Genomic DNA, 72089 nt, shown 5'->3' with positions numbered 1-72089 from the left:
GTTAGCTGGGAAGGCACTGGGTGGGATGGTGGTTGTCCCCACTATATTTACATGTGGTATCAAAGCGGTGGTCTTAGCGAACCAGGTCTTGCATTAGTGTGTCTAACTGATAGTTGTTTAGATGCATTAGTGAATCTGGACTTCGACCGTGTCTGCATGTCAAAAGTTTTGCTTATCATTTCTAGTCGGAAATCATCTACTTATCATCCGTAGGAAATTACCTGCTTATCATTCTTAGTCTAGACACGTCTTACTGCCTCTATTGCATAGACATTGTATAGATAAATAGTAACATCACCATCAGCCCGTAATATGATATTGTCCGCTTTGGACACAAGCCGATCACCGACGGGCTACCCGCACACGAGTACAACCCCGGATCGCACTTCTACCTCACGGATTTGCTTCTCGGGTAAACACCCTCAAAACGCGTCATGTCAGAGTGCGCAGCAGCTCGGAAGCATGATACTGTCCGCTTTGGGCCACAGGCCGATCACCGACAGGACACATTCCCCGGATCGCACCTACCCGCACGGTTTTAAACGCGTCTTACCAGAAGAGGTATCCACACCCTTATAAGGAGTGCTTTGTTTTCCTCTCCCACCGATGTGGGACGAGTCTGTTACAACTCTCCCCCCCTTCGGGACACTGCGTCCCCGCAGTGCACATCGATGCGGGCCCCAGCTCTGATACCATAAGTAACATCACCATCAGCCCGTAATATGATATTGTCCGCTTTGGACACAAGCCGATCACCGACGGGCTACCCGCACACGAGTACAACCCCGGATCGCACTTCTACCTCACGGATTTGCTTCTCGGGTAAACACCCTCAAAACGCGTCATACCAGAAGAGGTATCCACACCCTTATAAGGAGTGCTTTGTTTTCCTCTCCCACCGATGTGGGACGAGTCTGTTACAACTCTCCCCCCTTCGGGACACTGCGTAACTTATGGGATTTTAGTATTATATATGCATATGTAAATTATGTATTGCAGGGTACTAATCTACATCCTATAATCTATTTCTTATCGAAAATCCTTCATCTGATCGTACGAGATGAATCCCTCAACCAGTTCGAATTTCTCGGATTCCCACAGCTATTCCGATATGGAGTTTCACCTAAGCTCCGAAAGCAGTGTCACCAGAATGAATCAACCAATCATCCATCCCCAATTCATTTGATGGGTTCGTAACCTACTGAATCATTGGAGACAAAAAGAAGGTGATCCTTTCTATCAACCGAATTCACTTCTTGACGATGAACCTGAAGCACTTACCAGCGAACCTGTTCGAGACACCATTTTCTCTCTCATTTCCAGAGTATCTCGTCATGATTATATACTATCTCAGATTCTAGATCTTATTCATCCGCTCGTCCGAACCGACAATCATCCCGGTGTAGTAAAAGAAGTCAACGAGCTTCGTGCTAGAGTAGTGACTTTGGAGAATATGATGCACAACTTACAGGCATCACAGGCACCATCAATATCAGCATCAGCAGTACCACCGACAACAACACCAACAGTACCATTACCACCATCAACAGCAACACCCGCATCCCATGCCTCAACATCTCATTCTATACCTCGAGTATAATCATCGTTCTACGTGACGTTCTACATTATTCATCTTCGTTCGACATGATGATTATGTAATCTCTAATGTTTTAGAGATTATGTACTCTAATTCTAACCGAAAAGTGAATGAGTTTAATGTTATATTAACTCATTAAATCCATAATTATATCTGAAGAAAATATATATGTATATATGTTTTCATAAAGATTGTAATTAAAAATTCTTTTGTACAAACTGTTAATGGTGAAAATATTTTAACGGGTAGGTAATACCCGAGGAATATATAGATTTCACATTAATAAATTACACTGTACATTATTCGAAGCTGATTCAACAGTCATTCACTATCCTACTTACAACCACAGCTATACGAATCCTTCACCACAGAATAACCATTTTCATTCAATTTCATATTTGGATTTTGACCTATTAGAATCCAACAAGTGGCATAATGAAGAAAACATTGGATAAAATAAAATTTGTTAAAAACAAACAAATTAACTATGAGAAATTCTGTTAAGAATCCACGCTAACAAAATCCTAGCTAACTGTTAATTCCTTATTACATTTATTTACCGCAATTTATATTCTCGCAATTTTATTTATTGTCATTTAATTTATGTTATTTACTTTACGCACTTTATTTATCGTCATTTAATTTCTGTTATTTATTTTACGCACTTTAAATATCGGGACACGTGTACAAGGTTTTGACATATCATATCGACACATCTATATATATTATTTGGAATAACCATGGACACTCTATATGCAGTAATGATCGAGTTAGCTATACAGGGTTGAGGTTGATTCTATAATAATATATATACTTTGAGTTGTGATCGAGTCTGAGACATGTACACGGGTCACGATACGTATTAATCAATTCGAATATTATATATTAAACTATATATGAATTATTGGACTGTTAACTGTGGACTATCGACTGTGGACTAATAACATTGGACAATTGAAATGAATTAAAATATTGATTATAACATATGAAACTAAACATTTCTTCAAGTTTGCCACTTGATTTCATCTTAAACCTCATTTGTATCTTAACGATTACAATCTGCGTTCAAACCTTTCATGATTCTTGAAAACACCTCAATCGAGAGGATGAACCAACCGCACTTCATCCACGGAAGGAAAGATTTATGCATATAGTTATGCACCTAAAAACACTCGGAACCTGAGTAAACATTTAACACATGTCTGTGCTAGCTCCTTGGGCATTGTTATTACCGAAAATAACATTGCAACTCTTTTTCAAATTAGCCAATTTTGTCACAGCTTCAGCAAATCAACTTCGACTTCCATTCGAATTAGCCTTATTATAACCTCGATATATAAATTTGCCTGTCGTCATCGTTACCGGGGAACCGTTTATATTCCACCACATTAGCAGTAAACTTACCAGCAGCTTCATCACTCATTGGCTTAAGTGTCTCCAAAAAACCATTATATTTGTTCATTAAAACCCTATCATATACTTATCCACATCTTGTAACGAGAATTGCCATACCAATTACCGGAAATCATCAATTTGTATTTCGAATCTCGCAACGTCTCTACATCAACAGTTATATGTATACATATAAAATTTATCTCTTAGAATTATGATCTTCCATTCTGAAATTCTGAAAAGCACCCAGTCTGTGAAACAATACTCGGAATGTTGAAAAAGCTGAATGAAGCAGCCAAAAGCTGTAAACGATCTTAACAGTCAAAAGTATGATGATAAAGAATGGAGTGATGGAAACGCTCACTAGAAAATTTAATACCGAAAAGCGGATTATGCGAAACTATGAAGAAGGCTGCAGACAATTCACAAAGACTAAACCTGCCTTCAAAGAATCCAAATGATTCAGTATCTGCTGAAGTCATACCTTGCTCCTGACTCTAAACCCTTGCGGACAATATTCTTCACCATCCTCTGATATTAGAAATTCTAAGATATCATCGTATCTTTCATTATAAATATCCTCGATATTTCTGAATATATTTTCATAACTAATCTTATCTGAAATTAATTATCTTTTTGCGCTGTCAGTGTTACATCATATAAGAAACTATTAGTTTCTATATTCTGTAAACTTTCGAGTTTAAATTATGAATGATTTGGAAGTAGTGTTGGGAACTGAAGCATGAGTTAGTATAATATAATGACACTTGATCAACGTGATTATATTATAGTAAGTCATGCTGAGTTACTATTGGAACGTGATGATTCATAGATCATAACGTCATCATGTGCCATGTTACACGACTCTTACATTCTACTTAACTTATAAACATATCAAGAACATATTTTCTTGATAGTTCTATCTTTTCCCGTAACTTCTGGTAATTTGACAAATCAAATCGTGCTATTACCTTTCCTTTCTACTATTACATTATGATAATTCGAAACTCCATGCTTACGAATTCTGGACCATTACTCGCTTTACTAGAGGTCGAGAAGAGAATAAAAAGGCAAAGAGCTCCAAGATATAAGAGAAAATATAAAGTCCAATAACAACACGGATGTTACAAACCGTGGATATTAATACGAATAGCAATATAAAGACACTGTAGAATTAAGAATAGTATCACCTCAAGATGATAGAAGAAGTAAACAGATTTTTTTGATGGAAGATTGAAAAGAAGGATGACAGAAATGATAATTAGAAAAATATCAAGGATTAGAACGGGATTAAGCATTATTATAATCTTTTGGATATATGAACTGAGAAAGAAGTTATAGAAGTGGTGAAAACTAATGGAACGGAAAAAGTTTAATTTATAATGGAAATATCAGACAGAGTAATCTAGACAGATCACCGTATTTAATTATAGAGATCTTAATTTCCTTATTCACCGTAGAATCAAATCTTTTAGATTTCGAAGATTTTCTTTAAATCCTTTGAATTCCGAAATTCAAACGTGACTACGTCAAAAGCTAAGACGAATCTCTATTTCGTCATTTCACTCTTTTATGATAGCTTCATTCGTACTCTTCGAATAATCGAATTGTTCTATCCATATTACTCAATGATGATAAAACTCTATTTGTCAACTCATATTTGTCATGAAGACATTTTTATTGTTAGCCATGACCACCTCACTCAAATTTCGGGACGAAATTTCTTTAACGGGTAGGTACTGTGACGACCCGGAAATTTCCGAGCAAATTTAAACTTAATCTTTATATGATTTCGATATGATAAGCAAAGTATGTAATGTTGAGTCTAGAAAATTTTGAAAACGATGTTCATATATATTCAATTGACCTTCGACTGCTCCCGACGATTCACGAACCACTAATTGTAAATAGTTATGTGTTATAATAATAAGTGGAAATATAATTCGAAACATTATATGTTGTTATTAAAACAAATTATGTAAAATAAAATAAAAATAGAATATTATAATAATTATTATTTAAAACATAACTATAAATAAATAAAGATAATTACTATAAAATTTTGGGATTTTTGGGGAGACTTTTAAATGTTAGCTGTTTAACAATGAACCACGATATAACACTCCGTGAATGGAAACATCCGGCGAATAACTATTTCAATTTAAGTTACTGTGCTCCACTGTGCTTGATTGAGAAATCATGACTCCATTATAATTGTTAAAGTGTTAGTTGCATAAATATAATTATATAGGTAAACTCTTGCATATGGATTCAAGTATAAAAATCCACTATCTATATTCTCTCTTTTTCTGTTTTCCTTTTTGCTTGTGATCATCGATACCTACTTCTATTATCTATATCTATTCTAGGCTAACAAATCCACTAACAACCACTTGATTACTACCTTTTACTTGATTGGTACTATGCCTAATTGAAAGGTGATTTAATGTTTCCTTGATTTCTTGTGACCACCATGCTATTACGTATAATACATCCTCCACTCTTAATATATATATATATATATATATATATATATATATATATATATATATATATATATAATATACATATACATATGAATATGAACGTAAATCTTTCTTTTCTCTTCCTTCTTTCTTTCTTTTTGCATAATCACCTTCTTATTAACCACAACGATCTCCTTATTCGAACCACTGCGACTACCATTGTTAACGAAACCCTATACCACCATGACACCATCACACACACCCACTACCTTAAAACCAAACCCGCTACCCTTAATTCGTTGCTATTCCTTGTCTGTCCGAACACCACATAACCATCATTCATTCATGATTAACTAAACTGCTACTGTTGCGGTTTACTAATTTATGTTTTGTATCACCTCTACCAACCTACTGTTACATGATATTTTCTAGGTTTCTGTTTCAATTATCAGCTCAACCCAACCACAGACCCACTTGATCAAGACCCACAACTAAAACCATCAAAGATTACAACCTCCGTGAACTACTACAACCCCGCCATCTCTCTCACATGTTTTCTCTCTCTCCTCTCTCTCATCTAATCTTGTTCGAAACCCATTTAAAAATCGCCACTTTCATCATCAGATGATTGCTGCTGCAGTAACTTTGTTAATCTATGTCATCATAGATAAAGGATGACGATGATAATAATTGATCTTGATAGATGAGGATGAGGATAAAACAATTTCGTTGCTGTCTCTATTATTTATTCCTTGTTGACATTAAACCACGACAAATCAGTCGTGAATCATGGGAAACAGATGGGGTATCCCCGAAATTTACGTGGGTTCCAGTTAATATTTTTTGTAAACCAGTCATGTATCAAACGATCCCTTAAGTATTGCTATTTGGGCCGCAGGCCACTTACTTCAGTTAGTGGGCTGGTTATAAATGGATTGGACTTACAATAAGGGAATTGAATGTTGGGCCTATGTTTCATTTTTGGACTGATGAGTGGGGGTTGGATCATTTCCATCTGTTTTACATCAGTGAATGTTATAATTTTTTTTAAACAAAGTAGATACATGGAACTTTGATGATGATACAAAAGGAGAAGGATGATGTTTATGATAAACAAAAATGGAGATGATGATGTTTCAATATGATCGATGATGAAACAGAAGATAGAAAACAATGACGATGATGTTTAGGATGATGTTAAGGATATACATGATTTTATGATGATGTGTATGATGTACGATGGTAACGTTTATGATGAATAAGATCGTGATATTTTATTGAGGATGGTATGTAAACAAGACGAGTATGATAAATGGTATGATGATGGTGATGATACCGTGAGGTATATGTTGATGATATCGATGGTGATATCATGATGAAATGACGTGATGATGATGATACATGAAGTAAGAGATGATGATGTTAGCACAAGATGATGATGGTGCTTCGGTGATGAAAAATCACGAAGTGATTATGATCACAAGATAAGTGATATAGAATGATGATGGCGGTTAAGAAAATGATATGATACGAATCGGTGATGAGCTTCACTTCTGAACATTACTCGACTCTCTCGTTCGATTTACATCGAGGGTATAACCCTTAATCCATTACGTTTGATATTTACTTTAAATATTTAATGTGATTATGATTTTTGATCAGGAGCTAAATAATAATAAGCAACATAATTATAACTATAGTTTCAAGTATGGATACAAATATGATAAACTATTATGATTTAGTTAAAAATATTGTTGAGGTTATGATTATAAATATAATGATTATAATGACAATATGAAAACGATTAAGATTACAATTTAGTTATGGATTTAAATGAAAAATTATTATTATTATTATTATTATTATTATTATTATTATTATTATTATTATTATTATTATTATTATTATTATTATTATTATTATTATTATTATTAATCATTGTTTTTATAGTTGTTATTATTAGTAGTATATTATCATTATAATCAAAAACAACTTTTATTACTATCATTGATATTATGTTACCAAATAAAAATATTACTATCATTGATATTATGTTACCAAATAAACATTTTGTATATAAAAATATACTTTTAAGTAATATTACATATAAGTAGGTATTAATCATATTGACATTTTTATATAAATATTCATATATAATAAATTAAGTATTTTTTTATATAATACTAACCAAATATATATTAATATAACTATATAAATATTAGTCATTATAAATGTATATACACAAATTAAATATATATAATATATAAGATAAGCTATAATATGTGAAATTGTTCAATTACGATTATATGTATTAATATACATATAAATGATATAGGTTCGTGAATCCAAGGCTAACCCTGCGTTGTTCAATACCGTCATATGTATTTTTACTATAAAATACAATATCGTGAGTTTCATTTGCTCCCTTTTTAAATGTTTTTGCAATATATATTTTTGGAACTGAGAATACATGCGCTGCTTTTATAAATGTTTTACGAAATAGACACAAGTAATCGAAACTACATTCTATGGTTGGATTATTATACCGAATATCCCTCTTTTAGCTTGGTAGCCTAAGAATTAGGGAACAGACACCCTAATTGACGCGAATCCTAAAGGTAGATATACGGGCACTAACTCCCCCCATACTAGAAAATGGTATGCTTTAGTATTTCGAGTTATTAATACAGATGGATTTCTGTTTTGGGGATATTCTATATGCATAATGTTAATGTCGGTTACCAGGTGTTCAATCCATATGAATGATTTTTAAACACTTGCGAGTGTATGATTATTGATTAAAGGAAATCTTGTGGTCTATTAAAATTATGGAAATGATTGATTATGATAAACTTATGAACTCACCAACCTTTTAGTTGACACTTTAAAGCATGTTTATTCTCAGGTATGAAAGAAATCTTTCGCTGTGCATTAGCTCATTTTAAGGATATTACTTGGAGTCATTCATGGCATATTTCGAAAGACGTTGCATTCGAATCGTTGAGTTCAGTAAAGATTATGATTAAGTAAATGACAGATTGGATCATTTATAGATGGATATTATGAAATGGTATGCATGCCTGTCAACTTTCGATGTAATGAAAGTTTGTCTTTTAAAACGAATGCAATGTTTGTAAAATGTATCATATAGAGGTCAAATACCTCGCGATGTAATCATATGTTATTGTATTCGTTCTTATGGATTAGTACGGGTCTTTACATTCAACTAGTTTTATAGTCATAAAGATTACACTTAACATTAGATTATACATATATATTTTGCTCACGACAACTGTAACACGGTTTGTGTATAAATTTAATTAAATTACGTTATATATATATATATATATATATATATATATATATATATATATATATATATATATATATATATATATATATATATATATATATATCAATGGGGGAAGTAACCAATTGGGTGAAAGCAAATTTTTTTTCTTTCGTTTTTGGAAAAAACTTTGTTCACGAACATTATAGATTGAATGAAAATATGAACATTAAAAAAAACACTTTGTGATAAATGTTTTTATTTTGACCGAAAAACGATCGAAAAAATAATATATAACAATTATCGTGTTTTTCGAGCGTATTTTGAGGGTTTAGAAATTATGGTATAGATATTATGGTTTAGAAATTTAGGGTTTAGGGTTTAGATTTAGCATTTAGATTGAGTTTTTAACACGAACGGTTTAAAGTTTAGGGTTTAGGGTTTAGGGTTTTGGGTTTAGGGACTAAACCCAAACCACTAAACCCTAACTCTAAAACCTAAATCCTAAACTCTAAATCGGGCAAAATTTTGACAAAAAGTACTACACAAAACATGAAGAAAAAAACGTTCGAAGATTAACATTCTTCACGATCAAAATTATCTTGAATGTTATTTTTCTCGATTATTTTCCCGCCTAAATAATAACATTCATCACGTAGTGTCTTTATTAAATTTTCATATTTTCGTGTGATCTTGATGCCTTAAAAAAATTGAAAAAAGTGAAAAATAAAAAATTTTGCTTCCCCCCAATTGGTTACTTCCCCATTGATCCTATATATATATATATATATATATATATATATATATATATATATATATATATATATATATATATATATATATATATATATATATGTGCAGGATCAATGGGGAAGTAACCAATCGGGGGAAGCTGAGGGGAGCAAAAAAAATTCGTTTTTTGAAAAAACTTTGTTCACGAACATTATAGATTGGATGAAAATAAGAACATTTAGAAAAGACACTTCGTGATGAATGTTATTATTTTGGCGGGAAAACGATCGACAAAAATAACATTCAAGATAATATTGTTCGTGACGAATGTTAACGTTCTTTTTTTCATGTTTTGTGAAGTAAAATTTAGCCCGATTTAGAGTTTAGGGTTTAGGGTTTGGGGTTTAGTGTTTTGGGTTTATTCCATAAACCCAAAACACCAAACCCTAAACCCTAAACTCTAAACCGTTTGTGTTAAAAACTCAATCTAAATCCTAAATCTAAACCCTAAATCTAAACCCTAAACCCTAAATTTCTAAACCCTAATATCTAAACCCTATAAACCCTAATATCTAAACCCTAATATTTAAACCCTAATGTCTAAAACCTCAACATAGGCTCGAAAAACACGATAATTGTTATATATTACTTCTTCGAGCGTTTTCCCGCCAAAATGAAAACATTCATCACGAAGTGTCTTGTCTAAATGTTCTTATTTTCATTCAATCTATAATGTTCAAGAACAAAGTTTTTTCAAAAAATGAAAAAAAAACAAAATTTGCTTCCCCCCGCTTTCCCCCGATTGGTTACTTCCCTCTTGATCCTACCACTATATATATATATATATATATATATATATATATATATATATATATATATATATATATATATATATATATATATATATATATATATATATATATCAGTAACCAATCGGGGGGAGCAAAAACCTTTTTTTTCGTTTTTTTGAAAAAAATTTGTTCACGACCATTATAGATTGGATGAAAATATGAACATTTAATAAAGACACTTTGTGATAAATGTTTTTATTTTGGCTGAAAAATGCTCGAAGAAGTAATATATAATAATTATCATGTTTTTCGAGCGTATGTTGAGGTTTTAGATATTAGGGTTTAGCTATTAAGGTTTAGATATTAGGGTTTATAGGGTTTAGATATTAGGGTTTATAAATTTAGGGTTTAGGGTTTAATTTTAGGGTTTAGATTTAGGATTTAGATTGAGTTTTTAACACGAACGGTTTAGAGTTTAGGGTTTAGGGTTTGGGGTTTTGGGTTTAGGGATTAAACCCAAAACACCAAACCCTAAACCCTAAACCCTAAACTCTAAATCGCGCTAAATTTTACTTCACAAATCATGAAAAAAAAACGTTAACATTCTTCACGATCAATATTATCTTGAATGTTATTGTTGTCGATCGTTTTCCCGCCTAAATAATAACATTCATCACAAAGTGTCTTTTTAAATGTTCATATTTTCGTGTGATTTTGATGCCTCAAAAAAATACCCAAAAAAAAAACGAAAAAAAAAAAAAAATTTTTGCTTCCCCCCGATTGGTTACTTCCCCATTTTATATATATATATATATATATATATATATATATATATATATATATATATATATATATATATATATATATATATATATATATATAGCCAAAAGTTCAAACGAGAACCATAAAAAATGCGAGAACTGCGAGAACTTTTGATTTATAAAGATTTTTACATATAACTAGATTGAATAACACATAAACCTTGCTGAAGAATATGAATGAACATAAAATAGTTGAAAAACACTTATATTTTACATGTATAATTAAATATATAGTTTCTCATTCACATTTGGATATTTGTTTCCGAACATGTGAACAATTTCATATAATTAACAATTTAACATGTAATTTGAGCTAATGAACATATGTTTGTTAATGATATGTGCATTAATTAACATTTCCATGTAATTTGTTGCATTTAAACGCATAAAAACTAAGGGTGTTCATCGGTTCGGTTTTCGGTTTGTTCGGTTTATTCGGTTCGGTGTATTCGATTTTGAAATTTTTTTGGGCAAAACCGAACCGAAAATTGAATTCAAAGTTAAAACCGAACCGAACTAAAAACCGAATTCAAATTCAGATTCGGTTCGGTTTTCGGTTAAAACCGAATATTATGAAAAAACTGAGAACGATGGTAGTTTAATTGTGGCGTTACTAATGCCTAAGTTATTTATATCCTAAAACAATGACGTTCTATTAAATTATCAAGAATTCGATGATTTATTAATATTTACAGCTTAATTATGACTTTTACCGCTTCTGTTATTAAGAAGAAGAACATAATAATTTGAGTAACATAATTATAATGTGAGTTACCAAATCGTCATATGGGTGAGAACATATTTTATTGATTGGATCCCAAATTATAATGACATTAAAACATAAATATACAAATTAAATATATATAAATTTTGAATTCGGTTTTGAATTCGGTTGAATTCGGTTTTCGGTTAAACCGAATTCAGAATTTCCAAAACCGAAAATCGAACCAAAAACCGAATTCAAATTCGGTTTCGGTTTGACTCGATCCGAAAACCGTTTTTCAAATTTGGTTTGGTTTTTTTCCGGTTTGGTTTTGGTTTGGTTTTCGGGTTCCACGGTTTCAAACCAAATACTGATCACTCCTAATAAAAACTATTAAATTAAATAGTTGTCGCAGTTATCATCTTTTAGTGGTTCTCGTTTGTGTATATATATATGTGTATGTATGTGTATATATCATTTATCATTTACATCTCTAAATCGGTAATCTTGAATCCGACGTGTCAACCTTATATTGTCCCTCACAATTACCTTTTTTCTAATTAAAACTAGATTATTCTCACTAATTACATATAGCTGCCACGTGTCTATATACATACGGCCAATTAAAATTCAAATTTCAATCTCAATACTAATCTTCTCCTTTTCTAATCTGTATCATGTACACCTTAATGTCTCTCTCTTCAAAAATAAAAAATAAAAACCCTAAACACCTTCTGATGATCGGTTCCTCCTTATTTGGCCGTATTAGTTAACGCCATCCGTTGATGCGCTTGATCCAACGAATATAATATGAACGAATGAATTATATTTAAATGGAGATGAATAGGAATATTAATTTTAAAATTTTCAATAGATACGAATATAAATACAGAATTACATAATCCATATTCGATTCATTGTTATCCTTACCACAAACCAAACCCATCACCCATCGGCATAGAAACCGAAGATAAATTGGGCTGCCCAGACTAGCTTCGGCACAACATCATGCATATTTGGCCCATTACTCACAAACTCACACTCATTAGACAGTCCCTTCGATGCAGAATTTAGCACTTAGTTACTACTAGTATTTATTATTAGTTACTTAAAATAAAAGTAGTTATCTTTTCCCATTTTATTATATGCACATCCCTACCATACAAACCCTATGATAGAATGTGATTCTCATTAACTGAATTGAACGTACATGCAGGAAATATATAAAAACTATAATACTAGTATTTTTTTTTTCCTTTTATATATATATATATACACTAGTGAAATGACCCGTGGAATTACGGGTTTGTTTAAACGAAACAATTTAATGACATGTTTTAGGTATTAACTGAATGTAAATGCTAAAGTCATTTATTTTAATGACCCGTTCGACTAAAAAACTTGTCGTTGTTTCTACAAATATATAGAGACATGTATTTTCGCATACATATGTAACGTAATTAATATCGTAAAGAGAATTCATATTTGAATATTAATAATATAATTATTATAATAAAAATAAATAGTACTCCGTAATAATAAAGTTTGCTCAAAGTTGAGTATTTATAATTTTAATAATAATTATTAGTAATAATAAATGCTTTTTGAAATTTTTTTACAAAAATTAAAATATAAGTATTATATAAAGATTGTACAATATGCTTTAAAATTTGTAAATGTGTTGGTGTTATAGTATTTCCTTTTATAAAAGATTTCATATTATTTTTTAATTAAATTTAATATAAAATAATGACATCATCAAAGATGTCTTAAAAATTTTCTTTTTTATTTTGAATTATATTTATGCTTAGAAATTGTTTATTTATGACATCATCATTTTAGAGATTTAATATTAACTATATATATATATATATATATATATATATATATATATATATATATGCCCTATCATATGAGGTAACAGCAAGCGTCGATTTATTGACGACTTGAATATCGCTTAGTGGCTAAATTGAACTCCATGCTTGATTTAAAACTCATGAAAATTTTATCTTACCATTTCATGGCGTATTTTTTTATTACTTTTTATCATGTATGTATTTATTTCATTCTATTTATTTATTTATTTATTTCATTTTATTTATATTATTTTACTTAATTTATTTTTATTCTTCATTTTTTTGGTTTTATTTTATTTTATTTTTCTTTTTGAACCGGAGGTCCTTTTAGAAGTAATCTCATTATCCGTAGAACAAAGAGATGGAGGACTTTCTCTACTCTTGTGAGTATTTCACTCGGGGTGGTGAAATGATTTCTCTTTATTATAGAATAGATGAATGATTGTCTACGTCTCACCTCTCCCATACCCCACACATGTGAGATTGAGTCTGTTGTTATTGTTATTGTATAACCCTAGAGCTCCTATCAATGAAATCAGGCCAAGGCCTATACAATAATATATGGACAAAGGCTAACATGGGTTATGGGATCAATAACAATATATGTCGTCTAATATACCCCTGCATTTAAAGTGAGAGTCACGCGAACGCTTAAACTAGAGTGGAACTCTTCAATGAGAGCTGTAGGTAGGCCTTTGGTGAAGATATCCTACGCTAGTGAGATGGCACATGAGGAACCCGAACTTGACCTTGAGCTACCAAGTCTCGAATGAAGTGGATGTCGATCTTAGTGTGCTTGGTCCGCTAATGTTGTACCAGGCCATTGGAGAGATACACCGAACTAACATTATCACAGTAGACAAATGTGGCTAAGAAGAGTGGGTAGTGTAGCTCTCGAAGTAAATTACGAATCAAGCAGGTCTCGTCAACCGCGTTAGCAACCCTGCAATATTCGGCTTCGGCACTGGAGCGAGAAGTTGTGAGCTGGCGCTTGGATGACCAGGACAACAGATTGTTGCCCAAAAATACACAGTAATCAGAGGTCTATCGTCGAGTGGTGGGGCAATCATCCCAATCAACATTTGCATAAGCAATCAGAGATGTAGTGGATGATGCAAACAACTAAAGATCGAGATCAAGGGTACCTTGTACATAACGAAGGATCCATTTGAGAGCGGTCATGTGTAACTCTTGAGGATCATGCACGAAGAGACAAATCTGTTGCACATCATATGACAAATTCGGGCACGTGAAAGTAAGATATTGTAAGGATCCTGCAAGGCGACGATAAAGAGTCGGGTCGGACACTTGGGGGGTAGTCAGTCGAAAGCTTAGACCCAAAATCAACAGGGTTTCTGCAAGGGTTACAGTCGGTCATGTCAGCCTGCTTGAGAATCTCAGTAGAGTACTTTTTCTGAGATATGAACATCCTAGGGGAAGTACGGTCAACATAAATGCCAAGAAAGTAATTCAGTTGGTGCAGATTCCTTATGTAAGGAATTAATGATCCGCCGGAGTAGAGTTGTGGAAGTGGAAGTTAGTATACTGTCATCAACATATAAAAGTAAATAACATATCTCTGTGCCATGTATGTATATAAAAAGTGACGTGTGACAATGGTTGTGCTAAAAACCAATCCGTTGGGCGTACCCGACGAAACGCTAAAACCATACAAGCAAGGCATGTTTGACGCCATATAAGAATTTCTGAAATAAGCAGACATGGTTAGGGCAGCGAGCATCCCGAAACATGGGAGGCTAGTGCATGTAAACTGTCCCGAAAACTGCCCACATTTAAAAGCGTTTTTGACATCCAGTTGGTGAATGGGCCAATGTCGAAAAACAGCAAGGCTAAGTACAGTGCGTGGGCAATTTAACAACCAACTGAAGGTCTCATCACAGTCAATGCAAAAATGTTCGTTGCATCCGTTAGAAACGAGACGAGCCTTATAGCGACTCAAGGTACCATCCCCATTAGCCACATAAAGTGAACTATGTTCGTGTCGAATGGGCGAGGCATAAATCTCCAAGTTTCGTTGTTAATTAAAGCATTGCATTTATCAGTCATATCATGTGTCCAATTAGAGTCGTTAAGAGCATTGGAATAGGTGCGAAGGATGGGAGAGATGGTGGAGGTGTGAAAATGAAGGCGTTGGACATGTTTTTGTGGTACTTAGGCTGGTCTAAGTGACCGTGGGGTGAGTTGATTGAGATGCATGAAGAATGGAGTGAGACACAGGGAAAGAGGTGGTCTCCCATTGGACCAGAGGAGCCGGAGAAGGAGCAGGAGTATCTATGATAAGGGTGGTGGGAGGACGGGATCGAGAGAAAATATTACGTGGCAGATTAAGAAAGTCATAGGATGGAGATTAAGTGGGTGTCATGGATCTGAAGGGGAAGGTGCATTCGTCGAAGGAAACGTGAGGGAAAGGATGATTTTCTTTGTGGTGAGATCAAGGCAGCACTAGACACGGTGGTTGGCTGGGTAACCGAGAAAAATGCACAGGGTGGATTGAGGGGCTACTTTGTGATTGAGATTTCGGTAGGGATAGCAGCGGCATCCGAAGACGCGGGCAGTAGAGTAGTCAATAGTCAGGTTTTTTTTATGAAAAAGGCGAGTGTGAAGGGTTTCGTTGTGGATTACGGATGAAGGAAGAATATTTAACAAATAAGAGGCCATGTGAAGTGCTTCCACTCAATATCTGAGAGGAAGGTAAGCTTGAAAGAGGAGAGTTCAAATAAGATTATTAATGGTTCGGATCAGGCGTTCGGACTTGCCATTTTGTTGGGAGGTTTGAGGACACGAGAAACGAATTTGGATACCGTTAGATTGGAGTAAGTGTTAAAAGGAGGTTTTGTCGAATTCACCGCCATGCTCGCATTGAAAAGCTTTGATATCTTTATTAAATTGAGTTTTAATGTATGTACGAAATTGAGAAAATTTGTTAAAAGCATCAGATTGTGTTGTAAAGGAAATACATAAGTAATGCGAGAACTGATCAAGAAATATAATATAATACTATAAACCACTAATACTTAGAAGTGGCAAAGTCCGCAAGTCAGAATGAACAATATTAAAAAAATAGAAGAAACATGCGAACTAGAACTATAAAAAGAGAGTCACATGTTTGCCAACCTGACATGCATGACAAAACATGGGAGACCCCCGGTTTATTACAAATAATATCTCTACTATTAATAATTCTACGAAAAACGTCGTTGCCGGGGGACTAAGACATTGATGCCAAGTAATCGGGTTGGTGACGAGAGCATGATGAACTGTCTGAGAGCTGGAGGTGTGATAGGGTAAAGGTTCCTGGTACCGTCACATCGGAGGAGGAGGCGGCGGTTCAGATAATCCTTCACTGAATAATTAAAAGGGTCATATTCTTCGACAAAAACTTTTTTATCACGAATAAATTTACGCACATAAACTTTGAAAACCAGAAGGGCCCAAGAATTGAGTCTGAGGTCTAGTAGATGTGTACACAGGTGGCTCAAATCCAGGAAGCCCATTGGAGAATTGGGCCGTAGCAGATGCAAGTTGAGTTGTTGGGCTACAATAATATGAAAGAGTTGGGCCTGGGTCACACTAGTAGTCTGATTGTTGTTTTCAGAATTAGAGTTTGCATTCCCCTGGTTATGTGCCTACCTACACCTTTCAGCAAATCGACAAAAACATTTTAAAAAGTTACGGCTTACCTGATTACCATTGTGTATTCGCTAACACCTACATTCACATGCACGACGAGATCCATTATCTATTCGCTTCTCTGTTTCAATCATCATCTCTAATCAACTACTATTGAATTGGTAAATTAGACAGGTATCTTTATTAATATGTTTCTTTTGCATTATTTTTTGACAAAAAATTATATTTATTGGTAATTTGTTTCTGTTGTTATATTAGCTGTGTATAAACTGTTTTTGTTTTTAATCATCTGTGATTTATTTTAAACGACTGAATTCGTTTGAGGTTAAGATTTCAAGGGTTTAATTCCATGTAATTGGTTTTCCTATATACAGAGGGAGAGAGAGTGTAGTGTGTACTGAGTGATTATTGCCGGTAATTAATTTATGCAGTGGTTGTCGGATACTTTTTAGAACGGTTTTGGCTTGTTTGTTTGGTAGTAGTGTTCGGTTAGATTTGGATTTTATTTCGATTCTTGTTTTTCTGATTGTAATCCATGTTCATTTTTGTGTTGCGATTGCTCAACGCTTGGGGCTTTGTTAGCTTAGGCTCTTTGTTTAGTATTAGGGAACATTTACAGATTCCGAGCCTTGGTCTATGTTTGGTTCGATTGTATTTTGTTCGTCTTCTTAATCAATTGATGAATAGACGTGGTTATATGTTAACGTTATTTTAGCCAAAAAAAAAGAAAGGTAATTCTTTATATTTATCCATGAAGTAAATTTTGTATTATGCATTATTAATTTGTTTCTTGAACACTGCAGCAAATTTTGTGACTTGATATTATGTGATCTGAGTGAGTCTGGTTGGTTAGTGTAATTGATTTGTTTTGTTTGATTAACAAAAATTAGTTGAAGTTTTTTAAAGAAAAAATGATTTTTTTGATCTTCCGTAAATTTATGCAGCTCATTTTGTTGTTTACTTTGCTATTGTAAAATATTATTTATATAATCATTTTGATCTTTAGTTCAAGTTTTCTTTCAGTCTTCTTGTAGTGACCCGAAATTTTCCATGTTTATATATATTAATTGAGATTGATATTTACATGATTAAATGTTTCCAACATGTTAAGCAATCAAACTTGTTAAGACTTGATTAATTGAAATATGTTTCATATAGACAATTGACCACCCAAGTTGACCGGTGATTCACGAACGTTAAAACTTGTAAAAACTATATGATGACATATATATGGATATATATATAGTTAACATGATACTATGATAAGTAAACATATCATTAAGTATATTAACAATGAACTACATATGTAAAAACAAGACTACTAACTTAATGATTTTTAAACGAGACATATATGTAACGATTATCGTTGTAAAGACATTTAATGTATATATATCATATTAAGAGATATTCATACATGATAATATCATGATAATATAATAATTTAAAATCTCATTTGATATTATAAACATTGGGTTAACAACATTTAACAAGATCGTTAACCTAAAGGTTTCAAAACAACACTTACATGTAACGACTAACGATGACTTAACGACTCAGTTAAAATGTATATACATGTAGTGTTTTAATATGTATTTATACACTTTTGAAAGACTTCAATACACTTATCAAAATACTTCTACTTAACAAAAATGCTTACAATTACATCCTCGTTCAGTTTCATCAACAATTCTACTCGTATGCACCCGTATTCGTACTCGTACAATACACAGCTTTTAGATGTATGTACTATTGGTATATACACTCCAATGATCAGCTCTTAGCAGCCCATGTGAGTCACCTAACACATGTGGGAACCATCATTTGGCAACTAGCATGAAATATCTCATAAAATTACAAAAATATGAGTAATCATTCATGACTTATTTACATGAAAACAAAATCACATATCCTTTATATCTAATCCATACACCAACGACCAAAAACACCTACAAACACTTTTATTCTTCAATTTTCTTCATCTAATTGATCTCTCTCAAGTTCTATCTTCAAGTTCTAAGTGTTCTTCATATATTCTACAAGTTCTAGTTACATAAAATCAAGAATACTTTCAAGTTTGCTAGCTCACTTCCAATCTTGTAAGGTGATCATCCAACCTCAAGAAATCTTTGTTTCTTACAGTAGGTTATCATTCTAATACAAGGTAATAATCATATTCAAACTTTGGTTCAATTTCTATAACTATAACAATCTTATTTCAAGTGATGATCTTACTTGAACTTGTTTTCGTGTCATGATTCTGCTTCAAGAACTTCGAGCCATCCAAGGTTCCGTTGAAGCTAGATCCATTTTTCTCTTTTCCAGTAGGTTTATCCAAGGAAATTAAGGTAGTAATGATGTTCATAACATCATTCGATTCATACATATAAAGCTATCTTATTCGAAGGTTTAAACTTGTAATCACCAGAACATAGTTTAGTTAATTCTAAACTTGTTCGCAAACAAAAGTTAATCCTTCTAACTTGACTTTTAAAATCAATTAAACACATGTTCTATATCTATATGATATGCTAACTTAATGATTTAAAACCTGGAAACACGAAAAACACCGTAAAACCGGATTTACGCCGTCGTAGTAACACCGCGGGCTGTTTTGGGTTAGTTAATTAAAAACTATGATAAACTTTGATTTAAAAGTTGTTATTCTGAGAAAATTATTTTTATTATGAACATGAAACTATATCCAAAAATTGTGGTTAAACTCAAAGTGGAAGTATGTTTTCTAAAATGGTCATCTAGACGTCGTTCATTCGACTGAAATGACTACCTTTACAAAAACGACTTGTAACTTATTTTTCCGACTATTAAACTATACTTTTTCTGTTTAGATTCATAAAATAGAGTTCAATATGAAACCATAGCAATTTGATTCACTTAAAACGGATTTAAAATGAAGAAGTTATGGGTAAAACAAGATTGGATAATTTTTCTCATTTTAGCTACGTGAAAATTGGTAACAAATCTATCCCAACCATAACTTAATCAACTTGTATTGTATATTATGTAATCTTGAGATACCATAGACACGTATACAATGTTTCGACCTATCATGTCGACACATCTATATATATTTCGGAACAACCATAGACACTCTATATGTGAATGTTGGAGTTAGCTATACAGGGTTGAGGTTGATTCCAAAATATATATAGTTTGAGTTGTGATCAATACTGAGATACGTATACACTGGGTCGTGGATTGATTCAAGATAATATTTATCGATTTATTTCTGTACATCTAACTGTGGACAACTAGTTGTAGGTTACTAACGAGGACAACTGACTTAATAAACTTAAAACATCAAAATATATTAAAAGTGTTGTAAATATATTTTGAACATACTTTGATATATATGTATATATTGTTATAGGTTCGTGAATCAACCAGTGGCCAAGTCTTACTTCCCGACGAAGTAAAAATCTGTGAAAGTGAGTTATAGTCCCACTTTTAAAATCTAATATTTTTGGGATGAGAATACATGCAGGTTTTATAAATGATTTACAAAATAGACACAAGTACGTGAAACTACATTCTATGGTTGAATTATCGAAATCGAATATGCCCCTTTTTATTAAGTCTGGTAATCTAAGAATTAGGGAATAGACACCCTAATTGACGCGAATCCTAAAGATAGATCTATTGGGCCTAACAAACCCCATCCAAAGTACCGGATGCTTTAGTACTTCGAAATTTATATCATATCCGAAGGGTGTCCCGGAATGATGGGGATATTCTTATATATGCATTTTGTTAATGTCGGTTACCAGGTGTTCACCATATGAATGATTTTTATCTCTATGTATGGGATGTGTATTGAAATATGAAATCTTGTGGTCTATTATTATGATTTGATATATATAGGTTAAGCCTATAACTCACCAACATTTTTGTTGACGTTTTAAGCATGTTTATTCTCAGGTGATTATTAAGAGCTTCCACTGTCGCATACTTAAATAAGGACGAGATTTGGAGTCCATGCTTGTATGATATTGTGTAAAAACTGCATTCAAGAAACTTATTTTGTTGTAACATAATTGTATTGTAAACCATTATGTAATGGTCGTGTGTAAACAGGATATTTTAGATTATCATTATTTGATAATCTACGTAAAGCTTTTTAAACCTTTATTGATGAAATAAAGGTTATGGTTTGTTTTAAAATGAATGCAGTCTTTGAAAAACGTCTCATATAGAGGTCAAAACCTCGCAACGAAATCAATTAATATGGAACGTTTTTAATCAATAAGAACGGGACATTTCAGTTGGTATCAGAGCGTTGGTCTTAGAGAACCAGAATTTTGCATTAGTGTGTCTTATCGAGTTTGTTAGGATGCATTAGTGAGTCTGGACTTCGACCGTATTTACTTAAAAAAATGATTGCTTAACAAATTTTGTTGGAAACTATATATTTTTAACATGTGAATATTATGTGATATATTAATCTCTTAACGCATTTGATATTATGTGATAGATGTCTACCTCTAGAACAAGTCCCATTGACTCACCTAATAATAATGAAGAGTCAAATGTAAATTGGAATGATTTGTGGACTGATTCACAAGTTCCCGAAGAGAAACCGGAAGAAGAGTCAGAACCGGAAGAAGAATCGGAACCGGATGAAGAAATAGAACCGGTGGGGGAAATAATAAAACGGTTAAGTAAAAGAAAATCCTCAACCAACCGACCAAGGTTAATTATGGTCAATGGTGTTTCCGCCAAGGAAGCAAAATATTGGGAGGATTACCAATTCTCCGATGAATCGGATTCCGACGAGAATTCTGATGATGTTATAGAAATTACCCCAACTGAATTTAAAAATGCAAAAGAAAATAATAAGGGAAAGGGCATAAAAATAGAGAAATCTAATTCCAACCCCGATGAACTTTATATGTATCGTCAACCCCCGAAGTCCTTAAGTTGTAACAATGACCCGGGAACCTCTAAACCACCAGGTTTTTCTAAACCAATGTGGAAAACGACGGCTCGTATTAGGGGAACATCATATATCTCTAGAAACTTGGCAAAACGAACCAAAACCGAAGAAGAAGAAACGAGCGAGTCGGAATAAGATAGTTGTATTCGTGTGGTGTAATATATGTAATATAGTGTGCTTATGCTTTATGATATATGTAAAAATTTCTTGTATTAATAAGTATTTTTTTTATGAATCTAACTCTTGTCTATTTTACAGTATAAAAACACAAAATGGATAGACAACCAAATATTTTAAGAGACCTACCCGGAGACATGATTGATGAAATCTTGTCTAGAGTCGGTCAGAATTCTTCGGCACAACTATTTAAGGCAAGATCAGTTTGTAAGACATTCGAAGAACGTTCCAAGAATGTCTTGGTTTATAAAAGGCTTTCGTTCGAAAGATGGGGGATATCACATTGGGAAATCCATAAGTTACGATGTGTTTACTTTGACGCATATATTGCGGGGAACCCAAATGCTATTTTACGCAATGGGTTAAGAAATTATTTTGACTCAATATATCCGAATATTGGACTTCGTGATTTAGAAAAAGCGGCTAACATGCAACATAAAGAAGCATGTTATGCTTACGGATTAGTAATGTTCGCTTCTCACCAAAGTGAGAAGAAGAACATCGGGCTACAACTATTAAACAAAACGTTTCCACAAGTGACGGAGTCGGTAATTGGGGTAAGAAATGAGGTTTTTAGATTGTTACGGGACTGTTGGACATTACGTAACCCTCGTCCCTTTGACGACGTTACAACACGCTGTCTTATCAACGGCCATAAAGGTTATGTTCTGTAGTGACCCGAACTTTTCCAGGTTTATATATATTAATTGAGATTGATGTTTACATGATTAAATGTTTCCAACATGTTAAGCAATCAAACTTGTTAAGACTTGATTAATTGAAATAGGTTTCATATAGACAATTGACCACCCAAGTTGACCGGTGATTCACGAACGTTAAAACTTGTAAAAAAAACTATATGATGACATATATATGGTTATATATATAGTTAACATGATATTATGATAAGTAAACATATCATTAATTATATTAACAATGAACTACATATGTAAAAACAAGACTACTAACTTAATGATTTTGAAACGAGACATATATGTAACGTTTATCGTTGTAACGACATTTAATGTATATATATCATATTAAGAGATATTCGTACATCATAATATCATGATAATATAATAATTTAAAATCTCTTTTGTTATTATAAACATTGGGTTAACAACATTTAACAAGATCGTTAACCTAAAGGTTTCAAAACAACACTTACATGTAACGACTAACGATGACTTAACGACTCAGTTAAAATGTATATACATGTAGTGTTTTAATATGTATTTATACACTTTTGAAAGACTTCAATACACTTATCAAAATACTTCTACTTAACAAAAATGCTTACAATTACATTCTCGTTCAGTTTCATCAACAATTCTACTCGTATGCACCCGTATTCGTACTCGTACAATACACAGCTTTTAGATGTATGTACTATTGGTATATACACTCCAATGATCAGCTCTTAGCAGCCCATGTGAGTCACCTAACACATGTGGGAACCATCATTTGGCAACTAGCATGAAATATCTCATAAGATTACAAAAATATGAGTAATCATTCATGACTTATTTACATGAAAACAAAATTACATATCCTTTATATCTAATCCATACACCAACGACCAAAAACACCTACAAACACTTTCATTCTTCAATTTTCTTCATCTAATTGAACTCTCTCAAGTTCTATCTTCAAGTTCTAAGTGTTCTTCATAAATTCCAAAAGTTCTAGTTTCATAAAATCAAGAATACTTTCAAGTTTGCTAGCTCACTTCCAATCTTGTAAGGTGATCATCCAACCTCAAGAAATCTTTGTTTCTTACAGTAGGTTATCATTCTAATACAAGGTAATAATCATATTCAAACTTTGGTTCAATTTCTATAACTATAACAATCTTATTTCAAGTGATGATCTTACTTGAACTTGTTTTCGTGTCATGATTTTGCTTCAAGAACTTTGAGCCATCCAAGGATCCATTGAAGCTAGATCCATTTTTCTCTTTTCCAGTAGGTTCATCCAAGGAACTTAAGGTAGTAATGATGTTCATAACATCATTCGATTCATACATATAAAGCTATCTTATTCGAAGGTTTAAACTTGTAATCACTAGAACATAGTTTAGTTAATTCTAAACTTGTTCGCAAACAAAAGTTAATCCTTCTAACTTGACTTTTAAAATCAACTAAACACATGTTCTATATCTATATGATATGCTAACTTAATGATTTAAAACCTGGAAACACGAAAAACACCGTAAAACCGGATTTACGCCGTCGTAGTAACACCGCGGGCTGTTTTGGGTTAGTTAATTAAAAACTATGATAAACTTTGATTTAAAAGTTGTTATTCTGAGAAAATGATTTTTATTATGAACATGAAACTATATCCAAAAATTATGGTTAAACTCAAAGTGGAAGTATGTTTTCTAAAATGGTCATCTAGACGTCGTTCTTTCGACTGAAATGACTACCTTTACAAAAACGACTTGTAACTTATTTTTCCGACTAGAAACCTATACTTTTTTTGTTTAGATTCATAAAATAGAGTTCAATATGAAACCATAGCAATTTGATTCACTCAAAACGGATTTAAAATGAAGAAGTTATGGGTAAAACAAGATTGGATAATTTTTCTCATTTTAGCTACGTGAAAATTGGTAACAAATCTATTCCAACCATAACTTAATCAACTTGTATTATATATTATGTAATCTTGAGATACCATAGACACGTATACAATGTTTCGACCTATCATGTCGACACATCTATATATATTTCGGAACAACCATAGACACTCTATATGTGAATGTTGGAGTTAGCTATACAGGGTTGAGGTTGATTCCAAAATATATATAGTTTGAGTTGTGATCAATACTGAGATACGTATACACTGGGTCGTGGATTGATTCAAGATAATATTTATCGATTTATTTCTGTACATCTAACTGTGGACAACTAGTTGTAGGTTACTAACGAGGACAGCTGACTTAATAAACTTAAAACATCAAAATATATTAAAAGTGTTGTAAATATATTTTGAACATACTTTGATATATATGTATATATTGTTATAGGTTCGTGAATCAACCAGTGGCCAAGTCTTACTTCCCGACGAAGTAAAAATCTGTGAAAGTGAGTTATAGTCCCACTTTTAAAATCTAATATTTTTGGGATGAGAATACATGCAGGTTTTATAAATGATTTACAAAATAGACACAAGTACGTGAAACTACATTCTATGGTTGAATTATCGAAATCGAATATGCCCCTTTTTATTAAGTCTGGTAATCTAAGAATTAGGGAACAGACACCCTAATTGACGCGAATCCTAAAGATAGATCTATTGGGCCTAACAAACCCCATCCAAAGTACCGGATGCTTTAGTACTTCGAAATTTATATCATATCCGAAGGGTGTCCCGGAATGATGGGGATATTCTTATATATGCATCTTGTTATTGTCGGTTACCAGGTGTTCACCATATGAATGATTTTTATCTCTATGTATGGGATGTGTATTGAAATATGAAATCTTGTGGTCTATTGTTACGATTTGATATATATAGGTTAAACCTATAACTCACCAACATTTTTGTTGACGTTTAAAGCATGTTTATTCTCAGGTGAATATTAAGAGCTTCCGCTGTTGCATACTAAAATAAGGACAAGATTTGGAGTCCATGTTTGTATGATATTGTGTAAAAACTGCATTCAAGAAACTGATTTCGATGTAACATATTTGTATTGTAAACCATTATGTAATGGTCGTGTGTAAACAGGATATTTTAGATTATCATTATTTGATAATCTACGTAAAGCTTTTTAAACCTTTATTTATGAAATAAAGGTTATGGTTTGTTTTAAAAATGAATGCAGTCCTTGAAAAACGTCTCATATAGAGGTCAAAACCTCGCAACGAAATCAATTAATATGGAACGTTTTTAATCAATAAGAACGGGACATTTCAGTTGGTATCCGAGCGTTGGTCTTAGAGAACCAGAAAATTTGCATTAGTGTGTCTTATCGAGTTTGTTAGGATGCATTAGTGAGTCTGAACTTCGACCGTGTTTTCTTTAAAAATGATTGCTTAACATTTTTGTTGGAAACTATATATTTTTAACATATGAATATTATGTGATATATTAATCTCTTAACGTGTTTGATATTATGTGATAGATGTCTACCTCTAGAACAAGTCCCATTGACTCACCTAATAATAATGAAGAGTCAAATGTAAATTGGAATGATTTGTGGACTGATTCACAAGTTCCCGAAGAGGAACCGGAAGAAGAGTCGGAACCGGAAGAAGAATCGGAACCGGAAGAAGAATCGGAACCGGATGAAGAAATAGAACCGGTGGGGGAAATAATAAAACGGTTAAGTAAAAGAAAATCCTCAACCAACCGACCAAAGTTAATTATGGTCAATGGTGTTTCCGCCAAGGAAGCAAAATATTGGGAGGATTACCAATTCTCCGATGAATCGGATTCCAACGAGAATTCCGATGATGTTATAGAAATTACCCCAACTGAATTTAAAAAGGCAAAAGAAAATAATAAGGGAAAGGGCATAAAAATAGAGAAATCTAATTCCAACCCCGATGAACTTTATATGTATCGTCAACCCCCGAAGTCCTTAAGTTGTAACAATGACCCGGGAACCTCTAAACCACCAGGTTTTTCTAAACCAATGTGGACAACGACGGCTCGTATTAGGGGAACATCATATATCCCTAGAAACTTGGCAAAACGAACCAAAACCGAAGAAGAAGAAACGAGCGAGTCGGAATAAGATAGTTGTATTCGTGTGGTGTAATATATGGAATATAGTGTTCTTATGCTTTATGATATATGTAAAAATTGCTTGTATTAATAAGTATTTTTTTTATGAATCTAACTCTTGTCTATTTTACAGTTTAAAAACACAAAATGGATAGACAACCCAATATTTTAAGAGACCTACCCGGAGACATGATTGATGAAATCTTGTCTAGAGTCGGCCAGAATTCTTCGGCACAACTATTTAAGGCGAGATCAGTTTGTAAGACATTCGAAGAACGTTCCAAGAATGTCTTGGTTTATAAGAGACTTTCGTTTGAAAGATGGGGGATATCACATTGGGAAACCCATAAGTTACGATGTGTTTACTTTGACGCATATATTGCGGGGAACCCAAATGCTATTTTACGCAACGGGTTAAGAAATTATTTTGACTCAATATATCCGAATATTGGACTTCGTGATTTAGAAAAAGCGGCTAACATGCAACATAAAGAAGCATGTTATGCTTACGGATTAGTAATGTTCGCTTCTCACCAAAGTGAGAACAAGAACATCGGGCTACAACTATTAAACAAAACGTTTCCACAAGTGACGGAGTCGGTAATTGGGGTAAGAAATGAGGTTTTTAGATTATTACGGGACTGTTGGACATTACGTAACCCTCGTCCCTTTGATGACGTTACAACACGCTGTCTTATCAACGGCCATAACGGTTATGTTGCACAAGACCAAGGATGGGAAGTAGTCCTAGTAAAACCAGAATGCATGACTTGTTTCTGGACGTATGAATTACGTGTCTTTATTGCCTTTGCTGAACGACTTGTGTACTAGCTAGAATTGTCTTCACAACTATCTTGTATCAAAGTTATTGTGTGCTATATTTCATGCTTTATGTAAAATAAGCGGTATTGTAAGTTTGTAAAATATTGTATAAAAGTTTGAACGCAAAATATTATTATAATCAGTTTTTCATATAGAATTGTAGTAGTTGAATTGTATATTAGCTACTAAGTATGAACTTAACGGGTAGGTACTACCCGAATTTAAACTTATAAAACGCTAATATGAAGAAAAAGCTTTTATAAATGAGTTCATATTATGCTACGAAATACTATTAACTACTCTTAATATTCTGTATGATTAACTTGTTCCATTTAACTATTTTGAAGGAAATGGCACCGACTACTCGACACACCGTGAATATGAATGAAGAGGAATTCCGTACTTTTCTAGCTTCAAACATAGCCGCAGTACAGGCTGCGCTACATACCAACAATAACCTTGGATCTAGCAGTACAGGAAATCGTGTAGGATGCACCTACAAAGAATTCACTGCCTGCAAACCTTTGGAATTTGATGGAACCGAAGGACCGATCGGATTGAAACGGTGGACCGAGAAGGTTGAATCGGTGTTTGCCATAAGTAAGTGTACTGAAGAGGACAAAGTGAAGTACGCTACGCATACCTTCACAGGTTCTGCGTTAACATGGTGGAATACCTATCTAGAGCAAGTGGGACAAGATGATGCGTACGCACTACCGTGGTCAGCATTCAAGCACTTGATGAACGAGAAGTACCGTCCCAGAACCGAGGTCAATAAGCTCAAGACAGAACTTAGAGGGTTACGAACCCAAGGATTTGATATTACCACGTACGAAAGACGATTCACAGAATTGTGCCTATTGTGTCCGGGAGCATTCGAAGATGAGGAAGAGAAGATCGACGCGTTTGTGAAAGGATTACCGGAAAGAATCCAAGAAGATATAAGTTCACACGAGCCCGCCTCCATACAACAGGCATGTAGAATGGCTCACAAACTAGTGAACCAGATTGAAGAAAGAATTAAAGAACAGACTGCTGAAGAGGCCAATGTGAAGCAAGTCAAAAGAAAGTGGGAGGAAAACGGTGATAAGAATCACCAATACAACAACAACAGTAATTACAACAATAATCGCAACAATTATCCCAACAATCGCAACATCAATCGCAACTACAACAAACGGCCCAACAACAACAACAACAACAACAACAACAGCAACTACAACAATCATCCCAATAACAATAATAACCGCAACAACAACAACAATCAGAAGCAGCTATGCCAAAGGTGTGAAAAGAATCACTCGGGGTTCTGCACCAAATTTTGCAACAAGTGTAAAAGAAATGGTCATAGCGCGGCGAAGTGTGAGGTCTACGGACCAGGGGCTAATAGAACGAAAGGAACAAATGGTGTCGGAACGAGTAATGGCGGAGCAAGTAGTGTCGGAGCAAGTTATGCCAATGTAGTTTGTTATAAATGTGGAAAACCAGGCCACATTATTAGAAATTGCCCGAACCAGGAGAACACGAATGGACAAGGCCGTGGAAGAGTTTTCAATATTAATGCGATAGAGGCACAGGAAGACCCGGAGCTTGTTACGGGTACGTTTCTTATTGACAATAAATCTGCTTACGTTTTATTTGATTCGGGTGCGGATAGAAGCTATATGAGTAGAGATTTTTGTGCTAAATTAAGTTGTCCATTGACGCGTTTGGATAGTAAATTTTTACTCGAATTAGCAAATGGTAAATTAATTTCAGCAGATAATATATGTCGGAATCGAGAAATTAAACTGGTTAGCGAAACATTTAAGATTGATTTGATACCAGTAGAGTTAGGGAGTTTTGATGTGATAATCGGTATGGACTGGTTGAAAGAAGTGAAAGCGGAGATCGTTTGTTACAAAAATGCAATTCGCATTATACGAGAAAAAGGAAAACCCTTAATGGTGTACGGAGAAAAGGGCAACACGAAGCTACATCTTATTAGTAATTTGAAGGCACAAAAACTAATAAGAAAAGGTTGCTATGCTGTTCTAGCACACGTCGAAAAAGTACAAACTGAAGAAAAGAGCATCAATGATGTTCCCATTGCAAAAGAATTTCCCGATGTATTTCCGAAAGAATTACCGGGATTACCCCCACATCGATCCGTTGAATTTCAAATAGATCTTGTACCAGGAGCTGCACCAATAGCTCGTGCTCCTTACAGACTCGCACCCAGCGAGATGAAAGAACTGCAAAGCCAATTACAAGAACTTTTAGAGCGTGGTTTCATTCGACCAAGCACATCACCGTGGGGAGCTCCTGTTTTGTTTGTCAAGAAGAAAGATGGTACATTCAGGTTGTGTATCGACTACCGAGAGTTGAACAAACTTACCATCAAGAACCGCTACCCACTACCGAGAATCGACGACTTATTTGATCAACTACAAGGCTCGTCTGTTTATTCAAAGATTGACTTACGTTCCGGGTATCATCAAATGCGGGTGAAAGAAGATGATATTCCAAAGACTGCTTTCAGAACACGTTACGGTCATTACGAGTTTATGGTCATGCCGTTTGGTTTAACTAATGCACCAGCTGTGTTCATGGACCTTATGAACCGAGTGTGTGGACCATACCTTGACAAGTTTGTCATTGTTTTCATTGATGACATACTTATTTACTCAAAGAATGACCAAGAACACGGTGAACATTTGAGAAAGGTGTTAGAAGTATTGAGGAAGGAAGAATTGTACGCTAAGTTTTCAAAGTGTGCATTTTGGTTGGAAGAAGTTCAATTCCTCGGTCACATAGTGAACAAAGAAGGTATTAAGGTGGATCCGGCAAAGATAGAAACTGTTGAAAAGTGGGAAACCCCGAAAACTCCGAAACACATACGCCAGTTTTTAGGACTAGCTGGTTACTACAGAAGGTTCATCCAAGACTTTTCCAGAATAGCAAAACCCTTGACTGCATTAACGCATAAAGGGAAGAAATTTGAATGGAATGATGAACAAGAGAAAGCGTTTCAGTTATTGAAGAAAAAGCTAACTACGGCACCTATATTGTCATTGCCTGAAGGGAATGATGATTTTGTGATTTATTGTGACGCATCAAAGCAAGGTCTCGGTTGTGTATTAATGCAACGAACGAAGGTGATTGCTTATGCGTCTAGACAATTGAAGATTCACGAACAAAATTATACGACGCATGATTTGGAATTAGGCGCGGTTGTTTTTGCATTAAAGACTTGGAGGCACTACTTATATGGGGTCAAAAGTATTATATATACCGACCACAAAAGTCTTCAACACATATTTAATCAGAAACAACTGAATATGAGGCAGCGTAGGTGGATTGAATTATTGAATGATTACGATTTTGAGATTCGTTACCACCCGGGGAAGGCAAATGTGGTAGCCGATGCCTTGAGCAGGAAGGATAGAGAACCCATTCGAGTAAAATCTATGAATATAATGATTCATAATAACATTACTACTCAAATAAAGGAGGCGCAACAAGGAGTTTTAAAAGAGGGAAATTTAAAGGATGAAATACCCAAAGGATCGGAGAAGCATCTTAATATTCGGGAAGACGGAACCCGGTATAGGGCTGAAAGGATTTGGGTACCAAAATTTGGAGATATGAGAGAAATGGTACTTAGAGAAGCTCATAAAACCAGATACTCAATACATCCTGGAACGGGGAAGATGTACAAGGATCTCAAGAAACATTTTTGGTGGCCGGGTATGAAAGCCGATGTTGCTAAATACGTAGGAGAATGTTTGACGTGTTCTAAGGTCAAAGCTGAGCATCAGAAACCATCAGGTCTACTTCAACAACCCGAAATCCCGGAATGGAAATGGGAAAACATTACCATGGATTTCATCACTAAATTGCCAAGGACTGCAAGTAGTTTTGATACTATTTGGGTAATAGTTGATCGTCTCACCAAATCAGCACACTTCCTACCAATAAGAGAAGATGACAAGATGGAGAAGTTAGCACGACTGTATTTGAAGGAAGTCGTCTCCAGACATGGAATACCAATCTCTATTATCTCTGATAGGGATGGCAGATTTATTTCAAGATTCTGGCAGACATTACAGCAAGCATTAGGAACTCGTCTAGACATGAGTACTGCCTATCATCCACAAACTGATGGGCAGAGCGAAAGGACGATACAAACGCTTGAAGACATGCTACGAGCATGTGTTATTGATTTCGGAAACAGTTGGGATCGACATCTACCGTTAGCAGAATTTTCCTACAACAACAGCTACCATTCAAGCATTGAGATGGCGCCGTTTGAAGCACTTTATGGTAGAAAGTGCAGGTCTCCGATTTTTTGGAGTGAAGTGGGGGATAGACAGATTACGGGTCCGGAGATTATACAAGAAACTACCGAGAAGATCATCCAAATTCAACAACGGTTGAAAACCGCCCAAAGTCGACAAAAGAGCTACGCTGACATTAAAAGAAAAGATATAGAATTTGAAATTGGAGAGATGGTCATGCTTAAAGTTGCACCTTGGAAAGGCGTTGTTCGATTTGGTAAACGAGGGAAATTAAATCCAAGGTATATTGGACCATTCAAGATTATTGATCGTGTCGGACCAGTAGCTTACCGACTAGAGTTACCTCAACAACTCGCGGCTGTACATAACACTTTCCACGTCTCGAATTTAAAGAAATGTTTTGCTAAAGAAGATCTCACTATTCCGTTAGATGAAATCCAAATCAACGAAAAACTTCAATTCATCGAAGAACCCGTCGAAATAATGGATCGTGAGGTTAAAAGACTTAAGCAAAACAAGATACCAATTGTTAAGGTTCGATGGAATGCTCGTAGAGGACCCGAGTTCACCTGGGAGCGTGAAGATCAGATGAAGAAGAAATACCCGCATCTATTTCCAGAAGATTCGTCAACACCTTCAACAGCTTAAAATTTCGGGACGAAATTTATTTAACGGGTAGGTACTGTAGTGACCCGAACTTTTCCAGGTTTATATATATTAATTGAGATTGATGTTTACATGATTAAATGTTTCCAACATGTTAAGCAATCAAACTTGTTAAGACTTGATTAATTGAAATAGGTTTCATATAGACAATTGACCACCCAAGTTGACCGGTGATTCACGAACGTTAAAACTTGTAAAAAAAACTATATGATGACATATATATGGTTATATATATAGTTAACATGATATTATGATAAGTAAACATATCATTAATTATATTAACAATGAACTACATATGTAAAAACAAGACTACTAACTTAATGATTTTGAAACGAGACATATATGTAACGTTTATCGTTGTAACGACATTTAATGTATATATATCATATTAAGAGATATTCGTACATCATAATATCATGATAATATAATAATTTAAAATCTCTTTTGTTATTATAAACATTGGGTTAACAACATTTAACAAGATCGTTAACCTAAAGGTTTCAAAACAACACTTACATGTAACGACTAACGATGACTTAACGACTCAGTTAAAATGTATATACATGTAGTGTTTTAATATGTATTTATACACTTTTGAAAGACTTCAATACACTTATCAAAATACTTCTACTTAACAAAAATGCTTACAATTACATTCTCGTTCAGTTTCATCAACAATTCTACTCGTATGCACCCGTATTCGTACTCGTACAATACACAGCTTTTAGATGTATGTACTATTGGTATATACACTCCAATGATCAGCTCTTAGCAGCCCATGTGAGTCACCTAACACATGTGGGAACCATCATTTGGCAACTAGCATGAAATATCTCATAAGATTACAAAAATATGAGTAATCATTCATGACTTATTTACATGAAAACAAAATTACATATCCTTTATATCTAATCCATACACCAACGACCAAAAACACCTACAAACACTTTCATTCTTCAATTTTCTTCATCTAATTGAACTCTCTCAAGTTCTATCTTCAAGTTCTAAGTGTTCTTCATAAATTCCAAAAGTTCTAGTTTCATAAAATCAAGAATACTTTCAAGTTTGCTAGCTCACTTCCAATCTTGTAAGGTGATCATCCAACCTCAAGAAATCTTTGTTTCTTACAGTAGGTTATCATTCTAATACAAGGTAATAATCATATTCAAACTTTGGTTCAATTTCTATAACTATAACAATCTTATTTCAAGTGATGATCTTACTTGAACTTGTTTTCGTGTCATGATTTTGCTTCAAGAACTTTGAGCCATCCAAGGATCCATTGAAGCTAGATCCATTTTTCTCTTTTCCAGTAGGTTCATCCAAGGAACTTAAGGTAGTAATGATGTTCATAACATCATTCGATTCATACATATAAAGCTATCTTATTCGAAGGTTTAAACTTGTAATCACTAGAACATAGTTTAGTTAATTCTAAACTTGTTCGCAAACAAAAGTTAATCCTTCTAACTTGACTTTTAAAATCAACTAAACACATGTTCTATATCTATATGATATGCTAACTTAATGATTTAAAACCTGGAAACACGAAAAACACCGTAAAACCGGATTTACGCCGTCGTAGTAACACCGCGGGCTGTTTTGGGTTAGTTAATTAAAAACTATGATAAACTTTGATTTAAAAGTTGTTATTCTGAGAAAATGATTTTTATTATGAACATGAAACTATATCCAAAAATTATGGTTAAACTCAAAGTGGAAGTATGTTTTCTAAAATGGTCATCTAGACGTCGTTCTTTCGACTGAAATGACTACCTTTACAAAAACGACTTGTAACTTATTTTTCCGACTAGAAACCTATACTTTTTTTGTTTAGATTCATAAAATAGAGTTCAATATGAAACCATAGCAATTTGATTCACTCAAAACGGATTTAAAATGAAGAAGTTATGGGTAAAACAAGATTGGATAATTTTTCTCATTTTAGCTACGTGAAAATTGGTAACAAATCTATTCCAACCATAACTTAATCAACTTGTATTATATATTATGTAATCTTGAGATACCATAGACACGTATACAATGTTTCGACCTATCATGTCGACACATCTATATATATTTCGGAACAACCATAGACACTCTATATGTGAATGTTGGAGTTAGCTATACAGGGTTGAGGTTGATTCCAAAATATATATAGTTTGAGTTGTGATCAATACTGAGATACGTATACACTGGGTCGTGGATTGATTCAAGATAATATTTATCGATTTATTTCTGTACATCTAACTGTGGACAACTAGTTGTAGGTTACTAACGAGGACAGCTGACTTAATAAACTTAAAACATCAAAATATATTAAAAGTGTTGTAAATATATTTTGAACATACTTTGATATATATGTATATATTGTTATAGGTTCGTGAATCAACCAGTGGCCAAGTCTTACTTCCCGACGAAGTAAAAATCTGTGAAAGTGAGTTATAGTCCCACTTTTAAAATCTAATATTTTTGGGATGAGAATACATGCAGGTTTTATAAATGATTTACAAAATAGACACAAGTACGTGAAACTACATTCTATGGTTGAATTATCGAAATCGAATATGCCCCTTTTTATTAAGTCTGGTAATCTAAGAATTAGGGAACAGACACCCTAATTGACGCGAATCCTAAAGATAGATCTATTGGGCCTAACAAACCCCATCCAAAGTACCGGATGCTTTAGTACTTCGAAATTTATATCATATCCGAAGGGTGTCCCGGAATGATGGGGATATTCTTATATATGCATCTTGTTATTGTCGGTTACCAGGTGTTCACCATATGAATGATTTTTATCTCTATGTATGGGATGTGTATTGAAATATGAAATCTTGTGGTCTATTGTTACGATTTGATATATATAGGTTAAACCTATAACTCACCAACATTTTTGTTGACGTTTAAAGCATGTTTATTCTCAGGTGAATATTAAGAGCTTCCGCTGTTGCATACTAAAATAAGGACAAGATTTGGAGTCCATGTTTGTATGATATTGTGTAAAAACTGCATTCAAGAAACTGATTTCGATGTAACATATTTGTATTGTAAACCATTATGTAATGGTAGTGTGTAAACAGGATATTTTAGATTATCATTATTTGATAATCTACGTAAAGCTTTTTAAACCTTTATTTATGAAATAAAGGTTATGGTTTGTTTTAAAAATGAATGCAGTCCTTGAAAAACGTCTCATATAGAGGTCAAAACCTCGCAACGAAATCAATTAATATGGAACGTTTTTAATCAATAAGAACGGGACATTTCATGTTCCACAAGACCAAGGATGGGAAGTAATCCTAGTAAAACCAGAATGCATGACTTGTTTCTGGACGTATGAATTACGTGTCTTTATTGCCTTTGCTGAACGACTTTTGTACTAGCTAGAATTATCTTCACAACCATCTTGTATCAAATTTATTGTGTGCTATATTTCATGCTATATGTAAAATAAGCGGTATTGTAAGTTTGTAAAATACTGTGTAAAAGTTTGAACGCGAAATATTATTATAATCAGTTTTTCATATAGAATTGTAGTAGTTGAATTGTATATTAGCTACTAAGTATGAACTTAATGGGTAGGTACTACCCGAATTTAAACTTATAAAACGCTAATATGAAGAAAAAGCTTTTATAAATGAGTTCATATTATGCTACGAAATACTATTAACTACTCTTAATATTCTGTATGATTAACTTGTTCCATTTGACTATTTTGAAGGAAATGGCACCGACTACTCGACACACCGTAAATATGAATGAAGAGGAATTCCGTACTTTTCTAGCTTCAAACATAGCCGCAGTACAGGCTGCGCTACATACCAACAATAACCTTGGATCTAGCAGTACAGGAAATCGTGTAGGATGCACCTACAAAGAATTCACTGCCTGCAAACCTTTGGAATTTGATGGAACCGAAGGACCGATCGGATTGAAATGGTGGACCGAGAAGGTCGAATCGGTGTTTGCCATAAGTAAGTGTACTGAAGAGGACAAAGTGAAGTACGCTACGCATACCTTCACATGTTCTGCGTTAACATGGTGGAATACATATCTAGAGCAAGTGGGACAAGAAGATGCGTACGCACTACCGTGGTCAGCATTCAAGCACTTGATGAACGAGAAGTACCGTCCCAGAACTGAGGTCAATAAGCTCAAGACAGAACTTAGAGGGTTACGAACCCAAGGATTTGATATTACCACGTACGAAAGACGATTCAAAGAATTGTGCCTATTGTGTCCGGGAGCATTCGAAGATGAGGAAGAGAAGATCGACGCGTTTGTGAAGGATTACCGGAAAGAATCCAAGAAGATATAAGTTCACACGAGCCCGCCTCCATACAACAGGCATGTAGAATGGCTCACAAACTAGTGAACCAGATTGAAGAAAGAATTAAAGAACAGACTGCTGAAGAGGCCAATGTGAAGCAAGTCAAAAGAAAGTGGGAGGAAAACGGTGATAAGAATCACCAATACAACAACAACAGCAATTACAACAATAATCGCAACAATTATCCCAACAATCGCAACATCAATCGCAACTACAACAAACGGCCCAACAACAACAACAACAACAACAACAACAACAACAACAGCAGCAACTACAACAATCATCCCAACAACAATAATAACCGCAACAACAACAACAACAATCAGAAGCAGCTATGCCAAAGGTGTGAAAAGTATCACTCGGGGTTCTGCACCAAATTTTGCAACAAGTGTAAAAGAAATGGTCATAGCGCGGCGAAGTGTGAGGTCTACGGACCAGGGGTTAATAGAACGAAAGGAACAAATGGTGTCGGAACGAGTAATGGCGGAGCAAGTAGTGTCGGAGCAAGTTATGCCAATGTAGTTTATTATAAATGTGGAAAACCGGGCCACATTATTAGAAATTGCCCGAACCAGGAGAACACGAATGGACAAGGCCGCGGAAGAGTTTTCAATATTAATGCGGCAGAGGCACAGGAAGACCCGGAGCTTGTTACGGGTACGTTTCTTATTGACAATAAATTTGCTTACGTTTTATTTGATTCGGGTGCGGATAGAAGCTATATGAGTAGAGATTTTTGTGCTAAATTAAGTTGTCCATTGACGCCTTTGGATAGTAAATTTTTACTCGAATTAGCAAATGGTAAATTAATTTCAGCAGATAATATATGTCGGAATCAAGAAATTAAACTGGTTAGCGAAACATTTAAGATTGATTTGATACCAGTAGAGTTAGGGAGTTTTGATGTGATAATCGGTATGGACTGGTTGAAAGAAGTGAAAGCAGAGATCGTTTGTTACAAAAATGCAATTCGCATTATACGAGAAAAAGGAAAACCCTTAATGGTGTACGGAGAAAAGGGTAACACGAAGCTACATCTTATTAGTAATTTGAAGGCACAAAAACTAATAAGAAAAGGTTGCTATGCTGTTCTAGCACACGTCGAGAAAGTACAAACTGAAGAAAAGAGCATCAATGATGTTCCCATTGCAAAAGAATTTCCCGATGTATTTCCGAAAGAATTACCGGGATTACCCCCACATCGATCCGTTGAATTTCAAATAGATCTTGTACCAGGAGCTGCACCAATAGCTCGTGCTCCTTATAGACTCGCACCCAGCGAGATGAAAGAACTGCAAAGCCAACTGCAAGAACTATTAGAACGTGGTTTCATTCGACCAAGCACATCACCATGGGGAGCTCCTGTTTTGTTTGTCAAGAAGAAGGATGGTACATTTAGGTTGTGTATTGACTACAGAGAGTTGAACAAACTTACCATCAAAAACCGTTATCCACTGCCGAGAATTGACGACTTATTTGATCAACTACAAGGCTCGTCGGTTTATTCGAAGATCGATTTACGTTCTGGATATCATCAAATGCGAGTAAAGGAGGATGATATTCCAAAAACTGCTTTTAGGACGCGTTATGGTCATTACGAGTTTATGGTTATGCCGTTTGGATTGACTAACGCACCAGCTGTGTTCATGGACCTTATGAACCGAGTGTGTGGGCCATATCTTGACAAGTTTGTCATTGTTTTCATCAATGACATACTTATTTACTCAAAGAATGATCAAGAGCACGAAGAACATTTGAGAAAAGTGCTAGAAGTATTGAGGAAAGAAAAACTGTACGCTAAGTTTTCAAAGTGTGCATTTTGGTTGGAAGAAGTTCAATTCCTCGGTCACATAGTGAACAAAGAAGGTATCCAGGTGGACCCGGCAAAGATCGAAACCGTTGAAAAGTGGGAAACCCCAAAAACTCCGAAGCATATACGTCAATTTTTAGGATTGGCTGGTTACTACAGAAGATTCATCCAAGATTTCTCCAAAATAGCAAAACCCTTGACTGCATTAACGCATAAAGGGAAGAAATTTGAATGGAAGGATGAACAAGAGAAGGCGTTTCAATTATTAAAGAAAAAGCTAACTACGGCACCTATATTGTCATTGCCTGAAGGGAATGATGATTTTGTGATTTATTGTGACGCATCAAAGCAAGGTCTCGGTTGTGTATTAATGCAACGGACGAAGGTGATTGCTTATGCGTCTAGACAATTGAAGATTCACGAGCAAAATTATACGACGCATGATTTGGAATTAGGCGCGGTTGTTTTTGCATTAAAGACTTGGAGGCACTACTTATATGGGGTCAAAAGTATTATATATACCGACCACAAAAGTCTTCAACACATATTTAATCAGAAACAACTGAATATGAGGCAGCGTAGGTGGATTGAATTGTTGAATGATTACGACTTTGAGATTCGTTACCACCCGGGGAAGGCAAATGTGGTAGCCGACGCCTTGAGCAGAAAGGACAGAGAACCCATTCGAGTAAAATCTATGAATATAATGATTCACACTAACCTTACTACTCAAATAAAGGAGGCGCAACAAGGAGTTTTAAAAGAGGGAAATTTAAAGGATGAAATACCCAAAGGATCGGAGAAGCATCTTAATATTCGGGAAGACGGAACCCGGTATAGGGCTGAAAGAATTTGGGTACCAAAATTTGGAGATATGAGAGAAATGGTACTTAGATAAGCTCATAAAACCAGATACTCAATACATCCTGGAACGGGGAAGATGTACAAGGATCTCAAGAAACATTTTTGGTGGCCAGGTATGAAAGCTGATATTGCTAAATATGTAGGAGAATGTTTGACGTGTTCTAAGGTCAAAGCTGAACATCAGAAACCATCAGGTCTACTACAACAACCTGAAATCCCGGAATGGAAATGGGAAAACATTACCATGGATTTCATCACTAAATTGCCAAGGACTGCAAGTGGTTTTGATACTATTTGGGTAATAGTTGATCGTCTCACCAAATCAGCACACTTTCTGCCAATAAGAGAAGATGACAAGATGGAGAAGTTAGCACGACTGTATTTGAAGGAAGTCATCTCCAGACATGGAATACCAATCTCTATTATCTCTGATAGGGATGGCAGATTTATTTCAAGATTCTGGCAGACATTACAGCAAGCATTAGGAACTCGTCTAGACATGAGTACTGCCTATCATCCACAAACTGATGGGCAGAGCGAAAGGACGATACAAACGCTTGAAGACATGCTACGAGCATGTGTTATTGATTTCGGAAATTGTTGGGATCGACATCTACCGTTAGCAGAATTTTCCTACAACAACAGCTACCATTCAAGCATTGAGATGGCGCCGTTTGAAGCACTTTATGGTAGAAAGTGCAGGTCTCCGATTTGTTGGAGTGAAGTGGGGGATAGACAGATTACGGGTTCAGAGATTATACAAGAAACTACCGAGAAGATCATCCAAATTCAACAACGGTTGAAAACCGCCCAAAGTCGACAAAAGAGCTACGCTGACATTAAAAGAAAAGATATAGAATTTGAAATTGGAGAGATGGTCATGCTTAAAGTTGCACCTTGGAAAGGCGTTGTTCGATTTGGTAAACGAGGGAAATTAAATCCAAGGTATATTGGACCATTCAAGATTATTGATCGTGTCGGACCAGTAGCTTACCGACTTGAGTTACCTCAACAACTCGCGGCTGTACATAACACTTTCCACGTCTCGAATTTGAAGAAATGTTTTGCTAAAGAAGATCTCACTATTCCGTTATATGAAATCCAAATCAACGAAAAACTTCAATTCATCGAAGAACCTGTCGAAATAATGGATCGTGAGGTTAAAAGACTTAAGCAAAACAAGATACCAATTGTTAAGGTTCGATGGAATGCTCGTAGAGGACCCGAGTTCACCTGGGAGCATGAAGATCAGATGAAGAAGAAATACCCGCATCTATTTCCAGAAGATTCGTCAACACCTTCAACAGCTTAAAATTTCGGGACGAAATTTATTTAACGGGTAGGTACTGTAGTGACCCGAAATTTTCCATGTTTATATATATTAATTGAGATTGATATTTACATGATTAAATGTTTCCAACATGTTAAGCAATCAAACTTGTTAAGACTTGATTAATTGACATATGTTTCATATAGACAATTGACCACCCAAGTTGACCGGTGATTCACGAACGTTAAAACTTGTAAAAACTATATGATGACATATATATGGATATATATATATATATATATAGTTAACATGATACTATGATAAGTAAACATATCATTAAGTATATTAACAATGAACTACATATGTAAAAACAAGACTACTAACTTAATGATTTTTAAACGAGACATATATGTAACGATTATCGTTGTAAAGACATTTAATGTATATATATCATATTAAGAGATATTCATACATGATAATATCATGATAATATAATAATTTAAAATCTCATTTGATATTATAAACATTGGGTTAACAACATTTAACAAGATCGTTAACCTAAAGGTTTCAAAACAACACTTACATGTAACGACTAACGATGACTTAACGACTCAGTTAAAATGTATATACATGTAGTGTTTTAATATGTATTTATACACTTTTGAAAGACTTCAATACACTTATCAAAATACTTCTACTTAACAAAAATTCTTACAATTACATCCTCGTTCAGTTTCATCAACAATTCTACTCGTATGCACCCGTATTCGTACTCGTACAATACACAGCTTTTAGATGTATGTACTATTGGTATATACACTCTAATGATCAGCTCTTAGCAGCCCATGTGAGTCACCTAACACATGTGGGAACCATCATTTGGCAACTAGCATGAAATATCTCATAAAATTACAAAAATATGAGTAATCATCCATGACTTATTTACATGAAAACAAAATTACATATCCTTTATATCTAATCCATACACCAACGACCAAAAACACCTACAAACACTTTCATTCTTCAATTTTCTTCATCTAATTGATCTCTCTCAAGTTCTATCTTCAAGTTCTAAGTGTTCTTCATATATTCTACAAGTTCTAGTTACATAAAATCAAGAATACTTTCAAGTTTGCAAGCTCACTTCCAATCTTGTAAGGTGATCATCCAACCTCAAGAAATCTTTGTTTCTTACAGTAGGTTATCATTCTAATACAAGGTAATAATCATATTCAAACTTTGGTTCAATTTCTATAACTATAACAATCTTATTTCAAGTGATGATCTTACTTGAACTTGTTTTCGTGTCATGATTCTGCTTCAAGAACTTCGAGCCATCCAAGGATCCGTTGAAGCTAGATCCATTTTTCTCTTTTACAGTAGGTTTATCCAAGGAAATTAAGGTAGTAATGATGTTCATAACATCATTCGATTCATACATATAAAGCTATCTTATTCGAAGGTTTAAACTTGTAATCACTAGAACATAGTTTAGTTAATTCTAAACTTGTTCGCAAACAAAAGTTAATCCTTCTAACTTGACTTTTAAAATCAATTAAACACATGTTATATATCTATATGATATGCTAACTTAATGATTTAAAACCTGGAAACACGAAAAACACCGTAAAACCGGATTTACGCCGTCGTAGTAACACCGCGGGCTGTTTTGGGTTAGTTAATTAAAAACTATGATAAACTTTGATTTAAAAGTTGTTATTCTGAGAAAATTATTTTTATTATGAACATGAAACTATATCCAAAAATTATGGTTAAACTCAAAGTGGAAGTATGTTTTCTAAAATGGTCATCTAGACGTCGTTCATTCGACTGAAATGACTACCTTTACAAAACGACTTGTAACTTATTTTTCCGACTATAAAACTATACTTTTTCTGTTTAGATTCATAAAATAGAGTTCAATATGAAACCATAGCAATTTGATTCACTTAAAACGGATTTAAAATGAAGAAGTTATGGGTAAAACAAGATTGAATAATTTTTCTCATTTTAGCTACGTGAAAATTGGTAACAAATCTATCCCAACCATAACTTAATCAACTTGTATTGTATATTATGTAATCTTGAGATACCATAGACACGTATACAATGTTTCGACCTATCATGTCGACACATCTATATATATTTCGGAACAACCATAGACACTCTATATGTGAATGTTGGAGTTAGCTATACAGGGTTGAGGTTGATTCCAAAATATATATAGTTTGAGTTGTGATCAATACTGAGATACGTATACACTGAGTCGTGGATTGATTCAAGATAATATTTATCGATTTATTTCTGTACATCTAACTGTGGACAACTAGTTGTAGGTTACTAATGAGGACAACTGACTTAATAAACTTAAAACATCAAAATATATTAAAAGTGTTGTAAATATATTTTGAACATACTTTGATATATATGTATATATTGTTATAGGTTCGTGAATCAACCAGTGGCCAAGTCTTACTTCCCGACGAAGTAAAAATCTGTGAAAGTGAGTTATAGTCCCACTTTTAAAATCTAATATTTTTGGGATGAAAATACATGCAGGTTTTATAAATGATTTACAAAATAGACACAAGTACGTGAAACTACATTCTATGGTTGAATTATCGAAATCGAATATGCCCCTTTTTATTAAGTCTGGTAATCTAAGAATTAGGGAATAGACACCCTAATTGACGCGAATCCTAAAGATAGATCTATTGGGCCTAACAAACCCCATCCAAAGTACCGGATGCTTTAGTACTTCGAAATTTATATCATATCCGAAGGGTGTCCCGGAATGATGGGGATATTCTTATATATGCATTTTGTTAATGTCGGTTACCAGGTGTTCACCATATGAATGATTTTTATCTCTATGTATGGGATGTGTATTGAAATATGAAATCTTGTGGTCTATTATTATGATTTGATATATATAGGTTAAACCTATAACTCACCAACATTTTTGTTGACGTTTTAAGCATGTTTATTCTCAAGTGATTATTAAGAGCTTCCGCTGTCGCATACTTAAATAAGGACGAGATTTGGAGTCCATGCTTGTATGATATTGTGTAAAAACTGCATTCAAGAAACTTATTTTGTTGTAACATATTTGTATTGTAAACCATTATGTAATGGTCGTGTGTAAACAAGATATTTTAGATTATCATTATTTGATAATCTACGTAAAGCTTTTTAAACCTTTATTGATGAAATAAAGGTTATGGTTTGTTTTAAAATGAATGCAGTCTTTGAAAAACGTCTCATATAGAGGTCAAAACCTCGCAACGAAATCAATTAATATGGAACGTTTTTAATTAATAAGAACGGGACATTTCACTTCTCTTGATTTATTCCCAGAGATCTCATGCATAAGATTCATGTTGATTTTTTTTAATCATATGGGATTGAATTATCTTGTTTCAATTCTTTGTAGTAGTTGTTGTGTTAATCTCTAGTTTATGTGTTCGTTTGATATATTATTGTTGTAGAACTTCTGAATCATTTCGATCTTGATTGATTCACTAGTAGTTGATATAGATCTATACGTTTATTCAGAATCTTTGAATATTGATGAGTTACACTTTTTTTATTAAATAAATACTTAAAATACTTATACTTATGTAGGACATATTTCATTCATTCTATCAAACGATTTTGATGTCGGAAACCATTACTCCATCGACATCCAATACTGCTGAAGGTGGTGGTGGCGGCGCCAGAAGTAATGGTAATTTGCGGTGGTGGCAGAAAGTATTGGACCAGGAAGAGGCTAAGAAGCAGATGTTATTTGCATTACCTATGATAATAACAAATGTGGCTTATTATTTGATACCGGTCGTGTCGGTCATGTTCGCAGGCCACCTTGGAGAAGTTGAGCTCGCTTCTTCTAACCTTGCCAACTCTTGGGCCACGGTCACCGGACTTTCATTCATGGTTAGTTTTTGTTGCCTCATTAAAAATGTTTACTATATATAATAAAGCCATGAATGTGACATCTCATCTCATGGGTGTAACATGCTCCCTATTTACTCATGTGTTATTCTTTCGAAATGCTCTTGTTAGCCTGATTATGATGATTATTATCTGTTTTTATAATACTGTTTGTTCATATATTAAATTGAGGGACTTTTTATCCTTGAGTTTTTTATTTTTATATTTATTTTTTATTTTTGGGCAAAAAACAAGAATTGAATATGTATCAATTTTCACGAAATTGTGAAAATTGGAGATTACAGATAGATCCATTACATATGCATATTGGGCTTACAATGATTCTTACCCAAATGCTAAGTCAAAAACTATGCCTAACTTAAAACAGTACACTACATGAAACAAAAATAACATGGAAATATTCTTGAGCACTAGACATCACAGTAGCATCATAGGAGAAGAAGACCAAATGTAAAATTGATGAGATTCAAAAAGTTTGCATTGACTAGCCATTGGAACACTTTGGCCTTAATTCGTTCCACAATAGAGGCCCAACAAATATACTTGGCATTAAACACCAACTTTATCCCTCTTGGTTATCTTATCTCATTTTCCCTTTGAACCATTTGACCTTTAACTTCTTTCCATGCACAAGATTTGACATCCCTCTGCCCGAAAATCGCCAAATTTCGGGCCATTGTCACCGGACTTTCATTCATAGTTAGTTTTTGTTGTTGGAGTAAAATGTTAGAAAGTCATATCTAATCATGAATGTGACATCGGATGGGTCACATATCATGGGTCCCAATAATGTTTGAAAGTCCATTTTACCTGAAAAAATTATTACTCACTCGATTCCAATTCTTTTGTCCCCAGACAAAAGTTTAATGAAATGTCATTCTCGCTTTTACAGTTTTACCCCTAACTCTCTATTATAACTTTTTTGTCTTATATGCATACATTTAAGGGTATTAAAGAACTTCATCACTTTATTCTTATATATATATATATATATATATATATATATATATATATATATATAGTGGTAGGATCAAGAGGGAAGTAACCATTCGGGGGAAGCGGGGGGAAGCAAAAACTTTTTTTTTTCGTTTTTTGAAAAAACTTTGTTCACGAACATTATAGATGAGATAAAAATATGAACATTTAGTAAAGACACTTTGTGATAAATGTTTTTATTTTGGCGGGAAAACGCTCGAAGAAGTAATATATAACAATTATCGTGTTTTTCGAGCGTATTTTGAAGTTTTAGCTATTGGGGTTTAGATATTAGGTTTTAGATATTAGGGTTTATAGGGTTTAGATATTAGGGTTTAGAAATTTAGGGTTTAGGGTTTAGATTTAGGGTTTAGATTTAGGATTTAGATTGAGTTTTTAACACGAACGGTTTAGAGTTTAGGGTTTAGGGTTTAGAGTTTGGTGTTTTGGATTTATGGAATAAACCCAAAACACCAAACCCTAAACCCTAAACCCTAAACTCTAAATCGGGCTAAATTTTACTTCACAAAACATGAAAAAAAAAACGTTCATATTCTTCACGAACAATATTATCTTGAATGTTATTTTTGTCGATCGTTTTCCCGCATAAATAATAACATTCATCACGAAATGTCTCTTCTAAATGTTCATATTTTCGTGTGATCTTGATGCCGGGAAAAAAAATTTCAAAAAAAATGAAATTTTTTTTTTTTTTTGCTTTCCCCCGCTTCCCCCCGATTGGTTACTTCCCCATTGATCCTGCCCCTATATATATACATATATATATATATATATATATATATATATATATATATATATATATATATATATACATATATATATATATATACACATATATATATAGTGGTAGGATCAAGAGGGAAGTAACCAATCGCGGGGAAGCGGGGGGAAGCAAAAACTTTTATTTTTTCGTTTTTTAAAAAACCTTGTTCACGAACATTATTGATAATGCTAAAAACGAACATATATTTCATAGCATTATTCCCCAAGAAAGACAAGCTTTTAGTTGCAAATGTTCTATTTACAAGTGATATTCGTTTAAATATTAAAATGTGAAGACAAAAGACAGATTCGACGAATTGAAGACGCAAACGACCAAAAAGCTCAAAAGTACAAAATACAATCAAAGAGGTTCCAATTATTGATAAGAAACGTCTCGAAATTACAAGAGTACAAGATTCAAAACGCAAAGTACAAGATATAAAATAGTACGCATGGACGTTCGAAAATCCGGAACCGGGACCAGAGTCAACTCTCAACGCTCGACGCAACGGACTAAAAATTACAAGTTAACTATGTATATAAATATAATATAATATATAATTAATTATATTAATTATATATATATTATATTTATAAAATAAATCGTCGGCAAACAAAGAGCCAAATGTGGGTGAGCTGTAAAAACGATCTCCGCGACTCGCGGAGTTTGAAGAAGAAAAGGGCCGCGAGTCGCGGAGAACCAAATTTTGAAACTGCCTATAAAGCTCGCGCATTCTGATCGTAAAAATCATCCAAATTCAATCTCTCTCTATATATGTATACGTAAATATATTTATATTTATATTTTAATTTTAATTTTAATTATAATTCTAATAATAAGGGTATGTTAGCGAATGTTGTAAGGGTGTAAGTCGAAATTCTGTCCGCGTAACGCTACGCTATTTTTAATCATTGTAAGTTATGTTTAACCTTTTTACATTAATGTCTCGTAGCTAAGTTATTATTATGCTTATTTAAAACGAAGTAATCATGATGTTGGGCTAATTACTAAAATTGGGTAATTGGGCTTTGTACCATAATTGGGGTTTGGACAAAAGAACGACACTTGTGAAAATTAGACTATGGGCTATTAATGGGCTTTATATTTGTTTAACTAAATGATAGTTTGTTAATGTTAATATAAAGATTTACAATTGGGCGTCCCTATAAATTACCATATACACTCGATCGGACACGGTGGGCGGGGTATTTATATGTACGAATAATCGTTCATTTAACCGGACACGGGAATGGATTAATAGCCACTAGAATAATTAAAACAGGGGTGAAATTATGTACAAGGACACTTGGTATAATTGATAACAAAATATTAAAACCTTGGGTTACACTCAGTCGACATCCTGGTATAATTATTAAACAAAGTATTAAAATCTTGTTACAGTTTAAGTCCCCAATTAGTTGGAATATTTAACTTCGGGTATAAGAATAATTTGACGAGGACACTCGCACTTTATATTTATGACTGATGGACTGTTATGGATAAAAACCAGACGGACATATTAAATAATCCAGGACAAAGGACAATTAACCCATGGGCATAAAACTAAAATCAACACGTCAAACATCATGATTACGGAAGTTTAAATAAGCATAATTCTTTTATTTCATATTTAATTTCCTTTATTTTATATTTAATTGCACTTCTAATTATCGCATTTTATTTATTGTTATTGTATTTAATTGCACTTTAATTTTCGTACTTTTTAATTATCGCAAGTTTATTTTATCGCACTTTTATTTATCGAAATTTCATTATCGTTATTTACTTTACGCTTTAATTTAAGTCTTGTATTTATTTTTAATATTTTACATTTGGTTTTATGTAACAACCCAAACCAACCCGCATTAAACCGCGTTAAATTTACAAAATAAAAAAATTTTGTTGAACTGCCACCTGGCGCGGCGCGCCATATAGGCCGCGCGGCGCGCCAAACCTGACTGTCCGGAAAGTCTTTAAATGCGAAAATGTTTGACTAGTTCCCGACGTATTTAGACAAAACGCTTTTAACCGCATGTTCAATATATAAAAACTAGCGCGTTCCATTAATAAAATTTAGTTTACGAAGCGGGGCCCACATCGACCCAAATTACCCTTTAAGTATCAAAATACAATTTTCGACCATAAGACTTTTAATACAAAACAAGCCGAGCATGGCGATTGGGGATACGCTACCCAATCCTAATAAATCCAAAAGCAAGCCTTCTACGCAAACTATGCAAGTCCTCTAATCCTCGCGCTAACCCGAGCCACCATCCGCATGCAATCTATAAAAAGAGTCAACAACGAGAGGGTACGCTAACGCTTAGTGAATGATAATATACTACATACATATATATGTATAAAATGGACACGCCACAAAATAACAAATACCGCATACCGAGGCATCCATATATAAGGCACTACACTAAGCATACCGTACGATCTCTAAGCAACGAGCTAAAGATACAACAACAATATAAGTTCACCAATGACGATGTGAACAACGCCAAATAGCTACACCCGGAGGGTTAGCTACAACATAACAATACATGAATATAACAATATAAACGAACAAGGTTAACACCTTAACCCAATACCGAGAACTAAATACCACAATGAAGATTGGCCGAACTACACGAGCCTTAGTAATCCGAAACCACACGAGATTACTATCTTCACAACATCGAGGTTGGCCGAACTACACGAGCCTTAGTAATCCGAAACCACACGAGATTACTACCTCAATAAGATGACCGAACTACACGAGTCACCATGAATCCGAACTACACGAGATTCATTTCCACAATACAATAAGATGACCGAAACCACACGCGTCATCGTGAATCCGAATACACACGCGATTCACTTCTCAATATTATACCCTTCGCCATTGGGGTTATATCAACCACATCACAACCACTTGTGATAATGTACACGCGAACGCGTACTTTGCCAAAGATGGTCAACCAAAACGCACAACCGTGCCAATTGGACTAATACAAAAGTCCATCAAATCCATCTATATGTGAAGTGAGCTCTATAGCCGAGAATCACTTCACCCGACCCGCACCCATCTTACACATACATATGCACATAGGATATTATCACTCACCTTGAAGTCTTGAAGAATGCTTCCAAGTAATCCGCAACTCGCCAATGGAAAGTACCTATTCCATTATCACAATTACAACAATACACTTAGAGTGGATTTACAAATCAACCCAATTCGACACTTAGTGCAAATTTGACCCAAATGCACTACCAAGTACAAACCGCGCCCAAACTAACCAATAATCACTCACACAAGTGAGAATGGTCCTAATATGCCAAATAAACCCGAACTCAAGTGTTAAACACGTGTCATACCCATTTTGACACTTAAACCCTAATTTTGATCCAAAGTCAAAATCTCACCACTTACAAGTTTTAACACCAAAACACATTTAACTCGGTTTAATACTTCAACTTAATCCATTTTAAGTTTATAAACCTCATTAAATCGCCAAATGGGTCATAATCACCACCAAACCCTAATTTGACCCAAAGTCATAATTAGTCAACCAAATAACCTTAAATGGGTTTCAATACTTCCATAATCACTAACTTAAGTGATTAAACTCAATTTCAAGTCCTAAACATGGCCAATTAGTTCACCAACCCAAAATCCACCAACAATTAACAATAAACCCAATTACTAGCTTCATTAAACCCATTTCATCACATAAAAGGGTTTTACCACAAACTAACTCAAAACCCTAACTTGAATATCAAATCAAATAGATGAAATTCGGAGTTTGAGCTTACCAATACCACCACAACATAGCTAGGAATGAAAGGAACAACTTTAGAACTCGAGCTTTTGATCAATTCGGCCTCCTTCTTCACCAAAACCCTAAATCTCTCTCTAGAATCTCTCTCTCTCTCTCTAAAATAGTTTGAGAGTGATGAATGGATGTGAAAATGATCCAAAACTGATCCAAACCAGCTAATATGGCTCACAAATCCGACCCCAAGTGAAATTACCCAATTGCCCTTCATTTAAAACAATTAAAAGGAGAAGAAAGCTGTCTGTGTGATTTGGCGTGGCGCGCCCCAGACCCGCGCGGCGCGCAAGTAGCCAGTTTCAGATTCTTTTACCTTTTTAATTACATAACAATATTCAACGAAGCCCGTTCTCGAATGTCATAAGTACACAAGTATACAAGATAAATATTCGGGTCTTACAACTCTCCCCCACTTAAACTCGATCACGTCCTCGTGATCCTCGTCACTTAACCAAATGGACCCCACTCAACGGTCCTCAACATACGTCCCAATCCGACTTTCCTAAGCAATTTCTCCCAACGAATCTCCTACAACAACTAAAATCGTCACCCACGATTTTCACAAATCCACAATCCGAGCACTAAAACTATGCTCCCTCCCTAACATCGGGAAAAACTCAACTAATCTCGTACCAAGATATCAATCCCTTAGCGTACTATTACCGAGTATAACGCCAAAAGCAACAAGGTCTCAACCTAAGGTCAACAACCCGAAACGATGAAGACCGAACCAAACGAACCCTTACGGATTACACCAATCACTAAACATCCCTTGTACTGCGTCATACGACCAATACACAACTACCGTAACATCATAATCCAACGGCTAGAACCGATAGCGCCCAAAACGACTATGGAAACGCAAAACCCAAGGTGTACGAAATCAACCATCGTCACACCCGTAACAAACATGTGAGCGAAACACGGCTATCGCCTCACTAATCCCACAACATGGTCCTCACGACCCCACCATCGACGTATAAAACGACCGATAGTTCCCGCAACATGGTCCTTACGACCCTACCATTGGTGTATCAAATAACCAATAGATCACACGACACGAAGGCTGGCCGAAAACACACGCGCCCTAGTGAATCCGAACTACACGCGACTCACTACCTTCACCACAACAACAATCGGGAATGGCCGAACTACACGCGCCATAGTGAATCCGAACTACACGAGAGTCACTATCCCGGAGGAATGACCGAACTACACGAGTCATTTGTGAATCCAAACTACACGAGACTCACTCCTCAATACAATGACCGAAACCACACGAGTCATTTGTGAATCCGAACTACACGAGATTCACTTCCACAACATCGAGGTTGGCCGAACTACACGAGCCTTAGTAATCCAAAACCACACGAGATTACTACCTCAATAAGATGACCGAACTACACGAGTCACCATGAATCCGAACTACACGAGATTCATGCCAATAAGATGACCGAACTACACGCGTCATCGTGAATCCGAAAACACACGCGATCCACAATCTCAACACAGGAATGGTACTCGCATTTCCCACCGGTACTCACATTTCCCGATAGTGTTACACCATACCGACATAACACTACTCCCTTGATGAAGTCAGCGGACCCCGAAGGTCATGCTTCACCAATCACAACACCGGATGAAGTCAGCGGACCCGAAGATCATGCTTCACCTATATAACACCACGCTCATGATGAAGTCAGCGGACCCCGAAAGTCATGCTCCACCAATCACGTATTCCCATGATAAAGTCAGCGGACCCTAAAGATCATGCTTCATCAAACAACCATACCATAATCGAGCAAGAACCACCTATACCAAACATAGGTACAAAACAATAATTCTCTAAAAGAGAATCCGACACACACATTCCTTAACCGAGGGATTTCACCTTACTTGCCAAACACGTCCATTATCTCTCAACGAGATTTACCACATTACCACCTTGGTGATAATTCAAATCCAAAATCATAAGTACAATTTAACCGAAATTGTACTCTACCACAATCGACCAAATCTAGGTCCCGACACAAGTTTCGATTTACTAAAACATTGTCCGAAATCTCACACTAAAACCTCCTCGTGCGGGAGTGTAACTCCTCCACTTGGAATTACGTTCCATAACCGCATCTCGTACACCCGTACAATGCTACCAAAGGTAGACTTTACCAATAATTGGGTTCGCACGGCCCATCACCATGTCTTGTTCCAACTTTGAGCATACCAAGGATCCTAACCTATCCTTGAACATTTCGAACGAAAAGTGTACCACAAATTACACGAACTATACACTCGCAATCATCCAATTGCTTTAGTTTGTCGAATTTCACCCGATCACTCATGAACCTAAGGGTTTCACTTCGGTACCCTAAGTACAATGTAACCGCAACACAATCGGAGTCGAACACCACGCTAGTAGGTATAAAAGAGGCACCTAATGTCGCGTCACGTAGAATCCTTTACCAACATACATCGAGATCCAAAACACTCGATTCTCGGGTTTCATCCCACCCGTCGAACCTCATGGTTCATCAACTTCAACACGAGAGCGAACATGCTCTAACATCCGAACACCAAAACTCATTTCCATGGCTTGGTAGAGACATTTTCCAAATACTAAGGAATGCTTGGTTACGCCAAGTCTTACGCCCTTCGCCCGTCAATCAAACATCAACATAGGGTACTTCCATTAGGAACGTCACCCATAGCATAACATGCACAACAAAGGCACGCAACTCAAACTTAAACGGCATTTAATAAATAATCAAAAGACATATTTATCAAAATTAAACGTACCTTAACGTCTCCTGGCCGCACCCGTCCCCGCTAACTTGGGACATTCCGACTTACGATGTCCTTCTTTTTGGCAATTGAAGCACACCATACCATCACCCTTTGGTACCGAACATTCCCAAGACTTGTGACCCCTCACGCCACAATTGTAACATCTAGCCGCACTAGAATCCGACATACCCGTTCGCGTACCACCCGTGCTCACACTCGGACCCTTAGCCCTCTTACTCGGAGCACCATAAGAAACGACCCTTCGCTCACTTGAAGGTTCACCCTTTTTCGATCGTGAATACGACTCGAAACCTCTAGCCAAGTCGAATAATTCCGAAAACGATTTAGCTTGACCCCGGCTAATTTTACTTTTCAAGTCATCATTCAAGGTCCGATAGAAATCTCCCATCAACAAACGATCATTCCCCAAATACTCCGGACAAAAACGAGCCTTCGCCATAAAGGTCGTCTTGAGAGTACTCAAATCCATAGATCCTTGTCGCAAATTTCGCAACTCATTACGCAATTCCCACAAATCGGCCGAAGTCCGGAACTCCTCTAAGAATTCCTCCTTAAAGTCATCCCACGATAAAGCCATAAACGTCTCGCCACCGACAAGATCAATCTTACCATCTAACCAATCCCTTGCCCTACCCCGCAACAAACTTGTAGCGAGTCTCGTCTTTCTCTCGGGAGGGCAATCAATAGTACGGAAACACCCTTCGACGTCCGAAATCCAAGTTGTGCTTACCAAAGGATCCGGCTTTCCGTCATACATCGGGGGTTTAGTCCTCATGAAGCTCTTAAGATAACGCTCCATTTCACCACTACTTTGAAGTTCGGAATACCTCCTTTCCATTCTTTCTTCTAACGCACCCATTTGCTCCGCAAAGGCGGCCGCAACCCTAGCGTTAAACTCAACGTCATTCGCCTCGGTCTCGTTTCGTGTCGTCATTCTAAAGAATGCAAAACGATTAGTCCACGAACGTGTAAAACCGTACGCACGACACAGCCCCATCTTGCTAAACACTCATCGTACATCACTTGTTAGACACGATTTGCACCCGTAATAAGGTTTGCAAGTTCTTATTACGCACACATGCCGCATCGACTCGTTAGTACAACGACCGTCTCGCTCGATGATATACACAAACACAACCAAAATTCTACGCGGTACAAACACACGCGAGAATTATTATCACAACACAACAACATATTAATAATATCCGCATTACTAATATAAACGTTAGTCAACCTATAGTCAAGGCACTAACCAAACCCATTCCGACCCGTAATCCTACAAGTCCCGCAACAATTTAAGCACACACAAGTCTAAGTCTAGGCACCTATCTCAAGTCACCTAAATCCCTTAGACCATGCTCTGATACCACTTGTAACAACCCAAACCAACCCGCATTAAACCGCGTTAAATTTACAAAATAAAATTTTTTTTGCTGAACTGCCACCTGGCGCGGCGCGCCATATAGGCCGCGCGGCGCGCCAAATAGGCCGCGCGGCGCGCCAAACCTGACTGTCCGGAAAGTCTTTAAATGCTAAAATGTTTGACTAGTTCCCGACGTATTTAGACAAAACGCTTTTAACCGCATGTTCAATATATAAAAACTAGCGCGTTCCATTAATAAAATTTAGTTTACGAAGCGGGGCCCACATCGACCCAAATTACCCTTTAAGTATCAAAATACAATTTTCGACCATAAGACTTTTAATACAAAACAAGCCGAGCATGGCGATTGGGGATACGCTACCCAATCCTAATAAATCCAAAAGCAAGCCTTCTACGCAAACTATGCAAGTCCTCTAATCCTCGCGCTTACCCGAGCCACCATCCGCATGCAATCTATAAAAAGAGTCAACAACGAGAGGGTAAGCTAACGCTTAGTGAATGATAATATACTACATACATATATATGTATAAAATGGACACGCCACAAAATAACAAATACCGCATACCGAGGCATCCATATATAAGGCACTACACTAAGCATACCGTACGATCTCTAAGCAACGAGCAAAAGATACAACAACAATATAAGTTCACCAATGACGATGTGAACAACGCCAAATAGCTACACCCGGAGGGTTAGTTACAACATAACAATACATTAATATAACAATATAAACGAACAAGGTTAACACCTTAACCCAATACCGAGAACTAAATACCACAATGAAGATTGGCCGAACTACACGAGCCTTAGTAATCCGAAACCACACGAGATTACTATCTTCACGACATCGAGGTTGGCCGAACTACACGAGCCTTAGTAATCCGAAACCACACGAGATTACTACCTCAATAAGATGACCGAACTACACGAGTCACCATGAATCCGAACTACACGAGATTCATTTCCACAATACAATAAGATGACCGAAACCACACGCGTCATCGTGAATCCGAATACACACGCGATTCACTTCTCAATATTATACCCTTCGCCATTGGGGTTATATCAACCACATCACAACCACTTGTGATAATGTACACGCGAACGCGTACTTCGCCAAAGATGGTCAACCAAAACGCACAACCGTGCCAATTGGACTAATACAAAAGTCCATCAAATCCATCTATATGTGAAGTGAGCTCTATAGCCGAGAATCACTTCACCCGACCCGCACCCATCCTACACATACATATGCACATAGGATATTATCACTCACCTTGAAGTCTTGAAAAATGCTTCCAAGTAATCCGCAACTCACCAATGGAAAGTACCTATTCCATTATCACAATTACAACAATACACTTAGAGTGGATTTACAAATCAACCCAATTCGACACTTAGTGCAAATTTGACCCAAATACACTACCAAGTACAAACCGCGCCCAAACTAACCAATAATCACTCACACAAGTGAGAATGGTCCTAATATGCCAAATAAACCCGAACTCAAGTGTTAAACACGTGTCATACCCATTTTGACACTTAAACCCTAATTTTGACCCAAAGTCAAAATCTCACCATTTACAAGTTTTAACACCAAAACACATTTAACTCGGTTTAATACTTCAACTTAATCCATTTTAAGTTTATAAACCTCATTAAATCGCCAAATGGGTCATAATCACCACCAAACCCTAATTTGACCCAAAGTCACAATTAGTCAACCAAATAACCTTAAATGGGTTTCAATACTTCCATAATCACTAACTTAAGTGATTAAACTCAATTTCAAGTCCTAAACATGGCCAATTAGTTCACCAACCCAAAATCCACCAACAATTAACAATAAACCCAATTACTAGCTTCACTAAACCCATTTCATCACCTAAAAGGGTTTTACCACAAACTAACTCAAAACCCTAACTTGAATATCAAATCAAATAGATGAAATTCGGAGTTTGAGCTTACCAATACCACCACAACGTAGCTAGGAACGAAAGGAACAACTTTAGAACTCGAGCTTTTGATCAATTCGACCTCCTTCTTCACCAAAACCCTAAATCTCTCTCTAGAATCTCTCTCTCTCTCTCTCTAAAATAGTTTGAGAGTGATGAATGGATGTGAAAATGATCCAAAACTGATCCAAACCAGCTAATATGGCTCACAAATCCGGCCCCAAGTGAAATTACCCAATTGCCCTTCATTTAAAACAATTAAAAGGAGAAGAAAGCTGTCTGTGTGATTTGGCGCGGCGCGCCCCAGACCCGCGCGGCGCGCAAGTAGCCAGTTTCAGATTCTTTTACCTTTTTAATTACATAACAATATTCAACGAAGCCCGTTAAGTACACAAGTATACAAGATAAATATTCGGGTCTTACATTTTAACTGCGACTAAAGTTTTAAAATCGACAAACCGGTCATTAAACGGTAAAAACCCCCCTTTATAATAATAATATTACTTATATATATATTTGTATTTTTATAAAAGTAAACTAATATAGCGTTAAGCTTTGTTTAAAGATTTTCCCTGTGGAACGAACCGGACTTACTAAAAACTACACTACTGTACGATTAGGTACACTGCCTATAAGTGTTGTAGCAAGGTTTAAGTATATCCATTCAATAAATAAATAAATATCTTGTGTAAAATTGTATCGTATTTAATAGTATTTCCTTCTAAAATTTAATAGTATTTTATACCCCTCTTCTCAAACTTCAAGTTATTTTTGGCGTCACTGCCGGGGAACAATCTAGCTTAAAAGCCGGAAGCGCAACGCTACAAAAAAAAAATTTTTTTTTAGTTTACTTTTATTAAAATTCACTTTTGTAAAAATACGTTTTAAATATTCGAAAATATAAAAAGAAAAACAAAAATTTATATATTTTTAAGATTTTGTTAAATATTTAAGTTTTATAAAGTTTCTTTATTTTTATTTTATAAAAATATAAGTTTTATTTAAGTATTTTGTTTTTATTTAAAACATAAAAATAAAAACCGAAAAAAAAAACATATATAAATCTATTTTTAAGATATTTTTTTCTATTTTTATTTTAGTTTTAAAATATAAGTTTTTATTATATAAATATTTTAGATTTTAAAACAGAAAATAGAAAAAAAATATAAAATAAAATAAAAAAAAATGCGTTGAATTTTAAACTGTACCTGAGTTGAATATTGGAACCCCGCGACTCGCGGAGTTTGCAGCCTCGAATACCGCGACTCGCGGAGCCACCCTGACACGCCACACAGCAACCCTAATCTGCACTTAATACGGTGTAATTAATTATTATTATTATTTAAACCCTAATTAGTTTATTATTAATATAATTTAGTTTTAATTAATTATAATTAGTTTTAATATATATAAAAATTAATACTTTTACAAAATAAATAATATAAAATTAATATTTTTATAAAAATTGTACTTTTTACAACTTTTAGTTTATTTTTATATTTTGTCCCTTTTTAATCGTTTTAGCGTAATATTTGTATTTTTAGCTCATATTTAGTTTTAAACTTAGTTTTTGCCATAGTTATTTTTACTTCTAGATTTTTAGGCTTTGCCGTAGAATTCCTTAAGTGCTTTTTCTTTAGACTAAGATTTAGGTGCTTTAGAATTTTGCGACGCCTTTTTAAGTTTTAGTTTCTTTTTAAGTTATTTCCATTTGGGATTTAGTTTTTCCTGTAAGCTTTAATATTTTTAGACGACTTTTACCTATGTATCAATTATCATTCCAATTAGTAATCTCAATTTGTGATTATAATTTTAAGTAAGTTGTAGTAATAAGGTTAGGTTAGTCAAGTGTTTTTAAATGTTATAAGTACGATTAGGTACACTGCCTATAAGTGTTGTAGCAAGGTTTAAGTATATCCATTCCATAAATAAATAAATATCTTGTGTAAAATTGTATCGTATTTAATAGTATTTTCTGCTAAAATTTAATAGTATTTTATACCCCTTTGTTTTAACATCAATTATAGATGGGATGAAAATATGAACATTTAGTAGAGACACTTTGTGATAAATGTTTTTATTTTGGCCGGAAAACGCTCAAAGAAGTAATATATAACAATTATCGTGTTTTTCGAGCGTATGTTGAGGTTTTAGCTATTGGGGTTTAGATATTAGGGTTTAGATATTAGGGTTTATAGGGTTTAGATATTAGGATTTAGAAATTTAGGATTTAGGGTTTAGATTTAGGATTTAGATTGAGTTTTTAACACGAACGGTTTAGAGTTTAGGGTACCCAAAACACCAAACCCTAAACTCTAAATCGGGCTAAATTTTACTTCACAAAACATGAAGAAAAAAAAAACGTTCATATTCTTCACGAACAAGATTATCTTGAATGTTATTTTTGTCGATCGTTTTCCTGCCTAAATAATAACATTCATCACGAAGTGTCTCTTCTAAATGTTCATATTTTCGTGTGATCTTGATTCCGAAAAAAAAAATTCCAAAAAAACGGAAAAAAAAAAATTGCTTCCCCCCGCTTCCCCCCGATTGGTTACTTCCCCATTGATCCTGCCCCTATATATATATATATATATATATATATATATATATATATATATATATATATATATATATATATATAGTGGTAGGATCAAGAGGGAAGTAACCAATCGGGGGGAAGCAAAAACTTTTTTTTTTCGTTTTTTGAAAAAACCTTGTTCACGAACATTATAGATGAGATGAAAATATGAACATTTAGTAGATACACTTTGTGATAAATGTTTTTATTTTGGCGGGAAAACGCTTGAAGAAGTAATATATAACAATTATCGTGTTTTTCGAGCGTATGTTGAGGTTTTAGCTATTGGGGTTTAGATATTAGGGTTTAGAAATTTAGGGTTTAGGGTTTAGATTTAGGGTTTAGATTTAGGATTTAGATTGAGTTTTTAACACGAACGGTTTAGAGTTTAGGGTTTAGGGTTTAGGGTTTGGTGTTTTGGGTTTATTCCATAAACCCAAAACACCAAATCCTAAACCCGGAATAAACCCAAAACACCAAATCCTAAACCCTAAACTCTAAATCGGGCTAAATTTTACTTCACAAAACATGAAGAAAAAAAACGTTCATATTCTTCACGAACAATATTATCTTGAATGTTATTTTTTCCGATCGTTTTCCGGCCTAAATAATAACATTCATCACGAAGTGTCTCTTCTATATGTTCATATTTTCGTGTGATCTTGATGCCGGAAAAAAAAATCCCAAAAAAAACGAAAAAAAAAATAAAAATTTTGTTTCCCCCCGATTGGTTACTTCCCCATTGATCCTGCCCCTATATATATATATATATATATATATATATATATATATATATATATATATATATATATATATATATATATATATATATATAGCTCAAAAAGGAATACTAAACTATAGGTGTGAGACCGAGGGAGTATTATAATTGATTCTTTCAGTCGGAATGTCCTAGGTTACATGGATTTAATGGGTCAAATTGAACACTTCTAATCTAATGGGTCAAATTGAATACTTATAAAGGTGAAAGTATAAGGACCTAAGCACTCTTTCTTTTTTTCAGGTTGGGCTAAGTGGTTCACTAGAGACGTTATGTGGCCAAGCATTTGGAGCCGGGCTTTACAGAATGTTAGGAATATATTCTCAATCATCGTGTTTGATTACCATATTTTTTTCAATCCTCGTCTCAATTCTATGGGTTTTCACCGAACCTATACTCATTTTACTTCACCAAGATCCCCAAATATCTAAAATGGCTGCTCTCTACATTAGGTACATGATACCAGGATTATTCGCTTACGGGCTTTTACATAACATGATAAGATTCATACAAACACAGTCCGTTGTCTTCCCTTTAGTTTTGTGTTCAATCATCCCATTAATCCTCCATATTGGAATAACTTACTTACTGGTATATCGGACACCTTTAGCTTTCATTGGATCTTCTTTGGTCGTTTCAATTTCATTATGGATTGCAGTACTTATACTAGCAGGGTATGTGATGTTTAACTCGAAGTTCAAGGAAACATGGCAGGGTTTTTCATTGGAGTCGTTTAATCACGTTTTCTGCAGCTTAAAGCTCGCTCTTCCCTCAGCTGCTATGGTTTGGTTGGTGATGTTTTAATATTATAAAGTTTTATCACATATGTGTGCATAGTTGGATCAAAGTTGACATCTTTTTGTTGTTTAATTGCATGTTTTTCAGCTTAGAGTATTGGGCTTTAGAGATACTTGTGTTATTAGCAGGCATTTTGCCTAACTCGGATATAACTACTTCTTTGATTGCAATGTGGTAAGATGTCATGATTGTTAATACTATTGGTTATATATTTTCATATTCATGTTCATAGTTAATACTATATTCGTACTTACATATTTCTAAATTAACCAAATGGAATTGTTTTATCTTAGTGTAAATACAGAATCAATCGCCTACATGTTAACAAACGGGATCAGTGCTGCTGCAAGGTATGATGCATTGTCTTACATCATTACAAATAAAGAGGGACTTTATTATGAAAAATTAACTTGATCCTAACTAACTCATTATTTTATTTGTTTTGAAAGGCAAACTCACACACACATTAACATGAATATATACGATAATAATCCACGAATATGTACTAAGCAGGACTTGAATCCACAACCTCATGGTTGGAGGGCCACCAAGATACCGCTAGGCCGAATGCTCTTTCGTCCTAACTAACTCATTATGAACTGCGCAGTACACGTGTGGCAAATGAGCTGGGAGCAAATAATATCGATAAAGCTAAGCATGCCATGGGTGTCACTATAAAGTTATCTTTCATCCTTGCGCTTGCAGTGGATTTTGCTCTGGGGTTTGGTCACGATATCTGGGCCGGCTCATTCACCAGCAACCGTGTGATCATAAGCAACTTCGCTTCCATGACACCCCTTCTAATGAGCTCAATCATTCTTGATTCTAAGGTGTCTTGTCAGGTTTGTGAATATTCTAAATCCTTAGATTTTTCCTAAAGGCTGGGTCGTTCAAGAGTGTTGGGTAAGGAGTCAAACAGTGGCGAGACTAGTAAGGGGTAGGGGGTGGTAACTGCCACTAGCGGATTTGAAATTTTTAGTGCGAAAAACTTTGAATTTTTTATTTTGCCCCCAATGGATTTTTTTCTTGTAAAAAATCTCTATATTTTGCTCCAAACCCTTTAATTTTTCCCAAAAACTTCTATATTTTGCACAATTTTGTCCAAAAACCTAAATTTTTTGGCCAATTTCGCTCAAAAACCTCCGTATTTTGTCTAAAAATCTCCATATTTTGCCCAATTTAGTCCAAACAAAGTTGCTGTATTTTTTAAAAAAATTTCGCCCCCTGTGAAAAAAATTCCTGGTTCCGCCACTGGAGTCAAACCAGACCAAGTTTACACTACTAGAAAAAGGAGAACAGGTGACGAAGCCCTTTAATGGCGCACAAAAAACGCCGCTAATAGCCCTCTAAAAGACAAAATTTTCAACGCTTATCCCAATGTTGGTCAAACTTTATCTTTTGCAACGCAATATGTCTCAAAATCTCTCCTCAAATGTTTTTTTAGTTACATTTAGTTTTAAATAAAAAACCTTTTGGTCAGTTTGGGAAGGGTGTATCGGGAACGATCGGGGTTGGCTCGCAACGTGACATGATTGGATTGTAATTTTGTAGGGGTGGCGAGGGGTTGCGGTTGGCAACATCTAGCCATGTATATCAACTTAGCAATGTTTTATATCGTTGGCATGCCTGTTGCAGTTGTTCTTGCTTTCGTACTGAAATTACATGCAATGGTGACATGTCTATTGCATAAAATATAAGAACATACACTTTTTCTAACCATATTCACGACTGACGTTATATTATGATGTTATGATTGTAGGGGTTGTGGATTGGCTTAATTTGCGGATTTTTGTGTCAAACTGGTAGCCTTCTACTACTTGTGTATCTCAAGAAGTGGACACGAGTAGAATTTAATGGCAGCAACAATTTAGACAATACTAATCTTGCTTGACAAAACTTTAATTCGTATTTCAAGTCAAACCGAAAAAGATAGAATTTTTTTTAGGAATTGTGATTTATATGAATTCCATGTACGATAGAAGCCGGATCTTCTAAGACCACTGCCAACGGTGGTTTCCTCACCCGCCCTCAAGCAACTTCCTCGAGGGCTCCATTGGCATTCCCGTGCCCTCGCGTATGCTATGGATCCGCCCTCAAACTTCGCCCTGCAATTTGTCATGAAATAGCATATTTGAGGACGGAATACATCATGCTTGTGCTATATTTACATGTACTCAAAGCTTAAAAAAACTAATAACTTATTTATTTAATTAATTTTTTTGGGGTATATGGTTGGTAGTGGTGTGTTATGAGAATGTGACGGAAGGAAGTGATGAGGAAGTGGAGAGAGAAAGCTGATGTGGCGCTGATGTGGCAGTGAGGAAGTATGTCATGGTTGTGAGTGGTCTAACAAATCAAAATAAAAGAGAAGATAGACTTTTGACTAACACCAATTTTTTCATTCATGTCATGCATAAACTCAAAACGTACAATTTATACCAAGACTTAACTAAAAAGGGAAACACGCAGTTACTCAACTAAACCACCGCTTACAATATAAGATTACTGGAATCCACATGCATATGTTGCTATTTACGTGGGACGTGAGATCACCAACTGTAGACATTGTTTCTATGGATCTTAGGACGCTTGTAATCTGATCTAGTGGTTGAAATCACTGGAACGAAGGTAAATCGAATATTGGGTCGTATCGTGGTCGAATTATTCAAACCTAGGGTTTAATCTAGATTAGAACGACATCTAGACAATGATATTCGGTGGTATTCGGTATTGGGATCGACTGGGACGCAGAATAAACAATTTAGGGTACCTTATTAGAATGTGTAGTGAGACGACCCGTCCTAATCCATAAGGACGAATACAATAACATATAGTTATATTACGAGGTATTTGACCTCTATATGATAAGTTTTTACAAACATTGCATTCGCTTTTAAAAGACAACTTTCATTTCAACGAAAGTTGACAGGCATGCATACCATTTCATAAAATATCCAAACTATATATGACTTAATAATAATCTTGTTGACTTCAACGACTCGAATGCAACGTCTTTTGAAATATGCCATGAATGACTCCAAGTAATATCTTTAAAATGAGCAAATGCACATGTAAGACCCAAATATTTATTGTACATAATGTATTTATGGTGCACGATGCGTGTGTGAAGTGTACGAAGCATGTACGTGTCGCTTGCTCGAACGTCGAAGGAAACGGGACGTGGTCTGAAGTACCAAGGTGTGTACGTATCTTTTCAACCCCAAATAAAGTTTGTGTTGATGTTTCAAAGCCTTACCATTGGAAAGAAAATCTTATTACGTTTCCAACGATATTTGATTCATCGAAAACGGAGCTACGGACAAAAAGTTATGGCCAAAACAAGTTTCTGAAATCTGACCTGCAGAGTGGAGCGGCGCTCCACATAGTGGCGCGGCGCGCCGAATGGGTCAGAAGCAATTTTCAGCCTTTTTAAAGGCTTTAAATGAAGGGTACTTTGGTCTTTTCACTTGGGGTCGGTTTAGGGTCATCAAAACTGATCCTTTGATCAGTTTGGATCAAATTCTCACCAACCAAAACACTCTCAACCATTTTTAGAGAGAGAGTAAGGGTTTAGAGAGAGAGGGCTTGATTTGGGGAAGAAGGAGTCGATTTCTCACCAAAGCTCGGGTTCTAAAGTTGTTCCTTTCGTTCTTGGCTACGCGGTGATAGTATTGGTAAGCTCAAACTCCGAGTTTCAATTATTTGATTTGATATTCAAGTTAGGGTTTGAGTAAATTTGTTGTGAAACCCTTTTAGGTGATGAAATGAGTTTAGTGATGCTAGTAATCGGGTTTGTTGTTAATTGTTGGCGGATTTCGGGTTGGTGAACTATTTGGCCATGTTTAGAACTTGAAATTTAGTTAAATCACTTAAGTTAGTGATTATGGAAGTATTGGAACCCATTTAGGGTTATTTGGTTGACTAACTTTGACTTTGGGTCAAATTAGGGTTTCGTGGTGATTATGACCCAATTGGCGATTTAATGAAGTTTATAAACTTAAAATGGATTAAGTTGAAGTATAAAACCGAGTTAAATGTGTTTTGGTGTCAAAACTTGCAAAGAATGAGATTTTGACCTTTATGGGTCAAAATTAGGGTTTAAGGGTCAAAATGGGTATGACACGTGTTTAACACTTGAGTTCGGGTTTAATTGACATATTAGGACCATTCTCACTTGTGTTAGTGACTATTGGTTAGTTTGGGCACGGTTTGTGCTTGGAAGTGCATTTGGGTCGAAATTGCACTTAGTGACGAATTGGGTTGATTTGTAAATCCACTCTAAGTGTATTATTGTAATTGTGGTAATGGAATAGGTACTTTCCATTGGCGAGTTGCGGATTACTTGGAAGCATTCTTCAAGACTTCAAGGTGAGTGGAATATCTATATATGTATGTATATGATTTATGTGCCCGTGGAAATGGTGTCACATAGCCGTTTGGTGACCATAGTTGTGGGATATAGCCGTTTGGTGACCATAGTTGTGAGATATAGACATTTTGTCCACATTGATAGTTGCCCGTAGTAATGATGTCACATAGCCGTTTTTGTGACCGTAGTGGTGGGACATAGCCGTTCTTGTCCATAATGATTATTGTGAGTGGAATATGTATATATGTATGTATATGATTTATGTACCGTGTTGATGGTGTCACATAGCCGTTTTGTGACCAAGGTTGTGGGACTTAGCCGTATTAGTCCATGTTTTGTACTAAGGCACATAGCCGTGTTTGTGCATTTAGTGGCAAGTAATAGCCGTGTTTGTGTATTTAGTGGCAAGTAATAGCCGTGTTTTACTCCCACGTTGTTATTTGAGTTACCCGTACACATAGCCGTGTTGGTGTACGAAAGCGTGAGTAATAGCCGTGTTCTACTCACATTGAGCAAGTGATGCCATAGCCGTTTTTGGAACACTTGAGGGGTGATGCCATAGCCGTTTTTGGAACACCTCGGGGGGTTAGCATGCCATAGCCGTTTTTGGAAGCTAACGAATGTTATGAACATCGATGACTTGATTCGCGAAGTCGTTCCCCTAGCGAAGAGATTGGTTAACCATGAATTGTAATTGTTGATGCTAGCATTTAATTTGATTTATTATATATATTTATTTATGCTAATGATGTTGCTAGTTGTACGGTTTGACGTTACTAGCTATTGATTGCTTATGAGGTTGCTAGTTATACGATTTGATGATACTAGCGTTTGGTACGATGAGGTAAGTGATTTATGTGTATTTATGTGATGTCGTGGATGCGAGTAGGTAAGTTGTATATGCATGTATATATTTATTCTACTCACTAAGCATTAGCTTACCCTCTCGTTGTTGACTCTTTTTATAGATTGCATGCGGATTGGTGGCTCGGGTAAGCGCGAGGACTAGAAGACTTGCATAGTTTGCTTTAGAGACTTGCTTTTGGATTGTTTAGGATTGGGTAGCGTATCCCCAATCGCCATGCTCGGCTTCGTTTTGTATTAAAAGTCTTATGGTCAAATATTGCATTTTGGTACTCAAGGGGTAATTTGGGTCGATGTGGGACCCGCTTCGTAAATTTGATTTTATTAATTAAACGTGCTAGTTTTTCATATATGAAGTCATGGTTAAAAGCGTTTTAGCTAAATGTGTCGGGAACTAGTCAAACATTTTCATTAAATTGACTTCCGGGGACAGCGGGCTGTCCAGGTGGTTTGGCGCGCCGCGCGGCCACCTGGCGCGCCGCGCAGATGGCCTGCACCAGAAAATTTTTTTTTGTTTGAAATTTCGTCGTGTTTGGTCGGTTACGGTTTGGGTTGTTACAAGTGGTATCAGAGCATGGTCTAAGGGATTTAGGTGACTTGAGATAGGTGCCTAGACTTAGACTTTTGTGTGTGCTTAAATTGTTGCGGGACTTGTAGGATTTCGGGTCGGAATGGGTTTAGTTAGTGCCTTGTTTATAGGTCGACTAACGTATATATTAGTAATGCGGATATTATTAATATGCTTTTGTGTTGTGGTAATAATTCTCGCGTGTGTTTGTATCGCGTAGAATTTTGGTTGTGTTTGTTCTTATCATCGAGCGAGGCGGTCGTTGTACTAACGAGTCGATGCGGCGTGTGTGCGTAATAAGAACTTGCAAACCTTATTACGGGTACAAATCGTGTCTAACAAGTGATGTACGACGAGTGTTTAGCAAGATGGGACGGAGTTGTGCGTGCGATTTTATACGTTCGTGATCTAATCATTTTGCATTTTGAGATTGACGACGCGAAACGAGATCGAGGCGAATAACGTGGAGTTTAACGCTAGAGTTGCGACCGCCGTTGCGGAGCAAATGAGAGCGTTTCGAGAAGAAATGGATAGGAAGTATTCCAAACTTCAAAGTAGTGGCGAAATGAAGCGTTATCTTAAGAGCTTCATGAGGACTAAACCACCGATGTACGACGGGAAACCGGATCCATTGGTAAGCACAACTTGGATTTCGGATGTCGAAGGGCGTTTTCGCACGATTGATTGCCCTCCCGAGAAGAAGACGAGACTCGTTACTAGTTTGTTGCGAGGTAGGGCGAAGGATTGGTTGGATGGCAAGATTGATCTTGTTGGTGGTGAAACGTTTATGGCCTTATCGTGGGACGAATTTAAGGAGGAATTCTTCGAGGAATTCCGGACTTCGGCCGATTTGTGGGAACTGCGTAATGAGTTGCGAAATTTGCGACAAGGATCTATGGATTTAAATACTCTCAAGACGACCTTTATGGCGAAGACTCGTTTTTGTCCGGAGTATTTGGGAAGTGATCGTTTGTTGATGGAGGATTTCTATCGAACTTTGAGCGATGACTTGAAAAGCAAAATTAGCCGGGGTTACGCGAAGTCGTTTGCGGAGTTATTTGCAGTGGCTAGAGGTTTCGAGTCTTATACGCGATCGAAAAAGGCCGAACCTTCAAGTGAGAGAAGGGTTATTACTTATGGTGCTCCGAGTAAGAGGACTAAGGGTCCGAGTGCGAGTACGAGTAATGTGGTAAAGGGCGCGGTGGATTCTCGTGCGCCTAGGTGTTTAAATTGTGGCGTTAGGGGTCACAAGTTGTGGGAATGCACAATGCCGAGAAGTGATGACGGGATGTGCTACTATTGTCATAAAGAGGGACATCGCAAGCCGGATTGTCCCGAGTTGGCGGCGGCGAATGCCGCAAGGAGACGTTGAGGTACGTTTCGTTTTAATAAATATGTCTTTTGAATATTTATTTATGTGGCGTTTAGGTTCGGATTTGTTAGATGCATTGTGTTGTGCATGTTGTTGTTATGGGTGACGTTCCTAATGGAAGTACCCTATGGTGACGTTTTAATTGATTGGTGAAGGGCGTAAGACTTGGTGCAACCAAGCATTCCTTATTGTTTGGGAAATGTTTCTACCAAGCCACGGAAATGGTTTTGGTGTCCGATTGTTAAGCGCGTGTTCGCTTTTATGTTGAAGTGATGAACCATGAGGTTCGCCGGGTGATTGGAACCCTTGAGATCGAGTGTTTGAAATCTCGATGTATGTCGGTAATGGAGTCATTATGACGCGACATTAGGTGCCTCTTTTATACCTACTAGCGTGGTGTTCGACTCCGACTAGGTTATGGTTGTGGTTGCATTGTACTTAGGGTACCGGAGTAAAACCCTTAGATACATGAGTGACTAGGTGGAATGTGACAAACTAATGAAATTGGATGATTGCGAGGGTATAGTTTGGGTATTTGTGGTACACTTTTCGTTCAAAGTGTTTAAGGATTGGTCAAGTCCTTCGTGTGCTCAAGGTTTGGAGCAAGGTATGGTAACGGGTCGTGTGAACCCAATTGTTTGTAAAGTCTACCTTTGGTAGCATTGTACGGTTGTACGAGTTGTGGATATGGAACGTAGTTCCAAGTGAGGGAGTGGCACTCCCGCACGAGGAGGTTTTAGTGTGAGATTTCGGATGATGCTTTTGTTAGATCCGGAAATTTGGTCGAGACCTAGTTTTGGTCAATTGGTGGTAGAGTACAATTTTTGGCTCATTGGTACTTATGATATTGGATTTGTAAATTACCACCGAGGTGGTAAGTTTGGTGAATCTCGTCGAGAGATAATGGACGTGTTTTGGCGAGCAAGGTGAAATCCCTCGGTTAAGGGATGTGCGTATCGGATTCTCTTCTAGAGAAATATTGTTTTGTGCCTATGCTTGATATAGGTGGTTCTTGCTCGATAGTGTGGACGGTTAGCGGTATCCGTTAGGGTTCACTATAGTGTAGCGGAGCGCGATGTTGCACTACTCATAGTGCGAGGTATTGTTATAGTGGTGAAGCATGACTTTCGGGGTCCGCTGACTTCATCATGAGGTATTGTTATATCGGTGAAGCATGACTTTCGGGTCCGCTGACTTCATCCGGTGTTGAGTGATCTATCAGTTGTTTTATACTCCTATGGTGGGATCGTGAGGACCGTATTGTGTGATTACTGATGCGATAGCCGTATTTCGCTCACATGTCGTTACGGGCGTGACAATGGTCGATTTTGTACGCCTAGGGTTTTAAGTTGTTATAGTCGATTGGACGCTAGCAGTTCTAGTCGTTCGCGTATGATGTTACGGTAGTTGCGTATTGGTTGTATTATACGCTACAAGGGATGTTTAGTGATTGGTGTTATCCGTAAGGATTCGTTTGGTTCGGTCTTCATCGTTTCGGGTTGTTGACCTTAGGTTGAGACTTGGTTGCTTTAGCACGGTACTTGGTAATGGTACGCTAGAGGAGTGATATCTCGGTTAGAGATGGGATGAGTTTCCCGATGCGAGGGAATGAGTATGGTTTTAGTGCTCGGATTGTGGATTTGAGAAAAATCGTGGATGACGATTTAGTTGTGGAAGGCGATTCGTCGGGAAGAATTGCTTAGGAAAGTCGGATTGGGACTTATGTTGAGGACCGTGGAGTGTGGTCCGTTTGGTTAAGTGACGAGGATCACGAGGACGTGATCGATTCTAAGTGGGGGAGAGTTGTAAGACCCAAATATTTATTGTACATAATGTATTTATGGTGCACGATGCGTGTGTGAAGTGTACGAAGCATGTACGTGTCGCTTGCTCGAACGTCGAAGGAAACGGGACGTGGTCTGAAGTACCAAGGTGTGTACGTATCTTTTCAACCCCAAATAAAGTTTGTGTTGATGTTTCAAAGCCTTACCATTGGAAAGAAAATCTTATTACGTTTCCAACGATATTTGATTCATCGAAAACGGAGCTACGGACAAAAAGTTATGGCCAAAACAAGTTTCTGAAATCTGACCTGCAGAGTGGAGCGGCGCTCCACATAGTGGCGCGGCGCGCCGAATGGGTCAGAAGCAATTTTCAGCCTTTTTAAAGGCTTTAAATGAAGGGTACTTTGGTCTTTTCACTTGGGGTCGGTTTAGGGTCATCAAAACTGATCCTTTGATCAGTTTGGATCAAATTCTCACCAACCAAAACACTCTCAACCATTTTTAGAGAGAGAGTAAGGGTTTAGAGAGAGAGGGCTTGATTTGGGGAAGAAGGAGTCGATTTCTCACCAAAGCTCGGGTTCTAAAGTTGTTCCTTTCGTTCTTGGCTACGCGGTGATAGTATTGGTAAGCTCAAACTCCGAGTTTCAATTATTTGATTTGATATTCAAGTTAGGGTTTGAGTAAATTTGTTGTGAAACCCTTTTAGGTGATGAAATGAGTTTAGTGATGCTAGTAATCGGGTTTGTTGTTAATTGTTGGCGGATTTCGGGTTGGTGAACTATTTGGCCATGTTTAGAACTTGAAATTTAGTTAAATCACTTAAGTTAGTGATTATGGAAGTATTGGAACCCATTTAGGGTTATTTGGTTGACTAACTTTGACTTTGGGTCAAATTAGGGTTTCGTGGTGATTATGACCCAATTGGCGATTTAATGAAGTTTATAAACTTAAAATGGATTAAGTTGAAGTATAAAACCGAGTTAAATGTGTTTTGGTGTCAAAACTTGCAAAGAATGAGATTTTGACCTTTATGGGTCAAAATTAGGGTTTAAGGGTCAAAATGGGTATGACACGTGTTTAACACTTGAGTTCGGGTTTAATTGGCATATTAGGACCATTCTCACTTGTGTTAGTGACTATTGGTTAGTTTGGGCACGGTTTGTGCTTGGAAGTGCATTTGGGTCGAAATTGCACTTAGTGACGAATTGGGTTGATTTGTAAATCCACTCTAAGTGTATTATTGTAATTGTGGTAATGGAATAGGTACTTTCCATTGGCGAGTTGCGGATTACTTGGAAGCATTCTTCAAGACTTCAAGGTGAGTGGAATATCTATATATGTATGTATATGATTTATGTGCCCGTGGAAATGGTGTCACATAGCCGTTTGGTGACCATAGTTGTGGGATATAGCCGTTTGGTGACCATAGTTGTGAGATATAGACATTTTGTCCACATTGATAGTTGCCCGTAGTAATGATGTCACATAGCCGTTTTTGTGACCGTAGTGGTGGGACATAGCCGTTCTTGTCCATAATGATTATTGTGAGTGGAATATGTATATATGTATGTATATGATTTATGTACCGTGTTGATGGTGTCACATAGCCGTTTTGTGACCAAGGTTGTGGGACTTAGCCGTATTAGTCCATGTTTTGTACTAAGGCACATAGCCGTGTTTGTGCATTTAGTGGCAAGTAATAGCCGTGTTTGTGTATTTAGTGGCAAGTAATAGCCGTGTTTTACTCCCACGTTGTTATTTGAGTTACCCGTACACATAGCCGTGTTGGTGTACGAAAGCGTGAGTAATAGCCGTGTTCTACTCACATTGAGCAAGTGATGCCATAGCCGTTTTTGGAACACTTGAGGGGTGATGCCATAGCCGTTTTTGGAACACCTCGGGGGGTTAGCATGCCATAGCCGTTTTTGGAAGCTAACGAATGTTATGAACATCGATGACTTGATTCGCGAAGTCGTTCCCCTAGCGAAGAGATTGGTTAACCATGAATTGTAATTGTTGATGCTAGCATTTAATTTGATTTATTATATATATTTATTTATGCTAATGATGTTGCTAGTTGTACGGT

General features: G+C 35.6%; 1 pseudogene; it reads left to right on the top strand.

The window, feature by feature from the left end:
• The first annotated feature begins 15861 nt into the window (after positions 1 to 15861).
• LOC139860347 (protein DETOXIFICATION 18-like) lies at positions 15862 to 62937 on the top strand (annotated as a pseudogene).
• The last annotated feature ends 9152 nt before the right edge of the window (positions 62938 to 72089 follow it).

This window comes from Rutidosis leptorrhynchoides, chromosome 7 (genome assembly GCF_046630445.1).
Source record: "Rutidosis leptorrhynchoides isolate AG116_Rl617_1_P2 chromosome 7, CSIRO_AGI_Rlap_v1, whole genome shotgun sequence".
Lineage (NCBI taxonomy): Eukaryota > Viridiplantae > Streptophyta > Magnoliopsida > Asterales > Asteraceae > Rutidosis > Rutidosis leptorrhynchoides.
The sequence above is the reverse complement of the archived record's forward strand: the minus strand, read 5'-3'. Positions and strand labels throughout refer to the sequence as shown.